General features: G+C 37.7%; 4 protein-coding genes and 2 pseudogenes across 7 annotated transcripts in view; 3 read left to right on the forward strand and 3 right to left on the reverse strand.

Annotated features, from left to right (window-relative positions):
- The window catches only part of LOC137746620 (DNA polymerase alpha catalytic subunit), a 9,665-nt gene extending 9,651 nt beyond the window's left edge, over positions 1–14 (reverse strand). Inside the window, exon 1 of the mRNA XM_068486627.2 lies at positions 1–14. This exon is cut by the window's left edge and continues 1,209 nt beyond it. The gene's annotated coding sequence lies outside the window, so the exon portion shown is untranslated.
- Positions 15–14,854: 14,840 nt separating this feature from the next.
- Positions 14,855–19,614, forward strand: LOC137746618 (putative serine/threonine-protein kinase At1g01540). Of its 2 annotated transcripts, XR_015956414.1 has the most exons (8): positions 14,980–15,740; positions 16,077–16,181; positions 16,319–16,441; positions 16,549–16,719; positions 16,812–16,941; positions 17,039–17,248; positions 17,443–17,679; positions 18,656–19,614. XR_015956414.1 is itself a non-coding variant. In XM_068486625.2 (7 exons), the coding sequence occupies exons 1-7, from the start codon at positions 15,118–15,120 to the stop codon at positions 17,599–17,601; spliced, it is 1,521 nt and encodes a 506-aa protein (XP_068342726.2). In that variant the 5' UTR covers positions 14,855–15,117; the 3' UTR covers positions 17,602–17,894. The 2 variants fall into 2 exon arrangements, 1 of the variants encoding a protein (XP_068342726.2); XM_068486625.2 differs by lacking the exon at positions 18,656–19,614 and having other exon boundaries at positions 14,855–15,740; positions 17,443–17,894.
- Positions 19,615–37,742: 18,128 nt separating this feature from the next.
- Positions 37,743–42,249, reverse strand: LOC137747425 (PI-PLC X domain-containing protein At5g67130). Of its 2 annotated transcripts, none has more exons than XM_068487529.2 (9): positions 41,998–42,249; positions 41,789–41,890; positions 41,546–41,668; positions 41,299–41,436; positions 39,553–39,651; positions 38,839–39,142; positions 38,450–38,673; positions 38,112–38,198; positions 37,743–38,019 (listed from the first exon to the last, which is right to left on the reverse strand). In XM_068487529.2, the coding sequence occupies exons 2-9, from the start codon at positions 41,867–41,869 to the stop codon at positions 37,831–37,833; spliced, it is 1,245 nt and encodes a 414-aa protein (XP_068343630.2). In that variant the 5' UTR covers positions 41,870–41,890; positions 41,998–42,249; the 3' UTR covers positions 37,743–37,830. The 2 variants fall into 2 exon arrangements, with proteins under 2 accessions (XP_068343630.2, XP_068343631.2); XM_068487530.2 differs by having other exon boundaries at positions 41,978–42,114.
- A 10,433-nt stretch (positions 42,250–52,682) lies between these two features.
- Positions 52,683–54,201, forward strand: LOC137747848 (subtilisin-like protease SBT1.9 pseudogene; annotated as a pseudogene).
- Positions 54,202–55,297: 1,096 nt separating this feature from the next.
- LOC137746543 (uncharacterized) lies at positions 55,298–57,161 on the forward strand. Its single transcript, XM_068486561.2, has 3 exons — positions 55,298–56,054; positions 56,438–56,623; positions 56,699–57,161. Exons 1-3 carry the CDS (start codon positions 55,572–55,574, stop codon positions 56,981–56,983), a joined length of 954 nt encoding a protein of 317 aa, XP_068342662.2. The 5' UTR covers positions 55,298–55,571; the 3' UTR covers positions 56,984–57,161.
- Positions 57,162–60,703: 3,542 nt separating this feature from the next.
- LOC137747426 (mitogen-activated protein kinase kinase kinase 20 pseudogene) lies at positions 60,704–62,105 on the reverse strand (annotated as a pseudogene). The gene has a single exon (XR_015956422.1). The product of XR_015956422.1 is annotated as a mitogen-activated protein kinase kinase kinase 20 pseudogene (transcript).
- Between the last annotated feature and the right edge of the window lie 9,984 nt (positions 62,106–72,089).

Here is a 72,089-nt window from a genome sequence, read left to right on the forward strand (position 1 = left end):
GTGGTTTTGGCGGGAAGGGGTCTTTTATTCGGAGGGAAATGGCGGGATCGTATTTGGATGTTTTTCTTTTCTTTTTCTTTTTGACTCCCTTGCTACGTGGCGCTAGTTTAGCATCTACCAATCGAGATACTGTTTAAGGACCGAGTATTCGAGTGGAAATCTAAATGCCATAATATAAAAAAAAAAAAACTAATGAAAAAAGTTTGAAAATCTTAAGTTTTAACAGTAATGATAAAATAAATGGTAAAATAAATAGTATCAGAAATGATTTTTTAGTGTAAAAAAAAAAACAGTACCGTAAGTTTTTCGTTAAAGTTTCTTAATATAAATATAAAATGATATATTTTTCATTTTCTTTCGCTTATTTTACGAATTTAAGTCTAAATGAGATAGTTTTGGTCTAATCAAACCAAAATTGAACTAAACTAGTTATTTTGTTCGTTTCAACTTTTGGTTTTGTAAACCGCACAAAATCGAAATAGAAAGGTAAAATGGAAATAACAAATAAACAAACTTTTTGCACTTCACATTGCGAGTGTGTAAAATAGTGGTATTTGAGCCAATAACTTCGAATTTATTTGCTCTCACATTGCTGTTGATGAATTTAAATTTGGAAAGTGATTTTCACACCTTTTTAGTTTTTTACACACCCTTTTTTATATATGGTTATTGAATTAAATAAATCAAACAAAATCAATGGCTAAGATTATATAGATGTATGTAATAAGCTAAAAAGAATATGTGAAAATCACTCACGTAACTTGTCTACCATCGGCAACATCATTGAAGACTAAGTTCTGGCTTCCTACGATCACTTAAGGAGTTTTGTACCCATATACGTCACCAAGCCAATACCGTGGCCCATGCATGGCTCGTTACAATTTGAACATCAGAGATCAATGTGGGGCTGGACTACCCTCCGTCCTTTATCACTGACCTCCTTGTTGTCACCGACCTCCTTGTTGAGGACCTGATGTAACTTGTTGTATGTTTTAAATAGTGTTTTGAACAAGAGTATGATTTCTGTACATAATAGAGATAGCATGTGTTTAGGATTAGGAATGGTAATGAAAACTTTTTGTGAGAGAAGATGTGTTACTTAATCCAAAAGTCTTAAACAACTTTTTATCATTTTGGGTAATACTTGAAACGGATATCTTAGCCTTGAAACAATTTTTTGTAGGATTTGGCACTCACTCGTACTTGTTATTACTGGGTCTTTTTCAGCCCACAAAATGGTGCGCGCGGGGAAAGAAGTTCTGAAAGTCTAATTGAAGTCAAAACTCAGAGAAGATTGAGAAGCCCAAGGCCCAATGGAGTTAAAGGAAGACTTATTCGAGTACTAAAGTCGTCCGCTTGCCACCTAAGTCTGATTAAGGCTACATAAATTACTTTCCAACCACTAGATGCACGTGGAGAAACTGACAATTTTATGACACAAGGTTTGAAGAGCAAGCCTACTCAGACACTGACCAGGCCACGTGTCATCCAACAATAAAATACAAGAGCTTAGGATAGGACATAAAGGTAGTCGGGTTGCTGCTTAGAGTGACAAGGTTAGTTAATCAAGGCCAAGAAGGTCACTCAGCACATATATCTCTAAAAGAGCGCGCAATCCCGACTGAGTAAACGTCACTTCACTGCCGAATGTCAAACTAATGGTTAAAAAGTTATAAGCACATTGGTTGAGAGGGGTGGCGCATTAAATGCTAGAAAAGTGAGATTAGGTTTGCCTAAGGCTTATGGTTTCATTGAGGACTTATATAAAGGGGTGGGAAACTCTTGGAAAGAGGTCGATGACTGAAGTGAGAGAGAATTTTAGTCTTAGCCAAGTGCTATAGTGGATGTAGCCCATTTTTGAGAGGTGAATCACATAAATTTGGAGTCTATTTCATTCTAATTTTTATACCAAGCCCACCAATGACTAGTTATTTTAAAGGAATACTAATGAAAATGGTTTGAAAACTTTGAGTTTTAACGATATTGACAAAATAAAGGGTAACGTGAATAGTACTATGTTTGATTTTTTTAGTGTAAAAATGTGGTTTTTCATTAAAGTAAACAGTACCACAGGCTTTTCGTTAAAACTCTCTTATTTTAATTTGTTAACATACAAGTTTTGAGCATTGACAGTACTATTAATGTCAGCGCTTAAGAACATGAATATTTATTAATATTTTCGAAAATAAGAATGATATGGAACAATGCGAGAATAGTTTGTCAGAAGAATTGAAAGTTTTAAACTCGTAATCTCAAACTATGGATTAAGTAACTAACTTGAGAAGAAAGCATCTCAGAAAAGCTCTATGTTAAAGCTGCTAATTGATTTAATTAGTTAAATTAAATGTAATGAAAAAATTTCTTAGCATAGTAATTTTTAGGGACTATAATGAAGGAATTCTTAATGTGGTATGTTCCAAAAAATTAGAATAAAATAAGGAAAACCAATGTAAAAAGTTTGAAAACTTTGAGTTTTAACTATAAGGACAAAATAAAGGGTAAAGTAAATAGAATCAGGATTGACTTTTTAGTGTAAAAATGTGGTTTTTCGTTAAAATGAACAGTACCAGGAGCTTTTAGTTAAGGTTTCCAATAAAATATTGGGGCAGTCTGGAGTAGAGTGGATTCCAATACGTAAATAGGTGATCACTCATACGATGCATCATAGTTGTTGAAACATAAAATCATCCCACTATAAACAAATCTAGTAGTTTTATCAATTTAAGTTAATAAAGTAAAAGTTGACCCATGCCGATATTAAAGAAAAATCCTACCACAAATTTAGATATTTTAGATATATCTTTAGGAGAAATATTATATTCAGAGTTGTGCTATCTATACACGTATTTTTACATCTCACACACTCTCAATTTTTCGCCGTCAACTCGAATAATAGATCAATGAACAAAAATTACTAGAGATGTGTAGGGGGTAAAATAAAATGTGTGAATAACACTACTGTATATTTTGTTTATAGTCATGTTATCTTCTAAATTGACAGTTTGCATGTATATATATGAAATGAAGGTCGTCGGTAGCTTTTAAAACTAAAATTATGAAATCAATGGATTAGTTGTATAAAGGGAAAGACTTGAATATTATATGACACCGAAATTGTCCCTGCACCAAAAAACGATGGAACGTAGGAAGATGCCATATATAGATTACGTACGTATTAAGTGTTTTCCAATGTAAGCTGCTGAAAAAAAAAACAAAACAAGAAATAGGTTCGTCACGAATCATTGCCTAATACACAATCAAGTGAGAAACCAAGGAAACGAAAAGAAATAGTGAGTGTATGATCCGGGTGGTTAGAGTTTTTTTTAATTTAAGTTACTGCATGTCGAGTATAAACACTACCTCATTTTTCTTTTTAGTGTAAATTAGTGAAAAATATTGCGTTTTAAAAGAAACAAAAAGAAGAAAAAAATCGCTTAAATTCAACTCTATAGTGGGTGGATGGTATAGAGTTATCAATATGCTAAAATGATGAAAAATTAAAATTTTTGATTGCCAAATTAATGGGACACCCCCTCTAGACCAATCTTATTACTCTTGTAAACAGTGGCGAATTTAGGATTTGAATTTTGGAGGTTCTAATGTTAAATGTCTAAGTTTTTTAGATATAAATATGGCACTAAGTGCGAAAACAAATTTAAGTTTGTATATAGAGGTATTTCATCGAAAACTTGGTGGGCTTGTTGTCATCACGAACCATGTTGTGCATGACACACCCCGTCCCGAAGGAGGGCATGCTGGCCGTCACGTGAGAGTGACGTAACCATTTGCACAGTTCGGAAGCTTTAAAATATACAACTTCTAAAATACAACACCCGAAGATGAGTCCTTATTTGGTCCATTCTGTCAGAACACCGTTGAATTTCCTCGTAGTCACCACACCTTTGCAATTCTTGAATCTGGAGGGGCGCAAAACAAAGTTGAGTGGGTCAGCAAAACGTACGCATTCAAAACCTTCTTTTCTCTTTGAATATACTAACCCCTCGCCGTAAAACAAATATAGTTTCCCAGAAAATAAACATATATACGTATGTATAGGTATGTCAATCATGCTCCACATATGCCATTTATGCTCACAATATGCCATTCATGCTTGAGAATATGTCACAACAGAATCTCATAATCAAATATAAATGCTCAAGCGTAATTCACATCAATCACATATAAACTGGCAGCCGGGAGTCACCTAACGTGACATGTACCGCTGCATATAGAGCTCCACGCTCAACTCAATCACTGAATCTGCACACGAGTCGGAACCACCTAACGTGGTCTGCACGACAAGCTGGGTGTAATATATATGTATGCTCTAGTGCTACGATCACGTGAAGCTGGCGATAAATCGCGGGTCACCTACAAGTCGGAACCACCTAATGTGATCTCTACGACAGGCTTGCACCTAACTTGGATCCAAGACGAGCATGCGGTGCTGGTGAACATACACGTGAAGGCTGTGCCCTGGCCCTGGACGGGAGCACTAACACCGGGGGTGCAGATTATGAGCTCTCTAAGCATCTCAAACTACTATTGCATAATAAACAGGAATGCATAACAACGTGAACACCGCTTACCTGGCACTTACCTGTGCGCCCACAGCACCAAATACACATATATAAATGTATGCCACTACTAATGCATGTGATGATAGTATTTCAATCGTAGCTTACCTGGGCCTCCTCAGCACCATGCAACAGTATGCATAATTATGGTAATGCACATATTAAAATATGATGCATATATGACAGGATAATTAATTCGTATTTCTTTTAAAATACGTTTTCTGGGAAATACGTCAAGCATACGTATATATATATATACTGAAAAATAACTGCCCACTCACTGATCACATCGACGTCTCATAGGTCCCTGAACCTCTCCTAGCTTGGTTACATTCTTCCTCTGTATAATTTTCACCTATACAAAAAGTAACCAAATTGACGTTATTTAACGCACATACACCAAACATTCGTCCATAACTTTCTCATACGTTGCTCAATTTGGGTGTATGAATATACCACGGTGATCTACACGACGTCACGAACGCGTGACAATTTTCAGAACTCAATTTGGAGCTCTCACGCGCCCCCACGCGCCCTGTTCACGCGCTGCCCACGCGCGCATCTTCTTCCTCGCGTCGCCGGACTGGTTTCGCCGGAAATAGTGTTTTGCCGGAATTTCTGGGTAAATTTCAAACTGTCATAACTTCTTCATTTCTTAACCATTTTCGACGTACTATATATCAAAATGAAGGTATTGACGAGACGAACACATCCATACCTGCCTTGACCCCTAACTCGCCGTGGTTTCGCCGGAAAATGCCCCGAAAGCTCCGGCCAAACTTTGAACTTGTCATTCTCCTTGTTCTTTCGTCCATTTTTCATGTAATCTATACCAAAATGAAGCCCTAATCATAATCTACCACGTTGGACTAGTTTTAGGGCCTAAAAACAACGGAATCAAACTTTTCCAAAAATCACGAAAATTCGGCCGGACTTACAGTTCGTGATCCCGACGTCCAAATCCTTCAAACGAAGCACTCCGAGCTTCCTTAGGACCTCACCAAGCTTCCTACAAGCTTCAAAATCCCAAAAAACATCAATCTTTACGTGTGCATGAACAGTGCACACGCACAGTGAAATTGAAATACATGTTTTCCGAAGTGAAACTCACCTGAAATTACTACCATCGTGTTCGTGTGGTCCTCAGGAGTACGATGGTGGTCTTAGATCCTGCGTTGGTATAGTTTTAGGGTGGTTTTGTGGGTGGTCCGTGTGAGTTCGAAGGAGAGAGAGAGCTTACAGAGAGAATGAGAGATTTGTGAGGGAGGAGAGAGAGAGACAAGATGCAGAAATGGGGGAGAGATTTGAGGGAGGTGGGATCCTACCCAATCCCCAAATCATCAAGTTACAACATATTTTACGCCCCTTAGTCCCGTTTAAGGGCATTTTCATAACTTCACGTCCTCGGAATTAAAATTCTGGGACGGGTTGTGACAACCTTCCCTCCTTATAGAATTTCGTCCCCGAAATTCCAACAACCAACTTAATCATCAATACTCAAACAATAGCTTCGGATAAATCTCTCTCATCCGATTCTCCTTCTCCCACGTAATTTCTTCCACTGAATGCTTTCTTCACAAATTCTTTACCAATTACACTGTCTTAATTCTCAATACATTCTTTTTCCAATCCAAAGTCGTCCTTGGTTCCTCAACCAGTCTAATCCGGATTAATTCTCAATAGTTGCACCGGAACTCCATGTGACGAATCTGCCACCTAGTGACAACACATCGAAATATAATACATTAAGCACCTTAGCCAATTCTGAAGACATCACCACTTGTATGCAACTTCATCGATTCCTTTAGTGTTCAAAAACGGTCTGATGTGTTTAAGACTTATTTTGTCTCCTTTCCAAACCTCACTATTTCTTTTCGTGATGAAATTTCTAAAAATGTTGAATCATGAAACACATCATGCTCTTACAAACTCTGGAAGTAATTCAAGCAACTTCACTTACTCTTCGATGATCACATAAAGTCCGATGTACTTAGGACTTAATTTGCTTTCCTTTCCCAGCCGAATCATACTTTTCTAAAGTGAAAACTTCAAAATTATAAGATCATCTACGTTAAACACTCGATTAGTGACATGTTCAACTATTAATCTCTTTTGCCATTCCTGGCTACTCTCAGGTTAAACTTAATCACCTGAATACTTTGAGAAGACTCATCCATAGTTTCAGGGCCTACCAAAACTCTTTCGTGATCGAATCTTCTCTATCCAGAAGCATTTCTTCCACAAATCAGCCAAAAATCGACACATTTCATGGTCCTTATGGCGTTACTTTGGAAACTGTGCAACCAACATACTTAAGAAACTCAGCAATTCCGTAACCCAAATCTCTTCTCCATAAAACATATAAGTATTGTTGCACTGTGGTTGTTACTCAACACTGGAGTAAATGTACTAACTTGGTACATTGATCAACTATCACTTCAAGTTCAATCATAACCATCCTATTCTCGAACTCAGCAATCTTTCTTTTTCCCTTCTTTCTTTGCCTTGGTTAATTCTTAATCCTCTTCGTTAACCATTTGAGTCTTGAGTACGACCTTACTAAAAAGACTTAACTTGAAAATTAGCAATTACAACTTCTTCTCAAACTTTCATTCTCAACTTTACTTCAGTTAATTTCCAATCCACAAGAAGACAATCTTGGCAAGCGTGCCAGACATCAACTCTTACCACCGTCTTTTCACCAAGTGCATCAGCTAGAACAATTTTACGATCACCCTGGTCGTACAATCATGTTCATTAAACAATTCAATCCACCTTCGCTGCCTTATATCAAAATCCTTCCAAGTAATGGATATTGGAGACTTTTTGGATTCGTAAAAATCTTGCATTCTTACCAAATATAATGTCTTCATATCTTCACAGCAAGAATGGTAATCATGACTTCCAAATCACCAGTAGGGTAATTCATTTCATGAGGTTCCTTTCGTCGTGAAACGTATGTAATCACCCTAACATTTGCATCAACATGCATCCCATACCATTCAAGAAACATCACTAAAATTTATGATTACCACTATTCTCTAGGAATACTAAATTACGTGCATGAGTGAGGAAATGCTTCAGTTGTTGAATCCTTTGCTCATAATTTCCTTCCCACTCATACATAACCTCTTTTCTCAACAATCTTGCCAATGACAAAGCAATGACTGAAAAATCTTTCACGAACCGTCCATGATAGCTTGTTAAGCTAGGATAACTTCGAATCCCAATCACGATTCGTGGTTGTTCTAAATTCTCAATTTCTGCTACCTTTTATGAATTCACTTGAATACCTGAAGCAGATATAATATATCTCAAAAATGCTACTTGATTCATCCAACATTGGCATTTGCTAAACTTAGCATACAATCGACATTCCCTCGATCTTTGCAATACCAATTTAAGATGTTTAGCATACTTTGCTCTAGTCTTATCAATCTTTTCAATACCAACAACAACAAATCGGTGTAGATATCATTGGAATACTTCATTCATCAAATTCATAAAGTAGTAGATGCATTCGTCACTCCGAATGGCATCACCAAACTTGAAATGACCTTAACGAGTCCTGGAAGTTATCATAAGGGCATCCTCACCGATAATCTTCAGCTAATAATATCCAAACCTCAAGTCCATCTTAGAAAATATACAACCACCTAGAAGCTGATCAAACAACCATCAATGTGAGGTTACGAATAACGGTTTTCAATTGTTACTCGATTCAACTGCTTATAATCAAAACACAGCCTTAACGTCCATTTTCTTTCTCACCAATAAACTGGGGTTCCCCCAACGTAATGTACTAGGTTGAATAAAAACCTTTATCAACCAATTTCCAATTCTCTTAGTTCAAAAGGCAACATTCTATAATATATGGTTTGTACCTGGAGACAAATCCATAGTGAACTCTACATCTTTAACTGGTAGCCATCCAGGTAAATTCTCAGGGAAAACGTCAGGTAAATGTTTGACTACTCCCACTTCTTCCACGCTACTAGAAGTGACATCTTTTAGCACCACATAAGATAAGTATCCTTGGCAGCCTTTTGATAATAATCTCTTTGCTCTCACAGCATAAATAACGGCCTGCCTCACTCCACTTTGCATACTTACAAAAGTAATCTCTAGTCATCCAGACCGATGGAAAATAACATATAATCCATTCAACATTCGGCTATAAACATAGCTCATACTTTTTCATTCTAATCAACTCAGCCCTCGGCTGCATATATAGCTCATAATCAACTCATCATATCATGTATATAACATAATATGCTCTAGAATAACATTGAAATCTACAATCTAATGGAACAAAAGTAGCTAGCAACAATACATACTCTACTAATACTGAGCACTCTGAATAAGTACGATACTAACATAGGATAACCTATCGGTTTACTTGCTTAACGAATCCACGAATAAGTTATTAATATTACGGTCTGCAGCCCGCAATACTGATAATTCATCGTTGTCTCGATAAGTAAGCAACAACTCTCGAGGGTGTAATATTACTATTTTGCCACTCATTGGGAAATACATACACACGTCTCAACTGCGTTTAAATACTACTTTCAAGGCAATAACATTAATAACGTAAAATTTCTACATTATTAACAAATAGACTCTAGCTAAGTCATTAAGAATAATTATCGTACCCCTAATCAAATCCAAATAATTCCGAGTATCTTGCAGTGATGTGTGGTTAACACATCCCTGGGCTTGTTGTTGTCTCCCACAACCTCTATTAGTGTAAATACTTCGCTCGTGTACACCACGGCCTAACTGACCATAATTAATAGATCCAGGAACTTGCTGGATCGGCGCCAGTTATGGCAAAGAAAACTGCTAGGGCTTCTGTTGGTTTTGGACAAAATTTGCAGTTCTATGTCCCATCTATCCACTTGTAAAACGTCCACTGCTTTCTCGCCTACATTCTCAAAGGTGTCCATTATTGTACCTACAGCCCAAGGGTACATTTCTTTTACCAAAATCACCTTGTCTCTGAGATCTGGGATTACCAATACATCTATCACTTCGCTTCTGGTCAATGGCATTAAAACCTTTGCCAAAAGAACTAGAATTAGCTTCACTTCTTTTGAAGTTCCGAATCTCTCTATATTCTTGATATGACGAATCATTAACTTTATCGTCCTCTTTTGATTCCCATTCTTTTATCATTCTTCTTTACTCTCGCTGAACATGTTCTCAGAGTCCTCAAGGCTCAACAACATCTTGTATACTCCTGATAAGGATTACAATGGATAGTGGTCACCCAAAATACCATTGCCTTATGCCACCCAGCCTAAAACAATATAACACTTCAATCAAAATAGCGGCAATATTCGAATGGGACAAGGCAAGTCTGAGAACTTTTTATAATACTCATTGATCGTCAGCTTTCCTTGTCTCACATTTGCAAACTCTTGCTTTCTACCATCATAAGATGCCAAAGGAAATAATTCTTTTCTTTAAACAAGTCCTTAAACAATTCTCAATCGGCTGTTTCCTTCGGTGACAACGAATTATACTCCTGTTTCCACCAGGATACAAGTTCATAACTCAAACCAGGTAGTCGTCTCAACCCTTCTGTCAAAAGGAAGATTCCTTTGACTTGCATAATCTAAAACATCTTTTCCAATTGGTTAATCCATCACTTTGCTCCCTCAGGTTCATCATTTCATAAGGTGATTCAAATTCAACTCATAACCCATCTTAAAATGTCCCTTTTTAAATAATATACTGAATCACCAAAATAATAGTTTCCCCTAACAGCTAAATCAGGGAGACTAAATTCCTCTAACTACGTGGTTTGCTACGAGGCGGTGTAGTTCTGACAGAATTCACTAGAACTTCTCAAGATGTCCAAGATTGAAACTTAGGCTCTGATACCAACTTGACACACCCCGTCCCGAAGGAGGGCATGCTGGCCGTCACGTGAGAGTGACGTAACCATTTGCACAGTTCGGAAGCTTTAAAATATACAACTTCTAAAATACAACACCCGAAGATGAGTCCTTATTTGGTCCATTCTGTCAGAACACCGTTGAATTTCCTCGTAGTCACCACACCTTTGCAATTCTTGAATCTGGAGGGGCGCAAAACAAAGTTGAGTGGGTCAGCAAAACGTACGCATTCAAAACCTTCTTTTCTCTTTGAATATACTAACCCCTCGCCGTAAAACAAATATAGTTTCCCAGAAAATAAACATATATACGTATGTATAGGTATGTCAATCATGCTCCACATATGCCATTTATGCTCACAATATGCCATTCATGCTTGAGAATATGTCACAACAGAATCTCATAATCAAATATAAATGCTCAAGCGTAATTCACATCAATCACATATAAACTGGCAGCCGGGAGTCACCTAACGTGACATGTACCGCTGCATATAGAGCTCCACGCTCAACTCAATCACTGAATCTGCACACGAGTCGGAACCACCTAACGTGGTCTGCACGACAAGCTGGGTGTAATATATATGTATGCTCTAGTGCTACGATCACGTGAAGCTGGCGATAAATCGCGGGTCACCTACAAGTCGGAACCACCTAATGTGATCTCTACGACAGGCTTGCACCTAACTTGGATCCAAGACGAGCATGCGGTGCTGGTGAACATACACGTGAAGGCTGTGCCCTGGCCCTGGACGGGAGCACTAACACCGGGGGTGCAGATTATGAGCTCTCTAAGCATCTCAAACTACTATTGCATAATAAACAGGAATGCATAACAACGTGAACACCGCTTACCTGGCACTTACCTGTGCGCCCACAGCACCAAATACACATATATAAATGTATGCCACTACTAATGCATGTGATGATAGTATTTCAATCGTAGCTTACCTGGGCCTCCTCAGCACCATGCAACAGTATGCATAATTATGGTAATGCACATATTAAAATATGATGCATATATGACAGGATAATTAATTCGTATTTCTTTTAAAATACGTTTTCTGGGAAATACGTCAAGCATACGTATATATATATATACTGAAAAATAACTGCCCACTCACTGATCACATCGACGTCTCATAGGTCCCTGAACCTCTCCTAGCTTGGTTACATTCTTCCTCTGTATAATTTTCACCTATACAAAAAGTAACCAAATTGACGTTATTTAACGCACATACACCAAACATTCGTCCATAACTTTCTCATACGTTGCTCAATTTGGGTGTATGAATATACCACGGTGATCTACACGACGTCACGAACGCGTGACAATTTTCAGAACTCAATTTGGAGCTCTCACGCGCCCCCACGCGCCCTGTTCACGCGCTGCCCACGCGCGCATCTTCTTCCTCGCGTCGCCGGACTGGTTTCGCCGGAAATAGTGTTTTGCCGGAATTTCTGGGTAAATTTCAAACTGTCATAACTTCTTCATTTCTTAACCATTTTCGACGTACTATATATCAAAATGAAGGTATTGACGAGACGAACACATCCATACCTGCCTTGACCCCTAACTCGCCGTGGTTTCGCCGGAAAATGCCCCGAAAGCTCCGGCCAAACTTTGAACTTGTCATTCTCCTTGTTCTTTCGTCCATTTTTCATGTAATCTATACCAAAATGAAGCCCTAATCATAATCTACCACGTTGGACTAGTTTTAGGGCCTAAAAACAACGGAATCAAACTTTTCCAAAAATCACGAAAATTCGGCCGGACTTACAGTTCGTGATCCCGACGTCCAAATCCTTCAAACGAAGCACTCCGAGCTTCCTTAGGACCTCACCAAGCTTCCTACAAGCTTCAAAATCCCAAAAAACATCAATCTTTACGTGTGCATGAACAGTGCACACGCACAGTGAAATTGAAATACATGTTTTCCGAAGTGAAACTCACCTGAAATTACTACCATCGTGTTCGTGTGGTCCTCAGGAGTACGATGGTGGTCTTAGATCCTGCGTTGGTATAGTTTTAGGGTGGTTTTGTGGGTGGTCCGTGTGAGTTCGAAGGAGAGAGAGAGCTTACAGAGAGAATGAGAGATTTGTGAGGGAGGAGAGAGAGAGACAAGATGCAGAAATGGGGGAGAGATTTGAGGGAGGTGGGATCCTACCCAATCCCCAAATCATCAAGTTACAACATATTTTACGCCCCTTAGTCCCGTTTAAGGGCATTTTCATAACTTCACGTCCTCGGAATTAAAATTCTGGGACGGGTTGTGACAGTGCACATGTCAACATATTTTTCACTTTTGCGGAAGCAATCTAATGAGTGCTATCGAAATCATTTATCGAGTGTTGTCGACACAACCTGCTGAGTGCTTTCGAGATATGTTTGATAGACATTACATCAAATGTTTAATGGGCAGAAAAGGAACTTGCACCATATTTTCGAAAGATCCCCGAAGAATCTTTGCATGCTTGTTTCCTGACCTCGGATGGTCCTTGAATCACCTTGATCCCAATATGCATCTGCACTTGCTTGTAAACCCATCATTTTTTTTTTTTTAATCAGTTAATTCAACACTTGAATTGAATGTTGTAGAATTATACAACAACCAGTACTTCCTAAAATTTCTCCTATTGAGCAAGATATGACGCCAACTCACTTGATACTTTATCAAAGGAGAATTCATTTTCTACATTAGGAAAGTGCTTCATTATATATCTTTCATACAAAGGAAAGCTACCAACTAATTATCAACACTTATTATGAGACTTATAGTGAATAGTAGATTATATATCTTTAAACTTACAAGTCTTGTAATAGTCGAGTGTTTATCTTCAAACCAACAAAACTTCGATCCATGGTCGTTTATAGGCTCAACATGGTTCACCATAACCATTACCGATAGTGTTCTAATTTAACCACCTATAATTATGTGTTATGTTTTATCATAAAATGTCTCGGTAATATTAAGAATGCAAATTCTCATGTATTAATTATATATTACCTTGTCATATGAACAATGTAAGATTTTATTCGCCAACAGTTCTCTCCTTTCTCTGACAAAAAAATATATCAATGTTTGTATATATTTTTCCTGACAATGCACAAACCCCATTTACCAATTGTTTACATAACCCTTTGATAGTTGGAAGTGCGAAACTTTGAACCTCTTCAAATATCGGAAATATCACGAGACCAAGAATCAAGAGATTCATAATTTAAGGTGTTTAAGAGTATCCGCACATGTACTTAAGATCTAATATAGTCTTTTCTCAATGTCACTTGTATATAAAAATAAGGGTAAAATGCGGTTTAACCCCTTGAACTATTACCCTAATTGAATATGATCCTCTGAACTATTTATTTTTGGTAAATTAACCCCCTGAACTATTTAAAATCAGTCAATTAACCCCTTACCGTTAGATTCCGTTCATCATTCCATCAAATTCAAGGGTAAATTAGTCATTTCATCATCAATTCTTACTTGTTAATGATAACAAACAATAAAATTATGACATATGGACACAAGATAATGTATAAAACATATAGCATAATAAGAAAATGTAAAAAAATCGAACGTTTACATAACAGACCATTTTCCATTGTCGTTACTCATTATTTTGTGTCCATATGTCATAATTTTATTGGCGGTTATGGTTGATAAGAAGAATTAATGACGGAAAGACTAATTTGCCCTTCAATTTAACGAAATAGTGGATGGAATCTACTGACAACGGGTTAATTGGCTAATTTCAAACAGTTCAAAGGGCTAATTTATCATAAAAATAGTTTTGGGAATCAATTTTACTCAGGTAATAGTTCAAGAAGTCAAATAACAATTTACCCTAAAAATAAATTAATAAAATATATAATGAAAAGGTTGACAACTAGCTAACTTAGAGCATTAGCTAACATATATGGCACGTTTATGTTATTTTAAAAGTTTGTCACTCTACTTGATCACAAGTAGGCTAACCCTAATATCTTTGAAAATAGCATGTAAGTTTCTTTTAGAAACTGTTTTAATAAAAAGCAGAGTTGAGCTATTAAAATATTTTTAATTCATGTAATAAGTTCATTAATTTTAAACAATAATATTATTTATCATTTTTGTATACTGCTTTTGATACTTCCAATACTTTTAAAAATAAAGTTTATCAAACGCTCAACTGTTTTATTTTGTAGCTAATCATTTTTAAAGTACAGCAGAATCAAATCCCAAACTGACCCTAAGTGACAAAATTAGATTTTTAACTAAAGAAAGAATGTTTAGAACAAACGACCGATTTCCTTTACTTTATATTACATCACAACACTATTAAGCAAATCCTCTTATTCTCCTTAAATTGGTGCTTAAGCAATGAATTCCATGGGTGAAGTTACTATTTTTGCACATTGAATGCATTTGAGGAAGCTCTCCAACGAACTACCAAATCCAACCGCGCGCGTAGTTACCTTTTCACTCGAAAGCAGCAGCAGCAATTCCACTCTCACTCTCTACTTGCAGACAGACACGCACATCTTTTTCCGATTCCAAATAGTCCCATCACGCCAGCTGCCATAACTATTCCTCCTCCCTCTCCTCTCACAGCTTCTTCACACAAGCACTTATGAAAAAAGCACCAGAATTCTAAATGTCGGATGTAACACAAGAGCCCATGAGCGAGCAGCTTTCCGAGCAGACCTTAATCTTCGGCCTCCGTCTCTGGATTGTCGTCGGAGTCTGCGTCGGCGCCGCCTTCGTGCTCCTCCTCGTCCTCATTTCTCTCTGGTTCGCCGCCAAGCGATCCAAGAACAAAACTTTAGCAAAACCCACAACACCAATCGTCTTCAAAGAGATCCAGGAGATCCGGGTCGACCATGGCCGGACCCAAACCCAAGCTTACTCGTACCCGGAGCCCGACCCAGTTCCCAGAATCGAAAGGCAACACTTGCTGAAGCCGACGGAGGAAGAGGGCCCAATTGGGTACCAGAAAGTGCACATTGAGATTGGGAAGGACCACCGGATTACTTACCCAATTCGGTCCTCTTCTTCGCATGGAAGCGGGGAGGCGCGTGCGGTTGAGCAGGCGGGTATGGTGGGACCCGAAGTTTCTCACTTGGGGTGGGGGCATTGGTACACTCTGAGAGAGCTCGAGGTTGCGACCAATGGGTTTGTGGATGACAACGTTATTGGGGAAGGAGGGTATGGGATTGTTTACCATGGTGTTTTGGAGGATAAAACTCAGGTTGCTGTCAAGAACTTGCTGAACAACAGGTGCTTTCTTTGAATTCAATTTAAATGCGTCTTCAGGATGCACTTCACTTTAAGCACTTCCAAATTTTTTTCCGGGTAGCACTTGGATTGTGAATAAAAATTTGATTGTGTTCGTAATAAAAGAACTTCCAGCATAAATGCTTACGAGAAAAAGTGTTTTCCAGAGAAGCAATTTCAAACCCGCCCTAAGTTCTTTTATAATGAGGTTTATTTTGTTTTTGGTTTATTTGACTTTGTTAGAATTTGTGTTGTACTAATTGAGTAATTGATTGATGACTGTGATAAAGTGAGCTTTTGTAATTAAATTAATGGATTAGAAGTTGGGTTATTTTAAAGGGGGCAAGCTGAGAGGGAGTTCAAGGTTGAAGTGGAGGCAATCGGACGAGTTCGGCATAAGAATTTAGTGAGATTGCTTGGCTTCTGTGCTGAAGGAGCTCATAGGTACTCTGTTTTTTTGCCTAATTACACTCTATCTTCATTGTCTCAAGTGTAGCTTTTGATCTCGTAATTATAGTTTATTAAGTCTACAGCAATCAGAATATCGACTCAAAATCTTTTAACCGCGTTTATGTTGATAGGATGCTTGTGTACGAGTATGTCAACAATGGGAACCTAGAACAGTGGCTTCATGGGGATGTAGGGCCTTGCAGTCCGCTTACTTGGGAGATCCGAATGAATATCATACTGGGAACCGCGAAAGGGTAACAATGCAGATCAATTTAGAATTCACATGCTTTTGTTCCTTGATTTTTTTCTTCTTTCCCCGCCTTCATCGGTGGCATTCATCATAACTGATTTCATTTTGTAGGTTAACATACCTTCATGAAGGACTGGAACCCAAGGTTATTCACCGTGATATAAAATCGAGCAACATTTTACTTGACAAGCATTGGAATGCCAAGGTGTCAGATTTTGGCCTTGCTAAGCTCATTGGTTCTGAGACGAGCTACATCACGACGCGTGTCATGGGAACATTTGGGTATGGTGGACCCTCCATGTGCATATATGTATGTTTGTGCGCTTACATTTTCTTGTGTTGATGCGATAATAATCTGTTTCTGCCTGTTGAAGCTATGTTGCTCCCGAGTATGCGAGTACGGGCATGTTGAATGAGAGAAGTGATGTGTATAGTTTTGGGATTCTTCTCATGGAGATACTATCGGGAAGGAATCCAGTTGATTATAGCCGGCCTCCAGAAGAGGTCTGAATCCTTAAGATAACCTCTCTAATGGTTTCTGGTTTTCTTTCTTTCCTGAGTTTCCTTTGATGTTACTTTTAATTAAATGCGAGATTTTCAGGTGAACTTAGTGGATTGGCTTAAGAAAATGGTTGCTGACAGAAATGCAGAAGCAGTATTGGATCCCAAGTTACCTGAGAAGCCTTCTTCCAGGGCATTGAAGCGGGTTCTTCTTGTAGCTTTACGTTGTGTGGATCCAAATTCACAGAAGCGGCCAAAATTGGGACATATTGTACATATGCTAGAAGCTGAAGAGTCCCCATTCAAAGATGTATGCATTTCTGATTGAAAATCAATTTATGTTCTCTCTGTCTCTCTCTCATTTGATTTCATTTGGCACTGGTTATACTTTTATGTTGGATGCAGTAAAGTGACTAATCATATCTATCCCCTCTGATGCTATTATTTCTCTCATCTAGATTTCAGTTTCGTTATTGATCAAGTTTCGTGAAACACTTATTTTAGGATCGTAGATCCAAAAGGGACGCAGGGCACTTGGATGGTGACAATGTGAAAAATGGGCTGAAAGAGAAGCAGGTAACTGAACCAGGTGATAGCAGTGGGTACGAAAGAGGCATTGCAGGGTTTGGGAATAAAAACAGTGCCAATTTCACCAAAGTTTGACGCGGGTGACGGTTCTTGCAGTCATTCAGTAGCCGGCCATTGCAAACGGTGACAAAGTTATCCAATTAAATACACAGGGTATTACTCTACATTGTTTTCTGATTCTATAGCTTGTGTTTTGCTCCATATAGTTTCACAAGAAGAGCTGATTCAAAGTGTTTAGGCAAATGCCATTTTTCAGAAAAGCTTTTTGAGCAATGAGTGTATAATGTAATTTATTAGTTACACCATTGCTCACTTTTTGAGCAATGAGTATATATTATATAGGGTACATCTCAGTTTACTACTGTCAAGTTTCGTAGTTTTCAACATTTAGTACATCAAGTTTTTTTCATCCCAGAGTCATACATAAAATGTTAATTTTGGGACAGTCTTATACATCCGTTAGTCAAACTGTTAAGTCTGCCATTAACCGATGATGTGGCGCCTATGTGGATAATGACTGGGTGCCATGTGTCATCCATGTGGAAATTAAAAATAAATTATTTATAAAATAAAATAATTTAATTAATTTAAATAATTTAAAAAAAAAAACCCTTCTTCCCCAAATCCCACCCGTGCCCACCCTCCCACCTTCCCATCACCCACCCCTTTGTCTTCCCTAAATCCCACCCGTGCCCACCCTCCGACCCTCCCATCACCCACCCTTTCTCCCACCCCCCAACACTTTTTCTCTCGCACCATTCCTACCTCAACCCTCGATCCCCACCCTCCATTTCTCTTTTCTGCACACCCACATTCAATTCCCTCTCCCTGAACATTCCACCAATCACGTCCAGCCTATGATGCTTCACACACAAGTACAACCCACCCTCACCTCCCTGAGTCAAAATCCGAGTCGCCACTGGTTTGACTCGGCCACAACCACAGCTCGTTCCTTGATCACACCCAGATGCAGGGGAGTGAACCCATCGCGATCCAACTCCAAACCCAGATCTGGGTTGACCCGCACCATATTTTTCACCATCGGTTTTCAATTTTTGAATTTGATGATGTTGAATTCCGTGGGTTTCTAATTTTTGATGGTTTGGGATGTGGTTTTTTGTTTTTATAGTTTTGTGATGGTGAGAAAAAAGTGGAAGTGCAGGAGTTGAAGAGGGAGAGGAAGCACTGGGTGTAGAGGAGGGAGGAGGAAGATGGTGGATGTGCAGAGTCGAAGAGGGAGGGGGAGCACTGGGTGCGGAGGAAGAGAGACGATGCGTAGGCTCTCTTCCTAACTGATCCATAAGCACAACAGGGCGGCGCCGCAGAGTCAGTGTTGTGGCGGATAAATTGGATCTGAAAAAGATGATTGAGGAGCTGGAGTCCATTGAGATTCCATCAGTGTTCATCTGCTCGATTTCGTTGGAGCCAATGCAGAATCCCTCGACGCCGTCGTATTGCTCGGTGCTGTGGGACGAGTAGGCCTACCACGTCGTGACGGCCTCCTCATTCGACCCTGTAATTGCCATCCACGACTCTGAGAGAGAGAGAGAGAGAGAGAGAGAGAGAGAGAGAGAGAGAAACTTATGAGATAGAAAGACAAGAAAGGAAAGAGGAAAGAGGAGAGGAGAGAGGAGAAAATGGAGCGAGCGGTGGAGATGGAAGCTGGCGTGGGCGAGGGAGGCAAGGGCCTTACTATCGCACCAATCGAGGGCGAGGAATCTGGCCCCTTTTCCAGTGAGGAACATGAAGGGGGAAGGAAAAAAGGGGTTCTGGTTTTTTTTATGTTTTTTTTTCAATACTTCTATTTAATTAATTTTTTTTAATGACACGTGGCGCCCAGTCATTGTCCGCATGGTCGCCACATCATCAGTTAACGATAGACTTAATAGTTTGACTAACGAATGTATGAAACTGTCCCAAAATTAAAACTTTAGATATGACTCTAGGACAAAAAAAACTTGATGTACTAAATGTTGAAAACTATGAAACTTGAGGGTAGCAAACTGATATTTACCTTATTATATATATCTATAGATAATATGTATGTATTTATATATCAAATTCAAATCCAAATGATAGTTTCCTGAATCATCTGGTGGCATTTAGTTTACATCTATGAAGAGGCAAACATTTTTATTTCTTAACATGTTTTTGTGAAAGATTATAGAATTATTATACTAAATTTGTCTAAACTATGAACAGGTGAGTTTCAAAACTAAATGCAGAGAATAAAATATACTGATTTAATCTACTTGACTAAATAATTTTGCATGCAAATGTGATTTATTTTCAATCATTGTTATTTGATTTTATTCAAATTGAAAGTGAGTTGGTAAAGCAAAATTCCCCCAAAGGTGCATGATTGAATAACATGATTGAATGGTCTTTTACCGATGAAAATCATGGTAAAAATAGTTTGGAGGCTGTGGCCCCGCCAGTAACATGGTTTTTGTTATGAGTGGGGATCCTGTAGTTGTAAACCGAGACAGCTTGACAGCCTGCAAGTAAATGGCTCCGCACCTCGTGAGAGTTTAGATGACAAATTTTTCAGTTTCACAGTTTCACTATCTAGTGGTATTATTACTTCACGTAACATTAATAGTATTTAGAAACCAAGTATTACTGATAATTCACGAGCTACTCAACTGGTAACATCATGAAACGGTGTAATATGTAGGTTTTAGAAAACTTCATTGTACATTATTTGAGTAGATAATATATTGACTACATATCCCCAGTAGTATATAGATAACGCATCGTCATTATATTATCATTAGCCTCCATACACGCTTGTGAATTCATGAGCTACACAACTAGTAACATCTTGAAGCGGTGTAATATGTAGGTTTTAGAAAACTTCATTGTACATTATTTGAGTAGATTATATATTGACTACATATCCCTAGTAGTATATAGATAACGCATCGTCATTATATTATCACTAGCCTCCATGCACGCGCTTAAGCGCGTGCAAAAGACATTTTTTGAATCACAACGTACTATGCGTGACTTACATGTTTTAAATGTATATATATATGTGTAAATGAATGATCTTAGATCATGCTAGAAGAAACCCCTCATAAACCAATTAAAGTAGCTGAATTCACATAATAAAATCGTCTCTATAGAATTTACATTAAGAATAGAGAAAATAATATTTAATAAACAATTGATTGAATCACATTATTGTTAGCCCATTGTAAGGCTAAGCCCACCCCTCCACCTTAGTGTAGATTGTCACATCCCAGCCCTAGACGGATCACTTCTCGGGCCCACTCCACCACCGTAACACGATATTGTCCGCTTTGGGCCCCGACCATGCCCTCACGGTTTTGTTTTTGGGAACTCACGAGCAACTTCCCAGTGGGTCACCCATCCTGGGAGTGCTCTAGCCCCCTTCTCGCTTAACTTCGGAGTTCCTACGGAACCCGAAGCCAGTGAGCTCCCAAAAGGCCTCGTGCTAGGTAGGGATGAGAATATACATATAAGGATCACACCCCTAGGCGATGTGGGATGTCACAATCCACCCCCCTTAGGGGCCCGACGTCCTCGTCGGCACACACCGACCAGGGTTAGGCTCTGATACCAAATTGTCACATCCCGGCCCGAGACGGATCACTTCCCGGGCCCACTCCACCACCGTAGCACGATATTGTCCGCTTTGGGCCCCGACCATGCCCTCACGGTTTTGTTTTTGGGAACTCACGAGCAACTTCCCAGTGGGTCACCCATCCTGTGAGTGCTCTAGCCCCCTTCTCGCTTAACTTCGGAGTTCCTACGGAACCCGAAGCCAGTGAGCTCCCAAAAGGCCTCGTGCTAGGTAGGGATGAGAATATACATATAAGGATCACACCCCTAGGCGATGTGGGAAAGATTAACTGCGTGCGAAAGATACATAATTAACTGCGTGCGAAAGATTTTTTTTATAACCGGCATTACACTTCTCTTAAGATGTTTTGAACGTGTTTAAAATAGAGAAAATAATATTTAATAAACAACTGATTGAATCACATTATTGCTAGCCCATTGTGAGGCTAAACCCACATCCTTCCCCCTTAGTATAGATAATATCGTTTGTTACAAAAAAAAAAAAAAAATCATTTGACAACTAATTTAATCATATTATTATCCGCGTGTGAATGATTTTTTTTTTAATTACCAACATTACACGTCTCTTAAGATGTTTTGAACATGTTTAGAAATAGATAAATTGAATCAAATTATTGTTAACTTATTGTGAGGTACTAATTTAAAAAAAAAAACACAAAATAATTTAATTATTAAAAAAATACTATTAAAATGATGAAAATGCTCTTACCTTATTTGATGCATTATTTTGGAATGCCTTTGAAGTTTTTTGTTTTGCGGGCATTTTTGTCCAATTATTTTCATTGAAGCTTGATGACACCAAAACACTATTCACCTTTTCTTCTCTCTTTATATATAATAGATAAATATAGTGGGTATATATTGGTGTGATATTGAGAGACTATCAAGGGTCTTTTTTTCTTTTTTTTAATTTTGTTATTATTAAGGGGAACTGAGAGGATTCAAATAATACAATAATGATAAATTTTATTTGAACCCATGTAACTTCTCTCTACTCCCAACTTAAACTGTAAACGTAAAATTACTTTATTACTTTATTGCATAATTACTATAAAGTACAAAATGAAACTAATAATACAAATAAGATTATAAGCACACACCCAATAACAGACCTAACCATCACCATCACATATCATTCTTTTACGTTCTATTATGACAAAAATCATAAGACACTCTCATAGTGAAAAACAAGCCCTTTTGTATGGATGGATAGTAATTTTGAACTATCGACAATCTATACTAAGTCGCTGAAATGGAAACCCATGGAGTGGACGGGAAAAGGAAGGAGTTTTCTCTTCCTTTTCTATACAGAGGAAGAGTGGAGGGGGTGTGGCGTACATGCAAACCCATCATATTCAACCCCTTAAAAGGTGGACATATTTGAGGGAAGAAACAAATAAAAATCTTAATAAAGTTTAATGCAAGCTCAAATTGTAAATATGGGTGTGACATCCCACATTACTCAGGGGAGTGATCCTTATATGTATATTCCCATCCCTACCTAGCACGAGGCCTTTTGGGAGCTCACTGGCTTCGGGTTCCATCGGAACTCCGAAGTTAAGCGAGAAGGGGGCTAGAGCAATCTTATGATGGGTGACCCATTGGGAAGTTGCTCGTGAGTTCCCAAAAATAAAACCGTCAGGGAATGGTAAGCCCAAAGCGGACAATATCGTGCTACGGTGGTGGAGCGGGCCCGGGAAGTAATCCACCCCAGGTCGGGATGTGACAATGGGAACATAAGCTTGTATGCAACACATATGATGCACGTGAGCCTAATTTCAAAAACATCTTGAACAACTTAAGTCTTTAAATTCTACCCAGGATATGTCAAATAAGAACATGCATTGTGCTGCAATTATATTAGAAACTGGCTCTTGCAGTGAAACGAATGATTAAGCAGCAATTCAAGGACTCCCTTCAACAAATCTAATGAGAAAATTGACCAACACTATCAAGTCTTGACAAATACAAACAAGTTGAGAGAGCAACGCTGTAAAGGATGATGGAGACTCCATCAAAAGCAATTGTTGGAAGAAGAGAACGTTAGAGAAGAGATTGCTTTGATTTTTTGGTTTTTTTATTTTTCATATGGGTGTAAAAGATAAATTGACATATTGAATTGAGTTTGTGAGGGTAATTTAGATAATAAATTTAGGTTTAAAGAGATATTGATAGTTTAATTAAAAATATGGTTTTTATCACAAGTAGTTCCTGAAATTGACCCATACCATCAAGATGGTTCCTGAAAATGAAAATCAATCAATGTAGTGCCTGAATATGGGTGTCATGAATTAATGTAGTTTTTCCGTTAGAATATCGTTAAAATTTATGTTAGTATGCTTATGTGGCACGTATGTGAACCCACATAAATAAATCAGTAAAACCTATACAATAAAACTAAAAGTTGTTCAAAAAAAAGAAGACACCTTCTCGGCTTCTTCTTCTTCTTCGAACCAAGCCGCCAAACAACAATTCTCATCTTCTTCTTCAAACACCACGACTACCCTTCTCCGCTTGCACCACCATCCAGAGCAACTCTGTTGCCGACCGCATATGATATGCGACACCAACAACCAAAACTTCACTTGCTCATTAGCCAATAAAAGCATCGAAGCCATAATAAGAAGAAGCAAAATTAGGGGCTCCGCGGCTTGAGAAGCAGGAGCTGGATGATAGTTGTAGCAACGGATACATCCGGTGCGTGTGAAATGTGTATTACGACAATGATAATAATCAGAACCTAGGCTTCTTAATTTGCCAACTCCCCTGCCATCTTTCCCACCACAGCCACCATCTTCCCACCTGCACCCCACCCCTGACATCATTGTTCTCAGGACCTGGGCTTCTTATTTTGTTGAACAACTTTTGATTTTTCTATTTAATCATTTTGAATCTAGTTTTAAATGTTTTTAGATTAGACTTTTATCAAGTTTTCAATAATTTATCCATGTGGCTATATTTAATAGGCTTGTGGGTCCACCTATGTGCCACATAAACATATTAACATAAATTTTAACGGAATTCTAATGGAAGGACTATATTGATTTGCAACACTCATATTCAGGAACTACATTGATTGATTTTCATTTTCAAGGACCATCTTGATGGTATGGGTCAATTTCAAGGACTACTTGTGATAAAAACTCTTAAAAATAATATGGGTGTAAAGAGTAAATTTGATGTAAAGAGAGGTAAATGGATTTAAATAAAATTTCCCTACAATAATTTAAGGAGGAAGAGTTTCGAACCCTGCGGGGGTAGAGCGACAGAAGTTTTGAGGATTCAAGAGAAGGTCACGGCGAGACGAGCCGTTTATCATTACGATAGGTGTCAAGTGGAAGTGCAGTGATGTATGCAGCTGAGGCATCCTAACAGACCGGTAGACTTGAACCTTGTTCCTACATGACCCGATCAATTCGATCAGGCACTCGCTATCTATTTTCATTGTTCAACTTTTTGACAACATGAAAAACCATTGTTCAACTCTTTGACAACATGACAAACCAAAAGCTCTGCCCTCCCCTCTATCTATCCAAGGGATGGAAGGGCAGAGGCCTTTGGTGTCTAAGAATTTATTCGAGGGGGAAATGAGAGATATTTTGTTCCACCACAAAGAATTTTTTTATTTTTGCATTTAAAAGAATTTACATGATACATCAGAACAATCATTTTTAGGATTCCTAAGAGTTAATTTATCCTTTATGGGATTTAATGATTCGAAAGAGAGAATTCATCCTTTTACGGTCATTTGATTTGGTAATAGTAATAAAGATGCTAATGCATGAAGAAAAACCCAACATCCTATCCACTTGGATATTGGACCACATCCCACTATCGGGGGTCTTCACTTGAAGGTGAATTTTTTCACTCATCTCGTACAACTCTTGAGGAGGTGGAGGTGGAAGCTGTCTTGGTGAAAGTTAAGTTGGGAAAAAGACTCAGCCTCCTTGATGTTGTGATCGAGAGTGATTGTAAGAAAGTGGTTTGTCCTTAATTTTGAAAAGAAAATGTGTGCGTAGTAGCTTAACTATATGCGTGCCACACTTCTAGGCAACTGGAATTTAATTTTAAGAGTAAATTACATAAAATTACCTCAACTATGAGTTGCACTACAATTTCATACCCCATCTTTTAAACATTGCAATGTCATACATCAATTTGCCAATTCATTGCAATGTCAATCATTCGTTAATTTTCCTATAAATACTGACGTGGTAAACATGGGACCTACTTCTCTGCCAACTCAATTGAAACATTAATTAAATATTATAGTATTAAGAAATATTCATATTTAAAAATGTCAAAAATTAGAAAATTCAATTAAAAATGCAGTTGGTGCAGATTCATTGTTTCTTTCTTCTTTAGCATCTTCATCTCTTCGTCTGGTACATGAAATATTAAAAGGATTGGCTTATGGCTCAAAATCAACAGAGAAAATCGTCACTTTCTTCCCATCCACCATCATCCTCCGAGCAAACAGTTGTGGGTCATCATTGTGGATGCAAATTTCTGCCTCCTTCTTATTGGACCAAAATTGCACCTACAAAACAATTAACACCTTAGGGTTAAGGCCAAGAGCCTCACGCACCCATAATGAATGGGGGGCTTTGGCCGAAGAACCTCCAATGCCAAAGTTAGAATTTAGAGAGAAGTGTTTGGAGAGTTTTTGGGAGTTTTGTAAGAGTGTGGAACCGGCTTTTTAGAGAAAATAGGGTCATATATATAGGAAATGGAGGTGGCCGGCCCTTAAAGGTTTTTTGTGTGAAAATGGGTGATTTAATTGGTGATTAATTGATTAATTAGGAATTAATCTCCATTTATATGGAATAATTTATAGGTTATGAAGTAATTACCTAAGATGAGGATGGATGAGATGATTTGGAATTTGTTACCTATTTTGGACACTCTTGGCTAATTGTCCACTGCTCGCGCCTAGGACAACCAGTGTGTCTCAGGGGTGACTTTGTCATTTTTACCAAAAATCCACGTGTCGCCTTGTGATTATTTTTGGCTCCATAAATGCCCCCACACCTGCTGGGCAGTTCGTAAGAAAGGGCAACAAGTGTAGAGATCTTTTTGCTCTAGGAAACTTAGGATTGCTTCTTGCTTTGATGTAGATTCACTCTTTAATATGAAATTAGATCCTTCTAGGAAAGGGAAATAAATTTCTCTCAAAGCCTATTTAAGTCCACCATAAATGGGTTATTAAATTAACTTTGGAGAGTGATTTATTCTACCTTACAAGAGAGAGAGTTTAGAGGATATTTGTTCCCCCTCCTCTAGCAATCTTCTACATCTTGCCCGTACAAAGGATTGTCTTTCGTTGCTTTCTTCGTCTTCTCTGTGCCGCACCAATGTAAAAAAAAAACTTAATTTCTTCTTGTCTTCTTCTTGGATAGCGCTGTCGTGGGGTAACCGTCGGGTGGTGCGACACGTCGGCTGGTAAGGGCCAGGAGTCGGCTCAGCATGGGCCGAGGAAATGTTGTGGCAGGGACCACTGCTTTAGGCTGCTCGGCTTGGCTGGAGCAAAGGGCAGCTTGTGCGGCTGTGGTCGCGAATTGTGGCGCTGGGGCGCAGTGCTAGGTGAGTCGCATGGCTCATGTCCTTTAGGCTCTTGGACCTGACACGGGCCAGACCGGTGATTGAGAGAGATGAGGAGGTCGAGGGCCTCATGGGGTGCTGAAATGTTGGGCATGCAGTCTCCTGCCTACTGGTCTGAGAAAAAAAATGAGGAAAAAGCCAGTATAGGTTGAGTTCCCCTGCTGAGTACCGTGAATATCGTTAGCTGCTTAGTTCTCTTCATCGGGAGAAATGTGGGTTGCTCTCTCAAGAGAAAGTAAAGAGGATCAAGGTAGATACTTTGGCTCGTCTGATTGTTATCGTGGAGCCTACTGTGAATGAAGGTGGAAAGAAGAGATCTTCTCCGTCTACTTAAAATCGAAGACTTCTTCCTCTGCTCGTGAGGGTCCACCTGCTGTCGAGATGCCTATGATTGACATGACTTCTTCCAATGGGAAGAAAAATGAGGCTGCTAGATCTGAGCCTGTGGCGCCTGCTATGTCGAGAATGGCTAATTCCATTGTTGATAGTATTGCTCAGTGTAAAGGTCTTGTCATGCCCCTAGTGCCTAGGTCTATGCCAAGACGTCCGTTGGGAGTTAAGTTTGGTTCTCATTTGGAAAGACTTGCTATTATGGAGAACGATAAGGTGGACTCTGCTGCTAAAGTGGCGCTAAGGCCCACTCCCTTTGCTGCTGAGACTGATTCGCCTGTTGGGAAGGAAGAGACTGCTTGCGTGGGCAGCTGTGAGAAATCCACTAAGCTTGTTTCTAGGGAGGCTGCTGAGATATGTGTGCTCTTGAAACTAGATCTGCTTGAAGACATGGACACTTGTGCCAATTTGTTTATGGCGTTATAAAGGTTTGTTTGCCCAAGTTCATTTGTGAAACATACGACCCAATATAGAAGGACTGCTTTGCTTGCTATGATGCATATATAGCAAGGTTGCCAAGAAGGTGATGGAGACTTTGGCAGCTGAAGCTTATTCCTTGTCCGAAGAGATCAAGAGGTTGGACTTTGAGCTTGTTGCTTTGCTTTGAAGGGGTCTAATATTTCTGCCCCCACTTCTATGCAGCTTAAGATCGCTCGCCAAGAGATCGTTGTCTTGAAGACTAGGCTTGACGCGATCCAAGTTAAGTATGAAAGTGCAGAGAAGGAGATTGGATGTTGCATACCTCAGATTCAAATCTTGAGTTTGCAGTTTCTGAGCTTCATTTCGCTGCTTATGCAAATGATGAAGAGTTGATTGCTACTTATAATCAAGTGATCCACTTCAAGAGAATCGTTAATAAGTTTGAACCCCAAGTGTTGGAACTTCAATGTGTACTGAAGATCAATGAAAGTTTGAAGAAGGAAGTGGATGAGTTGCAGCATGTCCGTGTTGGTCTGCTCGAGGAGAATGAGCAGCTGAAGGGTGAAAAGGATGGGCTCGAGGTTTCAAGACCTTATCTATTTCTTCGGAAGACTTGCTTGCTTTTACTTTTAAGGCTTCCATTGGTGAAGTAGTTGAATAAGTTGGTGCCTAGGCTAGGGCATCCAAGGGTGAAGCGCTAGATGATGTCGCTGTTAAGAGCGTCGCTGCTGCTGAAGGTGTGGTGACCGAGTAGTCGTGGGATATCCAAGCTGCTAGAATGTAGTCTTTTAGGTAGCCTTTAGGATTTTCTTTGTTTTTCCTTGTAGCTTTTGTTTTTCTTGAACTCCTTTGGCCTTTTTAAGTTGTTTATAAACATCCTTCCTTCGCTTTCTTCATCTTCGCTTCTTTTGTTCATACCCTAACCTTTAGACTTTATAGACTAGTGGTAGGTGTGCTACTTTTCTATAAGCATACAGGCCCACGTAGTCTATGCAGCCGTAGATTTTGGTATAGAACTTTGCAAAGTTGTTAGCCATAAGGTTGCCAGCCGGATGCCTTACTTACAGAAGCAGACAAATCTAAGTAATCACTAGGCTGTTAACCTTGGCTATCTCCAATTCCATAGGTTGCATAGCAAGTATCACAACACTTTAGGACTTGGTGTAAATTGTTCCGCGCTTGGCAGAGGTAAAGCTTATCGACTACGTAGCATGTCGGAAATGGATAGAGCTTCGTATATGCATGTTAGCTTGTTTAACCTTTCACAAGAATGTGCAGTTGTATAAGTCTAGCATGGCTTTATCGCTCAAGGGCAAGCCGTAGGCAGTTATCTGGAAACCGTAGGTTACCTTAGTGCACATGGTAGCAGTTTTAGGGTTTCATGGCAACCGTCTATCGGATGTACTGCGTAATGTGCCCCCTCCGTCTCTAGGGCCCGGTTCCCCACGAATTAGCCTAGGAGACCCAAAATCCTTCAGTTAACTAAGCCTTGAAAAAGACCATTGTGGCTACTTCTAGGAATTCCAGCGCAAGCCATCGTACATCTAGTTATACTAGGGCAGCTAGGCTCATCCACGTCTGGATATTCGGAGTGTAGAGTTTATCCTTCTATATTGAAGAGTTGACCCATGTGGGTGTGGGGGAATTGGTTTACCTTATCGCACTGGAGAGCATGGTTGGTCCCTCGAGGGGCACAATTCTTGAGACGAGTCTCTAAGAAGGGTGCGGTCTTCTTTTGAAGTGCATGAGTGACCAGTTGTTGTAAGCATGCAGCTGAGCCAAGTTGTGATTACTTCTAAATTCCTCATTGAAAAATGAGTAAAACGAATAAGAACTTAGCTGTAAGGTAGAAATTGCATAACAACTGGATAGTCTTTGGCTTGTGAGGTGGTCCCCATCGAGCTGCTTGAGTTTTCGGGCTTTGATTTAGTAGGAGGTCACATATGGTACTTCTTCAAATTGTAGGCGCTCCACTACTTTTTGATCTTTTTGTCGTTTCATGGTGGCGAGGGTGTAATTACTCTTGCCGCCTGCTCTGCTGATCTTGTATGGACCTTCCTAGATGGGATCCATCTTTTTTGAGCCTTTTCTATGGGCAATGATGAAGGCTTTTCTCAGGACTAGATCTTCGAGCTGGAACTACCGGATCTTGGCCCTTTTGTTGTAGCTGGGGATGAATTGCTGCTGGTAGGCTACGATGCGGGTGATGGTCTGCTCGCGCTTCTTCTTTGCCAGATCTAAGCTTGTGGGCATCTCCTTATTGTTCTACTCAATGCGGTTGCTCATCTTTTGGTGGTGCATTATACCCATAGACATCCAGGGAGTTCGTCTGGCCATTTTCCTTTCTTTTTGGCCAGGGATTTCTTGAGGAAGTCGAGGATCATCTTGTTGGATGCTTCGGCCCGCCTATTGCCTTGAAGATATCTCGACGTGGACATGTGCTGCTTGATGCCATACTTTTGGAAGAACTTCGTCATACCTTTGCCCACGAATTACGGGCTGTTGTCAGTGACGATGGACTGTGGGATGCCAAATCAACAAATGATGTTCCTTCATATGAAGTGCTTTATGTCTGTTTAAGTCGTGGTTATCTTGGGCTCTGCTTCTACCATTTGGTAAAGTAGTCAGTTGCCACGATCATCATGCATCTGCCCCCAGTAGCAGGCGGCATAAGTCCCACTAGGTTGATTACCCACTACATGAACGGCCAATGACTCGTATGCGGGTGTATCTCACTGGCAGACAGTTCTGGTATCGGCTTGTAGCTCTGGCAGCGGTCGCACTTTTGTACTAACTTCTTAGCATCTTGGTGCATGGTAGGGAGTCGTGGAGCTGAGACCATGTTACACATAGCAGGAGATGCTCAACTGTCGGTATTGGACCATTCTAGAGTTAAATTATGAAGTAAGGGTCGACTAGGGCTGTGTGACGTGCAGCAGGAGCTAGTGCTCAACTGCCGGTACATGTTACTTCTATGTAGAATCTTTTGGGGCGACGAGGACAAAACTTGCTTCCGAGTGTGTCCTTCCAGTGTTCGTCTGCCCTTGGCATGTTTTTTGGGCTTAGTTGTTGCGTTTGTCAGACAACTTTGCATCCGCCAGGGTCTATGCCTTTTATCATCACGCGTTTGGATTGGGCGGAATAATGTGTCATGAGGATGACTACGTGCGTTTGAAGGTAAAACTTAAGCTTTCGAGTTGCAACAGCTATCGCCAAAGTTAGCTTTTGAATTTCTGATAGCATCGAGAAAGAGCTTTTGAACTGTGGAATACAGGTAGTCGGGCCCCCAACTCTTCTCGTATGATGGTAGAGCTTATTACTGCTTCAGATACCGTCAAACATGTGAATCAGTTCTCTTCTGCTTCCGGTTTGGATAGTAGGGAGGTGATGTCAAGTACTTCTTCAAGTCCTTGAATGTGCATTGGCGTGCCTCGTCCTAAAGTGCATGTTTCTCTACCAGAGCAAAAGAATCTGCTAGAGTTAGATATTTTTTCATGATCAATTTTTCGAATAGCGGGTGGTCTGCTGGAAGTCCTTTTTGGAAGGCTGTTCTAGCTATCGAGTCGTTGCATCCGACTATCCTTGCCTTCTCTACTTTGAACCTTTTCACATAGTGACGAAACGACTCTTTTGGGTTCTTCTTGATGTTGAACAAATGGTCGAACTTCTTTTTGATCGAGCGATATGATGAATATTTTTTGGTAAAAACCAAAGAAAGTTTGTCGACACTTTGGATAGATTGTGGCTGCAGGGTGTAGAACTAATCTTGCGCTTCGGTAGTGCTTTAAGTGTCTCTCCAGGTCTTCATCCCCTTTGAAAGATTTGAAATATGGCATGCTGAACTCGTGTGGAGGCTCTGCTTGCTCGATCTCGTCTGTGAAGGGTGACCTGATTATGTTGGTCATGTCTCGTCGTAGAGCCTCGTCGGCCATTTCGTTGCATTGGAAATCACGCGATAGCTTATTTAGGAGCCTCTCTACTTCTTCCTGAATTTGCCTTTGTTGGTGTAACGGAGCTCTCGGCTGCCCCCAGTTTTGACATGTTGGTCTAGGCTACTCTTCTAAGTGCGCGGCTCGTCTATGCCGCGGCAGCAGTGCATGTGGTGGATTCCTAATAGGCGAGGGATTTCGCAGGCTGCTGGTTGAACTTGAGCAGGATTGAGTGACTGTTTCTCTCCGTCTGTCGTGCTGTCTACTTTGATGTGATGTGGAAGATGCTCCTTGCAGGCCTAGCCGGGAATGAACACTTCGCTTGGAAGACTGCTCATGTTGATTATCGGAGTGTGGTCCCAATCGTGAATGCATGCTCGTTTGTGGGCCTAGTTGAGAGCGCACGCTCCTTCACGCGCTAAGACGGGAGTATACGCTATCTCGGAGACCCAATCGGGAATGTACTCTGCCCAAAAGCTCGGTTTGTGGCTGGTCGAATGGCTGTTTGTCGAGACGCTGCTGGAGAGGTTCTTCGTCTGCCTTTGTCCTTCTTTGGGACGCCTTATTTGGAACACGTTGCACCTTGGTGCGCTGCAAGAGCTGGTTCACCAAGGTCGTATGTTGTGCTAGGGCGCTCGTCAACTCTATAACTTGTCAAGACAAATGTTGTTTGCCATTTGGATTGGAAAAGCTTGGAAGAAATGTTTCTCCTTGAGCAGTGGAAGTGTGGTAGACTCCGGGTGTGAGATTTGAGCTGGGAAATGTCAAATATGCAGAAAAATATGGTGAAAATGTTCCCGGTTTGATCATCGGTATGAAAATTTGGAGTCGGGACGGCTGAACTAGTCTTGGACCGATTTTGGCTGCTTAGAAGGCCACGGGAGCAGACTGATCGGTGAGAGCAGGCTAGACCATGGGAGCAGGCTGGGCCACGAAAGCAGATTACTAAGCGGGAATAGTTTGGGCCACGGGAGTGGGCTACTTGGCGTGTAGCACATGTGGGTGCGAGGCTAGGGTTCAGCTTGGCAACGCGTTGGACTTGCGTTGGGCTTAGAGTGACATGGCTTAGGTCATGGCCTTGGTGCCATAAGCCTTGGATGGCACGGCTCGGGCCGTGGTAGTGGTGCCATGGACCTCGCCGCAGATGGCCACCGCAGTGGTTCCCATGGTAGAACCTTGTGGTGGTAGTGCTGCTCCCCCTAGGATCACATTTAGTCTCATGAATCGTCGTGGTCCTATTTCTTAAATATTAGAATTTTCACTCATGGAGTTTTCTAAATTTCTAGCCATTGTATTTCTCTTTTTCGTTTTATCAAAGAATCTTTGCAAATAAAAATTATAATAATAAGAACATACAAAAAATACAAGTGGACTAGAAAATAGAGAAAAAACCTTTTTATGCGAGAGTCTTCTACGAGTGTGAATTTCAACTCTCCATGAAAGCACCAATTTATGGATGCAAATTTCCGCCTCCTTCTTCTTAGACAAAATTGCACCTACAAAACAATTAACACCTTAGGGTCAAGGCCAAGAGCCTTACGCGCCCACGATGAATGGGGGGGCTTTGGCCGAAGAATCTCCAATGCCAAAGTTAGAATTTAGAGAGAAAAGTGTTTGGAGAGTTTTTGGGAGTTTTGCAAGAGTTTGGAACCAGCTTTTTAGAGAAAATAGGATCATATATATAGGAAATGGAGGTGGCCGGCCCTTAAAGGCTTTTTGTGTGAAAATGGGTGAATTAATCCATTAATTAGCCAATTAATCTCCATTTATATGGAATAATTTGTAGGTTATGAAGTAATTACCTAAGATGAGGATGGATGTGATGATTTGGAATTTGTTACCTATTTTGGACACTCTTGGCTGATTGTCCATTGCTCCCGCATAAGACAACCGGTGTGTCTCAGCGGTGACTTTGTCTTTTTTACTAAAAATCCACGTGTCGCCTTGTGATTATTTTTAGCTCCACAATCGTTGCTCAAGCCGTCGTGGATTAACGAAGGATCTCGGGTCTAAACATGGTTTAAACTGGCCTAGTCGCCATCGATGCTCAACTGGATGCTTTATATGAGAAATTGGTGATATTAAGAGAAAAAAAAAATGGAGTGTAAGTATCATCTTCTTGGCCACTGCATTTTTATATTGGAATTTAACCTTGAAATAATGTCAAACTAGATCTTCTCCACTCTAACCACCGCCCACCGCCATCGCCCCCCTTCTACTAGAAGATCTCCATTTTCTTTCTTCCTTTACTAAAAACATTTAGGAATTTGAGATTGGCCACCCAAAACCACAAAGTAGCAACCATGGTAGTGTTCAACAAAGAAGCAACCATGACGTTGGTCTGGATCTAGAGATTGACGATGATTAAATATCATGACACACCCCGACCCGGAATGTCCATTAGGACTCTGAATCGAGCTGTGCTACCGACACCTGGAAGGTGACGAAGTCATAAAGTGTAGTGATGTGGAAAATGTGAATAAATTTAAACCTAAAAGTGCCTAAATATAAGAGTGCGCCGTGAGCAGGAATGAACCCATTTCACACGTGATGTCAGAGCATAAGTACACTACAGTAAGATATGGTGAGAATGATACCATCGAAGGTAATCGTCTACACCAAGATTTGTCAAGAATCCTCGTTGATAAGAAAGCTCAGCTACTAAAACTAGAGGGGTGAAAAAACAAGGGTGAGTGGGCCTGAAAATAAAGTTTTAATAAAAACCTTTCAAAACGTTAGAACCCCTCGCCGTAAAACATGTATAGTTTCCAGAAAATCATACTACATATAGGTATGAAATCAAATGCAAATCCACAATAATTCTAGAAATATGCCAATCACAATATCTTAACAGTAGCATAATAAAATCAGATGCTCATTGATCTATGCTAGCACACAATTAGAGTCGCCTAATGCAACTTGTACAACTGAATTGATGCTCATCAATCTATGCTAGCACACAAGTCGGAGTTACCTAATGCAACATATACGACATGACTGTGTGTAATCATAATATACGCTTTAATGCTACAATCACATGAAGACTGGTGCTATTCGTGGTCACATATGAGTTGGAGTTGCTTATTGCAACTTGTACGACAAGATGTCGGAGTTGCCTATTGCAACCTGTACGACATGACTTGCACCTACTTGGATCCAAGGCGAGCGTGCAGTGTGGATGTGAACATACACGTGAAAGACTGGCCCTAGCCCTGGCCCTGGGAGAGCACTAACACCGGGGTGTAGCAATGATGAGCAGACTACATAGATACAATTATGCCATAACGATTCAATAATTCTAATCAACATACTAACATTCATAACCGTAGATATAATTATGGAATCAAATATTATAAGCATACCTGTGCATCCCGTAGGATGTAGCATATTCCATAATTTCTAGTCAATATAGCATTCATCAAAGCCGTTACTTGGATTAAGGCATCTTGCAGGATCTGGAATAATTTCATAAATTCCGTCATTTTGCTAATGCTTGTAAATTTTAGTCTAATCCAAGCGTACGAAAGAAATTCTTTTTCAAATGCATAAATGGAAACTCTCAATCATATATATATATATGCATATATAAACTATAAAAAAGAAAAGACCTACTCACCTGAAGTCCACACTACAACTCTCTAGCACGAATATCGAGGCATCACGAACTATCGTCGCCTAGAAAAAATACCAAATCACGTCTCAGAATTCTTATCGACGAGGATTCTTGGCAAATCTTGGTGTAGACGATTACCTTTGATGGTATAATTCTCACCCTATCTTACTGTATTGTACTTATGCTCTGACATCACGTGTGAAATGGGTTCATTTCCGCTTACAGCGCACTCTTATATGTAGGCACTTTTAGGTTTAAATTTATTCACATTATCACTACACTTTATGGCTTCGTTACCTTCCAGGTGTCGGCTAGCACAGCTCGATTCGGAGTCCTAGTGAACATTCTGGGTCGGGGTGTGTCATGTCAGGTACGTGTTGTTTGCGTGAATGCTGCCACCACGGCGGGGATAAAAAATTGGTGTTTCTCGGCAACGAAGAATGACTCGACGTCGGCTTGGCGAGTGAGGTCGAGCTCGACATGGTTGTAGAGGAGCCCAGGTGTAGCTTTGTGGACAATGGTGGAGAAGAGGTGTCGAAGGAGGTGCTGCGCTGTGTTTCAGTGATGAAGGAAGGAAAGGGGGCGGGAAGAAGGGTTAGGATGGATGGTTTGGTTAGGATGGGCCCCACTCCTCTTTATTTAATTTTTCTTGGCATAAAAAATAATAAAAATTTTAAAAATTGATTATTTTATAATTTTATTTTTTATCTACCTGTTCTGCCCCTTCAGAAAAATATGGCCTCCACACTTATCACATCAGGATTTAATAGAAAAATTAACAGAAAAGTTAACAGAGGGTTGACGTTGCAACAAATTCGTTAGTTAAGGTATGACATTACAATGTTTAAAAGATGAGGTATGAGATTGTAATGCGATCCATAGTTAAGGTAATTTTATGTAATCTACCCTATTTTTAATAAACTACTTGACCTTGCAGAGGTCCCTGTCTCCGCTGCACATGGAAATTGGTATTTGTTTGTTTCTTTTATGTTGCCCAGTACATTGAAGACAAGTCACCAATTGTTCATGTGAACAAGTTACAGTGCTCTAGTTTATGATATGCTCCGAAAGAATGAAGAATGAAGGATCGAATGTGCGGTAAAAAATCTGACAACCAAGGACCTTGATATATAGGTACACTAGTGCATATTGAAAAATCCCTACAATTGTGTGGCTGTCCGAAGAACTAGAGATTTCTCAGTGTCATTGGTTGTACATGCGTAGCTGTATATAATTGGTGATAATGTAGATTCTCTCATTGAGAGCAACAATATACCCTATCATTGTGTGTAAATTCTATTTTGTCTACAAGTTACAATATTGATGACACGACTCAATGTACATATTCTTATCTGTACAACACTTATCATATGACACAAGGAGGTATATCTTCAATTATAGGAAATATTCTCTACTTGAGAACAAATTGATACACAATATAATTTATTTTTTAAGCAATGCTAGTAACCTTCTCATTTTACATTCTTAATTCTCTCTCATCTTACAATGTTGAACCATAATAAGATTTGTTTTAGGTCATCCTTTAAAAGTAAACTTCGCCAAATCCATAATCATTTAGTCACTTAACGATTGTCCAACATATATATATATATATATATATATATATATATTATACACACACACACACACACACACACCATGTTCTTCAATTACACGTTGAGACTTGACAAAGTTAATCAAACATAAGTTTTTATTGGGTTGATTTTTTTTGCAAAATTGATCTTTATAGGATGAATTAAAAAGTAGATAATTTTAATTATTGTGAAACATTGTATATGAGGAGGAGATTCGATGTGGTCTGACTGAGAATAGTGGTAGTATATCCCCTAGACTATGTGCAACCCATGATTTAAAGCTTAAAGCCACCCAAGCCTTTTGCAACAAATGGGTCAAATTAACTCATGGGTAAGAGGGGTCATATTCCACCTAAGTGATAAGCCAGGCCTATCTCTCTCGGGCCCATGGTGCATGTGGACGTGCCACAAAGTTATTTCCAATTGAAAGGGTTAAATATAACCTTATTTGGGTTATAGTTCTTAAAAAAAAATATATTTTTAAATGAATAATATCAGGCCATATTCATATATCATCTACAACCGAAAGAGCTAAATATAGCATTCAATAATTTTTTAGTTTTAAGTTTATACTTTAAATTTATTAGTTAATTTAATTAAACTATTGTTGATTGTTTTCAAATTTAGCTATTGAATATGAACCAATCATTGCAAAAAATGCTAAGAGGGGGCTACATTTGGCCAACTTGGTGCTCTTTGGTAAATAATGGCTTGATAGGTTCCATAGAATTATAGCTAGTTGGAGATGAGTATTTAAACAAATCAGGCAATTTTTTAGCTTTTGAACCTTTACCCTCTCCATTGTACAACTATGATCGAATATGAGCATATCTAACGGTAAAAATTTGTGACCCAAATTAGTCTCGTAGTTTACATGACATGTCTTGGGTTCGATTCTCGACGTTGATAAATCACACAGTAGTGGCCAGGAGGAGGCTAAAATACCTTTGTGAGTCTTTCCAACTCTTGAAATGATGGACTGCCGTGGTGAAGTAGTTGGTCCCTTAAAAAAAAAAAAAAAAAAAAAAAAACCAAGAAAGAGGGTTGCACGTGGTCTCATAATAGAGGAATCAAATTTTTCTCCAAAAAAATGTCTCGTGTGGTTTAAAAATTACAAGAGAGGTAGCAAGCAAAAGTAGAGAACAAATTATATCTGAATTGAGAGAGTTGTAGCCAAAATTGTTCCACACAACCACAACAACCGGACTGATTTGCCCCGAGAAGCAAAGTTACCGGAACCTGGTTGAGAGGATGTGGTGGTGGTGGCGGCAGCAGGTGGCGGCGGAGCAAGTTTTGGGACGTCGCATGAACCAAATGTAACGTTACCACCATTTACCTGCTCATACAAGATAGATTGGAAAACTTAGGATGAATTTCATATTGCCCTTGTTTGACAAGTTATAAAGTCTAATTGTAAATTTTGCAAACCTTGCAGTAAGTGATTCTGTCACAGCCACATGTCAGATGGCCACTGGCTTCATCCACTGCTTCTGGAGCACCACCACCATCACTTTTCTGCAGCAAAGAAACCAGAATTGGTTAGGCAAATGCATGCAAATATGTCTTTTTTTTGGATAGTAATTTTCGCACTCTTATTTTCTCTCCGCACTCCTCCATTTTTCTAGTCTTTTGATTGAATAAATCACGGGAGAACTGAGGGACAAAGAGGAGTGCATAAGGAGAAAACGGGAGTGTGTCACTACCCGTCCTTTTATCTACTTGACACTGTTTCCAAGAGTTTCCTGTGGAAATGTCTCAATTAATACCTCATAATAATCAACAGCAATGAAGTTTGGCCACCGTTTCCCGGCTGCTTCATAGCAAGTTTTCGACTCACTCAGTAAGGGAGCTGAATTGTCCATGCAAGATGCTGATGCATTTGGAGGATCGCGAAAATAGTTCACAAGAACTAGTGATTTAGACGTTGTGTCCATTGGAGATGATTCAGCACGACTCGGACATGAACCAGGTACCATCCCTCCATTTCCATCTGAGAATATAGTACACGAAACAAAATTGAGGAAAATCTTCAGCCAGGAATTAATCTTTACACGCGCATTAAAACAAAGTTGAGGAAAATTTTAGGAACAAATATTGAACAAACAATCCGGTGAAGTGCTTGACATCTTGAAAAGTAATAAAATATAGGACTTACATTGATTTTCGACAACATAGTTCCACTCATAAGCAATTCCCTCTGAAGCCTCCTTAGCTTTCTTCGAGGTGAAGACCACCAACCGCTGATTATTCTGGACCATATCATCAACAGTTGGCCAATCGCTTCCGTTCTTTGGCATCTGAGCAACTGGGAACCAAAATTTTTTGAGGTCAGCTGCCTCAAAGACCTTTGTCAGGCCCATTGGAGATTCCACATAATCTTCGATAAAAATGGTGACAATCTCTGAGGGGTTGGATTCCAAAAAGGTTTTAATATCTCTCAGCACGTTAATAGCAGGTTGCTGCAGAGAAAATTGGTGCACACGAGCAAAATCAACAGCAGCATTTCAGTTTTGAACCTTTAAAACTTTAAATAACAGTAAAGCGAGTAAAAGCTCATTTGGGATTGTTTCTGCAGGAAACTTCAGCTCATAGGTGCTTATGCTAAAAGTGCTTTCATTAGAAACATCTAAATTTTTTATTTAAAATCTTTCTGATTAAGCATCTGACAGTTGCTCCTCTAGAAGCTCTTCTAAGACCCAGAAGCACTTCTATCTGTTTCTATATAACGCAGTAAGAAGTGCTTTGGGTTGTTAGAAAACCTTATAGCCTTTCCACAAGCAAAATCCCAAACGGACTCTAAATATTTAAGCACGATGTTTTTCTTGTAATACCAATTCAATTTGGCAAAAGCATAATTTGAAGCACTTACAAATGCAGTGAAGTTGTAACATTTGCCACCATACGAGTGACATAACCAGACGTCGTTGTTGAAGTCATACATATCCAGCATCAACCCTCGGACACCATTCTAGCAATCGACAAAATAAAACATAGGAAATATCGGTCTTTAGCATAGCAGTTGAAACAAGTTTAAATCGACCAAATTATAATTTTTAACACAAAATGGTAAAAGTAACTGAAAAACAAATTCCAATATAAATAATTCATTTTTATTAGCATAATTCAGGTGCACCAAAGAAAAGCAAGAGTTATAAGGTGAAACGGCCATATCAGCCTAAACGTGTGCAACTAATCTAAGCATTTCTCGGAGAGTAAAAAGGGTATGAATCAGCCTACACGCGTATGCAACTTATATTAGCATTTCGTAAACTAGCAAAATATGTGGTAGGTAGTAGTCTCTCATGACAACACATGGAAAGTGAAGTGTTTCAGGTGGATTAGGTGGATGCTTCTCTTTTAATCAACATAAATACCCAAATGATTCCATTTCTTAATTTTTAAAAGGAACAGGTAATTTAGCAAAATGAGAAAAAAATGACAGCTACGCATGTGCTTCAATAATCACTCAGACATCCACATGCTTAACCTGATATCTTTTTCTTTTTTTTTTAAACATTTTTATTTATGCCCTGAATTAAATTTTTAACGACTTGGCTACTGTATATGTATTTACTTAATACATTTGTCATATATGCAAAATTACAAAATATAGGTGGGATTCTCTTAGTTTAAAATACTTTCCTGTAAAGTCTGCATGCAAAACAACACAACACACACCACCAAGGGTTCAACATGAGCTAGCTTGACCTAGAGGTGTCAGACGGGCGAGCCGGCACGATCACGGCACGGGCACGACCCACTTATATAAGGCATGTCACGGTCTAAGCCCATTTAAATAAAACACAACACGACACGATTCGTAAAAAGTAGTCGGACTGGGCCTAAGATTTTGTCCAATGAGCCGACTGGCCCTTGACCCGTTGGGCCCATCATGGGCCAAGCACGGCCGCAGCTCATTAAAGAAAATCTTATTTATTCATTATTTTCCAATTAAAACATATATTTCTTTTCTTTTTTTTTATTTTTGTCAAAAATTAAAACATACATTTTAATGTTAGTAAAACTTAATATTAGCTGCATTTAGCTTAATAACATGTTCAAATAAGTTTTTGTAAAATTTTAAAATAACTAAAGTTTATTTTGCCTAAGTCGGCCCGTTTAGTGACCCTACGCAGCATGACCTAGGTCTTAATCGACTAGGTATGCGGGCCGAACTGAGCTTAGTGTTTTATTAAGCGGGTCGGCCCAAGCGCGATTCATTTGACACATCTAGCTTGACGTCATCAATGGAGTGACAAACTGCCACGTCATAAAAAATATATTGATTTTGTCAAAACCATGAAATAAGAGAATATAAAAAGGATAAACCTGAAAAATCAAACATTTGTCTGGTCAACATTTCCATCATTTGACTACCGTTTGATTACACACCAGCCATCTTTGCAGTTTGTCATCCAAGAACACAATTTCTCGGGGTTTGTCAAATTAGCTAGAGCATCGTGACTTTTTTAATTTTTTTATACGTAATTCAGACAAATATAGTGTGACAATAAAATTGCATTCTCTAAAAAGAAAAAGAAAAAGTCCAAAAATAAACAGAAAAAGGGTAAAAAAAAAAAAATGCAGGGTAGAGATTATTTGAAGAGAAACTTACTTTGAGTTGGTTGGCAACGGTGTCGTTCTGGTTCATGGGAGCAACAATTAAGGAACCGGTGGCGGACCTAACTCCAGCTTGAGCGTATGAGTTGTGGGTGGTTAGCCATGAATACCGATTGAATGGCAGACCTTTCACCTATAATTAATCACCATTTGCAAATTAATTGGCAATATTAAAACCAAACCCATCTGCGCCAACCAAACCAATATTAAATTACGTAATTAATTAAGGAAAAAATGATTACCTTTGATGTGGGACTGGTGGGTTGAATCCGGGTGCATCTGGGTCGGGTGTTGCCATTTGCAGCGCAGGTTTGGCAGCTCAGACCGGCGTCGCAGTCCCTGTCTTTCGAGCACGTCTCTCCGATCTGTTTGGCATTTGGGAAAAACCCAGAAAAGGTAAGAAAAAGTGATTCCCAGAAAATTAATTACATTGAGAATTTGAGATAACACGAGCTAATTAGATGTGGTCTATAAATAAATAAAACCTGGAGACAGAAGGAGGAAGACAATAGGAAAATTGCAATGAAGAGAGCTTGAAGCTGGAGATCAGTTAATAAAGTTGCCATCTTTTGATATTCTTTGAGACCCTGCAATTGTGAGGTAACAAAAGAAGAAATGGGTAAAAGGGGTTTATGGGTTTGCAAGAAAGGAAAGAGAGATTTTAAGAATGTTACCAAAAGAGGGAAGCTTTTACCTCAAATCCCCAGGTTCCTCTCTGTTTTTTGAGACAATTTCAGGGTATTTGTTTATCTTGAGAGAGATGGAGATGAGAGAGAGAGAGGAGGAGGAGGAGGAGGAGATATAGAGAGGGTGGGAGAGTGAGATGAGATTTAAAAAAAAAAAAAAAAAAAAAAAGAAAAAATATAAGAGGAAAGAAGTGATTGAAAGAGAGAGAGTGGGAGTTGGGTTTGGGTTTAGTCTCAGTTTCCTGAGGAAGGTGCGGGGTTGGGATGCTGGAACGTGGGAATGTTTTATTTTGGACAGACTTCTCCTGAGGCAGTAATATTACCGTTTTTATCCATATATTTTATTTTACTTCTCGCATACTTTTTGATAATTTTTGTTTGTTGATCTTCTTCGATTCATTTGATCCGAAGGTCAAAAATTAAAAAAATATATAAAAAGTAAAATAGAATATATGGATATCATACATTTTTTTTAAATTTTTACAACAGGGATTTATGGGAAAGGGAACGGAAAGGGAACGAGGAGAATCGGAATGGGAATTGGGGATGTGAGAGAGAGAGAGAGAAACAGCATGGAAGGTGGCAATTGGTGATTGGTTGTTTTGGGGTACAGGTCAGGAGGAAGGAAATGCGTCGGCATCCGTTTGGGTGCGGTGTTCTTTGTCTCTTTGGCATCTGCCATTTCTTTGCTTTTCTTTATCTTTGCAGAAAAAAAAAAAAAAAAAAAAAAAATCTAGTGGCTCATTCTTTAGATCATCTCAAATGACAACTCTTGGGTTAAAATTTAAAATTTTTTAATTTGAAAAATTTAGATTTTGTTGTAGAAGTATTTTTTCTGGGACAATCGTTCGAGTTAAATTTTTAGCCTCAGATCATTAAAAAAGGAATTTAAAGAAAATAATTTCTTAAAGTAACTTAAAAAAAAGTATATACACTATCCTAATTTAATTTTATAAACATTTTAATATAAAAATATTTAAATAAATATTGAAAAATCACTAAATTGACACCATGAAACTCGTGGAACATTATAAAAGAATATGAAACACATGGAAGAATTTAAAAAAAAAAAATTATTTTAGCTATTTGATTTAAATTTGGACCGTTAAATCTTTTTTTTATTTTTGCATTTGATCATAATAAATCTTAGCAGTTAGATTAAATGAATATATAAATATAAAATTAAAAAAATACAGATATATGGTTGGTCAGCCCACTAACTTAGGAAAAATTATTGCCCCAAAAAGAGTTTTTGATCAAAACTCATATTTGGCCTAAAGGTTGGGGCAAGTTAGAGTATATTTAAAACCTAAAATTTGAGTTTTACTCCAACGGTTGGAGTAGGTTTAAATATTAAGTTTAAAGAATTCTGTTATTTTTGCAATATTTTTATATAATTTTCTTTTAATTCAAAATGCTATCATTTTACAATTTTATCTCTATTAATTTCAGTATCTTTTTTATATATAAGTAATATGGTTTTGTTCAAAAATTTAGAAAAGTGCATTTTTAGTATATTGAAAACTACACTATTAAATGCTGGCTTTATATAAAAAGATTATTAGTATTTTTTTAATTTGCTAGACAACTCAAACCCCCTACACCTGAAACTCGTGGAATGAAACAAAAGAAGAATATTTACTCGAAAAAGAGAGTATAGAAAGTTGAAAAAACCCTAAATCAAAAGTATGGCAACAAAGAATTGGCATCTGAATCAATATTATTCAATTCCACGGCTTCCACACGCATTAAGAATGAGTAATAAAGCATTATTATTGATTAGTTTTATTTAGACTTTTTCTTTTAGCTCGCATTTTCAACAAAAGAAGAGCATAATAATCTCCAAACAAAAGCAATAATTTAATTGATAAAACGATCAACAATCTAAAATTAAGATGACGATCATCGGGCGCCAGTTACTGGTACAAAATAATTTCAACAACAACAAAAAGGAAAAAAAAAAAAAAAATTCCTTACCGTTGAATTACATATCTCAAAAAATAATTTGATCTCAAGATATACGCCTTGTTTTACTCGAGCCAACTTGTAGTTTTACTTTTCTTTGGTTTTGTAAAACACCAAACAAAAGAATAAATACTCTCTATTACTAATTGTTTGTGCAAAATGACAAATATTTATTTGATAAAATACAAGTTTTATGAATGCTAATATGGCATACTTAGTTGCTGGGTTTGCTCAGTTGGTAAGGTCCCTATCTTATGTGTCGTTTTACTAAGGTTCGAGTTTCGCTGCCAGCAGTTTTTGTTAGTGTGCAATACGTAAATTTCTATGTAAGTCCATACATGTGGCAGCTGGCAGTTTGGATGTCACATGTAAGTCCTTTCGACTTGAGATTGTGAGTATGCCCTGTTGCTAGTGGAGAGAGTAACCAATCTCCCTCTAAGTTTTTTTTTTTAACCAGAAAAAAAAAAAAAAAAAAAACAAAATACGGCATCCTTAGTTACATTGCACCGGATGAGAAATAAAGCTTGATAGTCGTCTTTAACTTTTATTTACTTACTTTTAAATGGAAAACTTGGTACAATGGAAAGTGCAAAGAGGAGGAAGAAAGCAACACGTTTTGAGTTCTAGAAACATAAAATTTTCAGCCCTCCCATGTCGAGGTAACGGGTCCATATTAATTAATTAGCAAATCCTTAAACAAATCAACATGTAAATCAATGCTTTGTATTTGCCGATCCTTGTACGACTGAATTTGTCCAAGTATATATGAACTATGAAGCATTGCCGACCTCGTTCATCTATCGTTGGTTTCAATTTCTTTAATTATATTCCAATATATTGCATTCTAGAACTCTTGACTTTTAAAAGCAATATATATATATATATATATATATATATATATATATATATAACACCGAGCCCTTGTTCAAATGAATCATCATTTTTGTTTTAAAATAGGGACTACTTGTGAGACTTATTATACATCAAACTTCAAGGATCCTGTTTGTGCAAAAGGTTAGCTCGATTTAAGCCAAAATGGATGTAAAGAGAGTCCAACGTTTGAGAAGCACAACATCTAAGGTTTAAATATAAGTGTTCCACTTTTAATTGCCTCGATGTCTTTTAAGATAAAACCTTAGACCTGAGGTCTATTGGGCTTGATACCACCTAACGGATTAGGCTTAAATGGTTAAGTAGAGACAATATCAGTGGATGACAACCTTAGCAGTAGACATTTGAGAGCCCATGACACAATAGATTCAAACCGTTTATTTTTTAAGTCTTTATTTATAGATCATCCTTACAAAAAGTCAATTCAATCTAAAACCATTTACTCCATTTGATTGTCATGGTGAAATTTTGATGTTTCATAAAATATAGTGTTACGTCAATTTCTTTAAACTCGATTAGATTCCTTAAACATTTCCGATTTGGCTAATATTTTGCAGGAATGATTTATAAAATGCAATATAAAAAAATGAATGATTTAGTTCGTTGAAATCTAATGTGAAGTAGAACCCAAATACCACACCCTTATTTTTACCTCAAATAAGATTCCTTTGGATAAAGCGCGTGTACATACATATATGACTATTACCGTCCAGGTGGTTTCAAAGTGACGCGATCTTTTACCAAATCATTCATGCATGGACAATATCTACAATTAAAGGGGGCAGATGGACCTGTTCCATTTTAGACCCAAATTATAAAAAAAAAACTACAAGCATTTCGGATTGTGAAAGAATTGAGCAAACATATAGCATCATCCTATCATGTACATACATGTCAAAAACGTAGAGGGTTTTGGCTATATTTGCATGACTGTTGTTAAAGGTGGCATTGTTGGTCTCAAAATGGGTCCCGACCGGAAGCCGATGATTTTTTAGGATTTTTTTTGTGCTAACTCGCGGTCTAAGGCTAATCGAGTAAGAGAAGTTGGTGATTTTGGTTGCACTTGGTTTGACTTTTTTTTAATGGGATTGAGGACAAAGGAAGAAATGTGTCTCGGTCAAGGTGTCTCTATGCCTTGGTGCAAGGACTTTAGAATGGGCGTTGTTCGTAAAAGTGGAGTGGAATTAATTTAGTGGTTGATGTGATGTATGGGAAGGTGAATTGCATCAACTCAAACAAACTGGTTGGATAAATTGAATTGATAAATAACTATGTTTCAAATACTCCTATTACAAGAAAGTAAAATTTCAGGGTTTTGACCTCGAACAGGAAGTGCGCTAAGGGTGTTCGACTTCGAACAGGCCGATTTGAAAGTGCACCCCTTCGACTAGAATGAGGGATGACAAATCTAGGTCCAAACATTCCCAGCTATTCTCATGAGCCTTGAAGCCAAATGGTTATGAGACTAAAAATGCATTTGTCTGGATGTTGTATTCAACAACGCCCCGCCAAAGGGTGAGTTCATCTAGATGAGTCCAAGTCCAAACAGACATAACTCAGTTTGGTTCGGTTTAGATTCTATCAAGTATATCAAATGTAACTAAAAATTTCTCGTATTGTAGATTGATCAATACCAAGAAAATTTATTACTAAGAGAGTGTAGATGTCGAAGTCAAATAGTTTAGGGTTTTTTTTTTTTTTTTTTTTAAATTTTTTTTAATTTTTTGATGATTTCATTCAGTTTGGGTAATTTTCAAAATAGGTCAAAATTGAACTTAACGTCGCTTTAGTTTGGCCAAAGATTGTAATTTTTAATCGTAAAAAGGTACTATCACTTAGTATGATCTAGTGATATTCATTTTCACTTGTAGGCGAGATGTTTTATATTCGATTTTCGTCCAAGGAGAATTTGAACCACATTATTGCTAGCTCATTGTAAGACTTAGCCCAAACCGCCACTTTCTTAGTATACATAATATCGTTTATTCAAAAAACCAAAAAAAAGTACTAGACCTCTTCGACTAGCAAATTTTAGGTTAACTATCACGTCTCATCGATGATATTTTAACTAATTAGAATGATATTTAAAATGATTCTAATTCCTAATTTTATGTTATGCTAGCCCATATGCATTAAAAGAAACGATTGATGACTTCTTCGGTGTTTGTTAACAAATATATGGGATCAAAATATGTGGCTCTCACAATAGAATCTTTTATGCAATAGTTGATTGCCCAACAATTAGATTGATTAGGTGGTAGTTGACATGTCCTCATTCCTTTTTTTTTTTTTTTTTCCTATTTTGACTCGTTCAATTCTTTACTTTTCTTGGTGGTTCTCGAGTTGTTAGAATAAATATCAATTCCATTCCTCTCACCCATTTCCAATTAGTAAACACATCAGAGAGTTGTTTTGAAGAACACCATCATGTACTATGCTCGGATAATTTTTTGTTATTTACAAGTGTGGAGCAATTATTCTTTATATGATAATGTGACATCATTTTATTCTACGAACGTAATAATCAAAATTGTTAATTATTTTTACCATCATCTTCAAACATTCAATTTGGTTGATATTTTATAACAAAGTTTCTGTTAAGACCTAGCTACGTCTTCGAGTAATTGCACAAAGAGAGAGAATACAGAATACCAATTATTATTTCATTGACTGAGTATCTTCCCTTACAAGCTACTATATGTAGTAAGTTTCTAACTAACAATCTAACTGACTAACCAACTAACTCCCATACAACAATTACCAACAGATTGCTTCCATCTGTCATAGCATCCTAACAATACCTCCCCTTTAAAACTGAACTTACAAATCACAAGATCAACATTTGAGAAAGAAAAACAATACAAGTAATATGCTAGTACAAGAACACTGCAAAAAAAAAAAAAAAAAACAATATACTCAAAGATGAACAACTTTTGGAAATTTCGACTTCAACTCATGGTAAACTTCCCAAGTAGCATCCTCTTTAGAATGATTCTGCTACTGGACCAGCACTTCAGTTACTGCAAAATTGCAGTTGGAACATCCTGTAATATACCAGCATCTGTCAAAATTGGCAAAGGAACTGTAGTTTGGACATTATCCCCTAAATGTTTCTTCAAGCAAGACACATGGAACACATGATGTAGTTTGGAGTGATTTGGAAGTTGAATTTTATAAGCAACATTTTCTACTTTAGCTAACACCAGAAATGGGCTATAAAATCTAGGCTGAAGTTTGTGGAAAGGATGCACTGCCAATGACTTATGTTGGTAAGGAACCAACCTTAGATAAACCCATTCTCCCACTGCCAAAACCCTTTCTGTCATCTTCTTATCATCTTGGACTTTTATATGACATTGAGCAGCTTCCAAATTACACTTCAGTAATGACAAAATTCTAGTTCTTTCCTTCAAACACTCCTCCACTGAATCCACTTTAGTTATACCATTTTCATAAGTAGGCAAACGAGGAGGAGAATAACCATACACTGCTTGGAACGAAGTCATTTTAATAGCAGAATGAAAGCTAGTATTATAGCTCCATTTTGCCCAAGACAACCACAAAAACCATTTCTTCGGTTGTAAACTACAAAAGCATCTTAAATAGGTTTCCAAACACCTATTGAGAACTTCAGTTTGCCCATCTGTTTGAGGATGATAACCAGAGCTAAAACAAAGTGCAGAACCTTGTAATTGGAAGAACTTTTTCCAAAATTTGCTCATGAATATTAGATCTCTGTCACTTACTATGGATTGTGGCATACCATGCAATTTGAATATGTTGTCAACAAAAAGTTGAGCAACTATAGAAGCTGTATAAGGATGACTTAATGCAATGAAGTGTGCTTTTTAGATAAATGGTCCACTACAACCCAAATCACAGTTTGCCTCCGCAAGGTGGAAGGCTAGTTATGAAATCCATTGAAATTTCAGACTATACCTTAACTGGAATTGGTAATGGCTGCAAGAGTCCAGGTGGTAACAAGGTCTCATATTTATTTTGCTGACATATAACACAAGTTGCTACTCTATTTTTGATGTCTTTCTTCATACCCTCCCAGTAAACTAACCTGGAAATCCTCTTGTAAGATTTTAGGAAGCCTTAATGACCAACTGCAGGGCTTGAGTGAAATTCAGCAAAAACCTTATCTCTCAAAGAACTCAATCGACTTAATACAATCCTGTTTTCGTACTTTAAGAATCCATTATCAACACTGAATCTTAAAGTGCTAATAGGAACATCATCAAACTTAGATTGTACCAGTTGTTGAGACTTGGCAATAATCCAAGTGTCTTTTTCAACATGTCTTCGCAAGTCATCTAACCAAGAGGAGTAAGTGGAGGAAATGGCATTGAGTTCACTTGATTTATTAGAATTATCAATATCAGTAAGTACTCTAGACAATGCATCCGCATCTTGGTTATCACACCCTCTTTTGTATTGGATTTCATAGTCGAAACCAAGTAACTTAGTGACCCACTTTTGCTGAAAAGGTGTATGAGCTTTACCCTCTAAGAAATACTTCAAGCTTTGGTGATTTGTTTGAATGATAAAATGATTACCTACCAAATAAGATTGCCATTTTTGGACAGCATGAATGATGTTTAACATCTCATTCTCATAAGCTGATAATACTTGATTCCTTGGACAAAGTGCCTTGCTAGTAAATGTTATTGGTCTTCCCCTTTGTTGTAACACTGCCACAATACCATATCCTGATGCATCACTTTCGATCACAAATGGTTGACTAAAATGTGGAAAATCTAGTACTTGTGGTGAAAGCATTACCTTCTTAAGAGTGTTAAAGGCTGCAGTGGCCTCATCATTCCACTTAAAATTATTTTTTTTATTTTTTTAATTTTTTTTAATTTTTTGTGAAAGTAGTGAGAGGACTAATGATCTTCCCAAACTGAGGTATAAACTTCCTGTAGTAACCTGTCAACCCCAGGAACCCTTTTAATGTCTTCACTGAAGTAGGTATAGGCCACTTAGCTATTGCATCTAGTTTTGTAGGATCTGCTAAAACTCCAGATTTGGATATTATGTGACCAAGAAATTCAACTTGATCTTTACCAAATGCACACTTAGACATTTTGACAAATAAAATATGTTTTGTCAAGGTCTCAAATACTACTCTCAGATGTTGCAAATGTAGACTCCAAGAAGCACTATAGACTAATAAGTCATCAAAGAATATTGATATGAATTTCCTCAAATAAGGTTGAAAGATATCATTCACGAGACACTGAAATGTTGCCAGTGCATTTGTTTATCCAAAGGGCATAACCAAAAATGTAGTAACCATCATGTGTCCTAAAGGCTGTTTTCTCAACATCCTCAGGGTGCATTCTTATTTAATGGTATTCCGCCCTTAAATCTAGTTTAGAGAAGAACTGTACACCATATAACTTATCGAGTAATTCATTAACAAGGGGTATAGGGAACTTATCTTTAATTTTGATTCCATTAAGGCCCCTGTAATTCTTGCACATCGTCCATGTTCCCTCCTTCTTCCTCACTAAAATAACTGGAGAAGAATAGGGACTGTTGCTCATTCTTATAAACCCAGCTTCCAAAAGATCCTGAACACATTTCTCAATTTTTGTTTTTTGGACTGGCCCATACATGTAAGGCCTACTATCGGGTGGTGTGCTATCCTCAATCAAAGTAATTCTATCATCTTAAACTAAGTGAGGGGGAAGTGAACTTGGAGTAAGAAAATATTACTTCAAACTCTGTCAACAATACACTCAACTCTAGTTGTTGCTGATCTGTGAGATTCAAGGAATGAGGAATTGTGGTTTGTGACTCCAAATGATTCAGGGACATTGATTCACATTCCAAATGATATAGTACTACACCCAATGTGGTTTCTTGTTGCAACAATTTTTGCATTTGCAACGCTGAGATATCCTCAAAGTTGTTACCAACAGTTTACAAGGCTTGTAATGCAATATGTCTTAGAATCTTTATAAAACTGCATATACTTGTCAAAATCTCATAAGATAGGACCACAAGTTCTCAACCATTGAATTCCTAAAACAATGTCACATATTCCCAAAGGAATAACATATAAATCTATAATGAAGTGGAAATCTTGAATTTTCACAAAAGCTTGAGCTAGAGTACCTTTTTGTAGCTACTTTACCCCCATCAACAATCTTGACATTAGACGGATGCTTAGTATCCAAATGTGTTCGTAATCTTTTTACCAATCCCAAATCCACAAAGTTGTGGGAGCTGCCTAAATCAATTAGTATAGTGATAGGACAATTCTTGATTAACTTAGAAACCTTCATAGTGTTGATGGAAGGAGGAGCAAGGGTACCAAATAGTGCACATGCAATTACTTCAGGTTCCTCATTTTCCAATTCTTCAATACTATCAAACACAAGATCTTGCACATAAATTAACAACTGTTTCTTCTCACAAACATGACCTCTAACAAATTTGTCCTTGCAATGAAAACATAAACCATTCTTTCTACAATGATCTACTTCCTCAGGTGTTAATCTCCTAACATTGTTGTTTTTAACACGATTTTCAGGCAATATGGTAGTAGTAATATTCTGTGATGCTGGAGAATGAAAATTTGGTTAAATGGTAGAAGGTTTGTATAAAGATTTCACCTTGAGTTTTGTGATCTTAGCATCCACTTGTTGAGCATAAGCAACAACTTTGAGTACATCCTTTGGTTTAAGGAGTTTAACATCATGCCTTAATTCAGGCTTCAGGCCACCAATAAAGCAAGGACGAAGAAGTCCCGGGCTAATATCCCTTGTTCAATTTGTGAGCTTGTGAAATTCAAGAACATAATCTCTAAGTGTGCCAATTTGCCTTAATTTGACTAAGCTCTCAGCAGAATCCTATATTTCAGAAGGACCAAATTCTTGATGTGAATTCTTCCCAAGAAGGATAGGTGGTGAGGCATCATGCCCATTGGAAGTGTTTCCCCTTCCATGTGGAAAGATGCAAGCCTGACTTTCTTCGCATCATTGATGTTGAAGAAATCAAAATAATGCTTTGCCTTGTAGATCCAACCCAACGGATCATCCCCTTCGTTAAATCTTGGAAAATCCATCTTCAAGAAGGGAGCTCGTGGTTGGTGATTGAAATTTTGCCCAATTTCTTGGCGAACAACATTAGGGTTCATCAGATTCTGGAATTAAGGATCGCCAAGAGTAGGCTCTAAAGATTCCCCAAAAGAACCCCTATTGCAGCGTGCCATGATAGACTACAAATTAGACGAGAATCAGATCTTGTGTAAATTTGAATTCGTCTTGTGAATTCTTTAATTCGTCGAATTTGGACTCCAAATTAGAAACGCCAGCTTCCATGGTTTTGCACGAGGTCTGGCGCGTTATGCAACATTGAAGGATTGGTAGGATCGAAAAACTGGTTGATACCAATGTTAAGACCTAGCTACGTCTTTGAGTAATTGCACAGAGAGAGAATACATAATACCAATTGCTATTTCATTGACTGAGTATCTTCCCTTACAAACTATTATATGTAGTAAGTTTCTAACTAACAATCTAACTGACTAATGAACTAACTCCCATACAACAATTACCAACAGATTGATGCCATCTGTCATAGCATCCTAACAGTTTCATGTCATCCGGGTTCTCTAAGAAGAAAAAAACACTAGGGTTTATGAGAAAGTTTTCAATTATATAGACCTTTTCACCATAGAAACCTTCCACAAGTTCATTAGCCCATTGGATAACAAAACAAAGAAACGAAAAAAGTTCTTCGGCCAATTTCCTTGCACATTTGTATCTACAATCACTCACCTCAACTCAGTTTCTGCATAATCCCATGGACTCATCTGGCCATGCCGAAAGCCCTTTTCGGCCACGAAAGGTGGTATTTGGGTACACTTTCATCCATATCAGATAGTATTAAATCTTTTACTAGTACCACAAAGCTTATCCATACTTATTCCATCCAAGTCTTTAGTGTAGTTCTCACATTGTACGAGCTTGAAGCCCTTAAAGAGTATCATGGCTTTGTTTCTTTTGCGCCCGTTGTCCCCCTCAAACTCCACATTACCCACACTTCCCAGTTTCTTGGCCTCACTTCTTTTTCCGGTGCCTGACATGCTTTAAATTATGGCGAATGAGTCATAATTGGTTTACTTAACACTGGAGTTTGGCCTGACAGTGAGAGCTTCAAGGATGAAAGAATGACTGAATCCATTTTAAATGGAAAGGCAAGTGTGTGTCCAGCACCCAATTCAATTCTTCCTCATGAAACAAGAAACTCATTGGAGCTAGGTTTTTTCAAAAGGCTACATTGCCAACAATTCGAGGAGACCATCACGATGAACTCAACCCATGATACAGATGGACATGGAACTCACTCTGCCTTCACTGCAGTCGGTCATGATGTAAAAGGTGCATCCTATTTTGGCTACGGTATTGGCACAGCTAGAGGCGCGACGTTAGGGCTTGAATATATGGGGTGTATATATTGTCAATCTCCTTAGGTCATACTTTAGATGACCCTTTTTTGGATGATGACACAATGTCAATCTCATCTGTTGCAGCTTCAGCAGGAAATGATGGCCCTGCCTATGAGACATTACTCAATGGAGCACCGTGGGCAGCGATAGTAAGCGTAGGCATGACAGACTGCGAATTTTGGGGAATTTTAACCTTTTAGGAAATGGTGTTGAAATCACCTTCACTACCTTGTATGCACGTAACTCCTCTAGAAGCAAATTGCCGATTGTTTTTGCGCACAGATGTCAAAGCATGAAGGAACTGAAGAAACTCGTGAACAAGATTGTTGTGTGCAAAGACAATTTGAGCATAAGTGATGATGTTGAAAATGCAACTCTGCAAAAGTCTCTGGAGCTGTCTTTGTTACAAATTCACCTTGTCAGATTACTACACTTAAAGCTCGTTTCCAGCAACATTTATACGTGCAAAAAGTAGACGATTATTGCTCTAAAGGGCCATTTCCGAGCTACCCGAGTGTGTTAAAGCCAGACATTCTAGCCCCTAGTTCATTAGTCCTAGTGGCATGGACCTCAAATAATTCAGTGGCACAAGTTCAGTCAGGCTCTTTGTTCAGCAAATTTAATGTTGTATCAAGCACTTTTAACGGCTGCGCCTCAAGTGGCAGGTGTTGTTGCTCTCATCAAACAAGGACAGCCTAATTGGAGCCCTTCCGCGATTCAACCAGCCCTCATGACCACAGTCAATTTGTTAGACAATGCACAAAATCCCATCATACATGCTATCACTAACCTCCCGGCAAGCCCCCTAGATGTTGGACCTAATAGTATGATTAAAATAAAAGAAATAAATTTTGCCTTGCTGTTTTATCTTTCTACACTCCAATTTTGATTTTGTCAATTGATTTCTTCGATCCAATAGCTCGAACTTTTTTTGAAAATAAAAAAAGGAAAAGAAAATGCACGGTAAAAAAGAGTGCGTTAATCGGTTTCTCAATATTAAACGTCTATAATTCCAACTCTTTTCAGCTCGTTTTTCACTTTATTCTTCTCTTTGATCTCAGATACCCTAACTGAAACCACATGTTTGTGACTTTTTTCCTAGACTTTGGGCCTATATTTGGGAAGTAGATGATGCGTCTTTTGACTATAGTCGTGAAGCCTACAAGAACTCACCATAAAATGGGTGTCTTGATGCACTGCTGTATCGGATTTTCAGCCCAAGGCATTAAACTTAGGCAACGCATAGATTGCTTAAACAAATGGCCTCCACCGACGCTCCTAATTTCCTAGCCACTTCCTAAACACTTCAATTACTCCATTCCTACAAGATCTGATAGAACTTCTTTGAATAGCATTAACAAAGCTCAGTTAAACCTTTTTGGATTTGGATTTGGATTTGGGTGAAATGTTTTTTTGTCAGACTATCTAGTAACTTAGCACAAACTCAGATACAAATATTGAGGTGCGTGGAGCCTCCTCGGTGCTAGGGTTAGTGATAAAATTAGGCTAGGTAGGTTTAAGCTACTAATGGAAAATGTTTTCTACTCCAAAGTGATACTTGATTTCGTTCATTGATTGAAAGAGAATATATACAAATAAGAGGATAGTGTGCATACAAAGGTCTCGATAAAATCTGTCGGAGATTTAAACCCAACCAAAGAGAAAAATAGCGTACTGCACTATATCACTCGCTTTGATTAAGATAATTAAAAATCATAACTTCGCAATATAAGTATTGGTCTAACAACATAAATAAATATTGCATGATCTAGAATCGTAATTATATATTTATGTTGTTAGACAAACATAAATATTGCATGACCTGGAAACACGTTTAAATCAATTCTCTCCAACGCAAGAAGTAGGTGAAGGACCATAAAATACCCCATACAAAATTCATACTTTAATACTAGAAATTAGCAAAATGGCAGTGCACACTGTCAAGTCCACTCCCCTATTAATTACCTTCATCTAAACACGATACAGAAAACAGTAAACAAAACAAAACACAACGTGCAGCACCTTACAACGTACGTTCCAGAGATTCTAATACCACATTCATGAAAGGACTTACATAAAATGTGAGCAGTACATTGTATTATTAAACTGAAACGATATAATAAACCTGTTTCATGCAGAGTACTCCCTCCCCAAACTACTTCAGTCTTCCACTTCACTTTCCTTCTCTCCATAAACAACAAAATCAAAAAGCTTGAGCAGTCTTCATCCGTGAGAAAATAATCTATCAAAATTACAACAATGTCAGTGTTGGCCAAGACTGACTCCGAGGTGAGCAGCCTCAGCCAGTCCTCTCCGGCGCGCTCACCGCGCCGCGCAGTCTACTACGTCCAGAGTCCATCGCGCGATTCGCATGATGGCGAAAAGACCACCAACTCCTTCAACTCCAGCCCCGTCCTCAGCCCTATGGGCTCACCCCCTCACTCCCACTCCAACTCTTCTCTTGGTCCTCACTCTCGGGAGTCTGCCTCCACTCGTTTCTCCGGCTCCCGCAGCAAGAGCAGCCGCAGTAGCGGCTCCCGCCGCAAGGGTTGGAGGCCATGGAAGGATCAGTTTGGTTCCATTGAAGAAGAAGGGCTTCTCGATGAGGATGGAAACCCTCATGGTCTCACTCGTAGGTGTTACTTCCTTGCTTTTATTGGGGGATTCCTTGTACTTTTCTCTCTCTTTTCTTTGATCCTGTGGGGTGCAAGTCGATCCCAGAAGCCCATCATCACTATGAAGGTATAGATCGTCCTTTCGAGTATCAATCTACTCTATCTGATCATAATATCATTAGTCAATATTTTGTGTACATTTCATCAATAACCACTTCATGAACTGTACATTGGCGCTCGATATCAGTCAATTACACTCTATTTCTTCTTTTGGGGGAAAGGGATTAAGATTGAAATTTGTTAATCGGGTTTTTGTCCACAATTTCGGTCGGCTTTTTAGTCATTATTTGGTCAATAATTTGCCACGGTTCAATAACAAAAATTGGTGTCCGGTATCACTCTCTATATATTTTCATTTTTTTTTAGTGAGAAAAATTATTAACATGGGGGTCTTTTTTAAATTTGTTTTATCTTTTTCATAAATTTGGTTTGAAAATGTGTTACATGCAGAGCATTCTATTTGATCAATTTGTGGTACAAGCTGGTGAGGATTTCTCAGGAGTGGCCACCAGCATGGTGTCCATGAATTCCACAGTGAAGCTCAACTTTCGTAACTCTGCTACATTTTTCGGTGTCCATGTGAAATCAACACCTCTGGATCTCTCCTACTCTCAACTCACTGTAGCCACTGGAACTGTAAGAAACCCTAACCATTTTTAATATATAATTCACATTTTTTTCCTTGATGAATTTGTTTATTGGGTTTTGCAGATAAATAACTTTTACCAGGCGAGAAAGAGTCAGAGAACCATTACAATAACATTAGTAGGAAATAGAATTCCACTGTACGGTGGGGGAGCAAACTTGGGCAGCTTAAATGGTGCACCCACTCAGCCAGTGCCGTTCGCCCTCAGGTTCACGGTGAGGTCGAGAGCTTATGTTCTGGGAAAATTGGTGAAGCCCAAGTTCTACAAGAAGGTCGAGTGCTCGGTGGTTATGGATTCTAAGAAGATGAATGTGCCCATTGCTTTGAAGAACGCATGTAGCTACCAGTGAATGGACATTCTAAGGTGCGGACTCAAAAAGTGTGTATTAGGAGCGACTGTGATCTACCAGTTGACCTGTCACCCCTGATGCACATCAATATTGTTCGCATAAGAGAGTACTCTATTAGTGAATTGATTGATTGTCTCCTCTTTGTCATTAAGTGATAAAACGACTGTTACTTGTATAATCTCTCTCTCTCTCTCTCTCTCTCTCCAAGTTTCAAGAATTTTTTTATTTGATTATTAGGGATTCTATAATTATAGAAAATTAATGTACATGGAGTCAGAAAAATACTAAATGACAAATGCAGATCTTTAGGACTTGGAAACAAGCAGGGCTCAGGACTTTTTTTTTTTCTTTTTCCCGAACAGGGCTCAGGATTTGGCTGCGACGATGCGGATCCTGTTGGCTGACTCAGCTATAAGAATTGAGAGCTGGAATATTTTAGTACCCACAGATACCCGTAGTGTTTTTTTTTTCTTCGTCATGCATTAACTAACTACAATCTCATACTAAAATGTCGAAAAATTACTTGAACGTTTATAGATTTGGGAAACTATTTACTAGCTACCGTGGAAAGACTAGGTCTCTCAAGGAGTGAAAATTATACTCTGTTTCGGTGTATGGCAGTACATCGAATGATGTACAATAAAGGATCCAACAATCAAGGATCTAATGGCATTGAATGACGGTGTATTTCAAGAATTCTCCTATGAAGATATAGGGTTGAACAACTCATACTTTGAAAGGCTAGCTACCAATTTAATTCTCAATACTTCTTAATATATACCAAGCAGAAGTATGCATTGTAGCATATAGTATTAATTTGTTTATAGCATTGGGTTTTAGAATGCTACTGATTATGTGGGAAATGAAGGTTTAAGTTTTGTATTTGGTTAATTATTTTTGAACTATATACACTCCTTTTGTGGGGATGTTTAGTTCATCAGGATTTTTAAAGGGTTTTTTATTTTTTTTTCTTTTCTTTTCTTTTTCCTTCTCCCAAAGGCTTGTTTGTTTAGTAAATTAACTACATCAAAATCAGGTTTGCAATATCTATTGTAAATAGATGTTTCGTTTACCTTTTAAAGGGTGTCAAATTGCAACAAACTTTTATTTATATATTCATAAAAATGGCAATGTTAGGGAGACCAAAATTTTAAACTAAATTTTGAAAACCAAATGATATGGTTGTTGATGATTGAATTGTTACTTAAGTGTTGATTAATGTGTTTATTTCCTATCGGTGACACATAATTTGGTTTGCAAATTTTAGTTTAAAATTTTGGTTTTCCTAATATTACCCATTTGTAAATGAATAACGTTTTTGTTATGTGTTTTCTCACCGTCTCCAAACACGATGTAAATAATTGTTTTCAACGTCACTATTGCAAAGAGCCTTTATGTGTTTTGACCTATGCGCACGTAAAGAAAGTTGTGGTTATGAAAAGTAGTCAAATTACTTATAAGTACATGTAAGATTCCTCATTTTCTTAATGTGGAATGCACTATCAACACGCTCATTCAGGTGTGGAGAATTTTGAAACCTTACACATATCGAGTGACATAGAGCACGTGTGATTGTTGTGCTTCACACATGGAACAACTTGCTATTTCATATCATAAAAAAAGCCGGTTCAACCGTAAACTCGGCTTGGCTGATCACAATCGTCAGATCTTCTTCCCCACGGATCATCCGCAATTCTCTTCTATATTGGGTTGAAGGGGTTTTTTTTTTTTGTTTGGGTCAAATATATTGGGTTCAAGGTTGGGTAACGAGCAACAATGAAAGAGCGGCATCTGAATTTGCATCTCTTTTATGATGTGCTCAAAATCATAGGGCCTTAACCATGCTTAAAGCCCAATTTAATCCCCCAACAACAAAATTATGTTCCAGTGTCAGTATTTAGCATCGACAAACAAGCAACCTTATTTGCCAAAAAAATTGAAGAAAGGAACCAGACAACGATGAAAAACTAATTAACAATTAGTCTTTGATAATTATTTTGTTTTAATTTTTACCTTTTTATTAAAATAAAGGGGAAATATGAGAGGATAGGGATGAGGGGCGGTGAAAATAGACTGGAAGATGCATCCATGGAAGAATACATAAAATAAAAATAAAAAACTAAAATTTGTTGAAGGCCTATTTTACTAAGGGAAAAGATAGAGAGAGGGTCGGCGGCAAACAGAAAAAAAAAAAAAAGAGTTTGAGAGTTCTATCGTGTGATTTTTGGCTCTTATATTTTTATTTACACTAATAAGAAAGAAAAAATACAAGTAAAACTAGAAAACTAGGAAACTATCTACACATAATCTATTAAGATTCATACGGTTGTATTCCTAAAGAATTTAAGACTGCAACAAAAACAATACTAATAGGTGATCTTTTTTCTTTTCTAAGTTTCGGTTTCGTACATTTTCTTTCTTTTTTGTCTGCACCCTTCATAGTGATTTTTCAAAGTCAAAGTAGTTAAGTGTCAAAAAGGTTGACAAATCTACAACTTGAGTTTATCCTAACAATGTATTGGAAAAATATACTGACTCAAGCATGACCCCTTCTTCCTCCAACAACTTTTATTTCCCCTTTATTCACACTAGGGAGTATTATAATTTAAATAATCGGCATATGTTTTTTGAGTAGCCACCTTTGGTGATCATTTGCAAGTCAATAACCACTTGGTATATTCAATTTGGAAGAGGATCTTCTCTAGATCTACTTTATGGGCATTCTAGGGATCTTTACATCCTAACTGTTTATCATACATCGCGCGGTCAGTTTTCGTCAGGTATTATTTGTGTTTAATTTTAAATAAAAAAAAATCAAATGATTTCTGACTACATGATGCACGATGAATGATTAAGATGTGAGAATCCCTAAGATTTCCACAATTTGAATCCGGATGGAATCCAAATCCATTCAATTTGACCACCACAACTCTAAACAAAAAAAAAAACAAAAAAACGAAAAAAGAACTTTACGGACACTAACATATAGCACATAAGAATAGCATGTAAAGCATTTTTCTAAGAAAAGTCGTGTTTTGTGTACATTGCTTGTGGTCTTAAAAGCATTGTTTAATATGCCTCTAAAACGAATTATCCAAATTTGAAACTTCTACATGCAAAGAATCAATTTGGCCGCATATGCTTCAAACAATTCGCACAACTAAAATACATGTAAGAGTATGGATAGCATGACTTTCAAGTCTTACCAATTACTACAGTGAAATCTTATGTTCGTAAGTCTTAATTTTTACTGCTTAAATCTACTCTAATCCTTGGGTTAGAGGTCCTAAAGTTTAAGTTAAAATGATATCTAAGTATAACCAATTATTATAATTGAAATTAGCACGTTCTATTATAAATCTTCATTCGAATGACATAAATAAAACGAGGTGAATTGGAGCCAAAAACAAAAATCAACGTGGGAAATATTGAAATAAAACACATACCATGTGAACTTGAGATGAAAGATCAATCTAGTCAATAAAAACACATTTTAAAACCAAATTGCCAAGATGAAAGATGTGTTTTCCTCCAAGTTGCCTATTGACCCAATGGGTCAATTCAACATGTTAGTTAACAGAATTGGAATTAGCACACGATGTGAATGCGTTTACAAAATTGAGTTACTCGTTCTTGAATTTTCTAAGTCAAGAAGAACAAGTCCCTCACCAATCACCGATTCACCATATCCAAACACGAATTTTCGTGGAAAATCTGCAATTTTCTAGGAAAATATAGTCTCAACTATAATGTATTTCATGTCAATAAAAAAATTTCTGTACACTTTTAGCCACCCACTGGTGGCGCCAATCAGGACCAGACTGTTAAAATCATCTGTCTCTGTCCTAGTCTAAATTTACAGCCGGTAAAATGAATCAACGAATAGTCGGTATCTCAGAATCTTTAACTCCTCCTCCTCTGTGTTTTTACCTCCGTCGCCTACTCTGTCGCAGAAAATTTACTCAAGTCTTGAATTACATAGTTGTCACCCAATCTACAGAGAACGACCAATTCGGTGTCTCCTCCGCCGCCAGCTGCCGCAACCGATCCGCCGCCGGGACGAAACTCTTTCTCGACGACCAATCGAACTCGGAATCCAAATTCTTTCCGGAGAAATCCCCAAATTGTGGAGAAATTTCTGAACTCGCAATCGAAACCCAATCCGGAAAATCGAATGGCCCTCTTGGAGAGCCTGCGAGCTCCGCCTTCTCCTCCAATAGAACAGTGTGATCGTCGCCGGAAACAAATGGGTGCTTTAGAAGCATCTCAGCCGTCCATCTCTGTCTGGGGTCCCTTACGAAACACTTGGAAACAAAATCTTTACCTTCTTCACTCAATTCGTCCGGAATTTGCGGCAACTCGTCGCCGCCAATCCTCATCAGAATCTTGAACATGTTCACGGCGGGGTTGTTATCCCACACCGGTTTCCCGCTCGTCATCTCGGCCACCAAACACCCGAAAGCCCAGACGTCGGAGCAGGACTCGTATTCGTTGTCGTTAACGGATTCCGGCGCCATGTACAGCGGTGTTCCCCTGACTTCGACTTTGTTTTCCGATTCCCCTGCTTTCTTCGCCAGCCCGAAGTCGGCGATTTTCGCCGCACCGTTGCCGAAAACCAGGACGTTCTGAAGCTTCAAGTCACAGTGGACGAACCCTTTTGCGTGGATGAATTCAAGTCCTCTGAGCACCGACTTTGCGTGGCGTCGAACATCAAATTCCGGCAAGCGTCCGCCGTTTCTTTTTAGCTCGTCCGCCAGAGTCCCGCCTCTGGCGTACTCCAGAACCAAGTTGAAGAACTTCTCGCCGTTCTCGACTGTGTGGTCGTCGCCGAAGCATCGGATGATTTGTGGGCAGGAGCCGATTTGGTCGAGGACTTTCTTCTCGTTCTTGAGCGAATCAGAGTATCCGGATACAGACGACTTGACGGCCACCAGCGGCGGAAGGTGAGAAGATGGGCTGGTGGGTTTTGCTGCGTAGATGGTTGCGAAACTTCCACGGCCGATTTCTTTACCGCGAATCCACTCCATGGGTGAAAATCTAGGGTTTAATCAGAGAAGGATTGCTTGTCAAAAGAAGAATGAAGAGAGTGAACCGAACAAGAACAACTATGAATTAAGCAGCAGCTGCCTCTGGTATTTATAGGGGCCCTTCTATTTCCATAATTTCCGAAGGAATTAGGAATCTTCTTAAGTTATTTATTTATTTTTGGTAAAATATTTAGGGTCGTGATTTGATATCTTTAAAGCACGTGATAGGCAAGGATATTTTTGGCCCAACGACTGCTTTCCTATTTCCAATCGTATTCAAACGTGGTTTTTTTCCACACTCAACACACGCGACCTGGACGCCTAAATTGTCACGGGACAACGATTTTTACAACTCCCGTTTTCTTCTTTTCTACTATTTATGTTTTGTTTTTTTTATATCCTTGGATTGTTTCTTGATTTACTCGATCTAAATGAGATTGTGAAAGTCATTACCCTACTATTACTTGCCGAAGTCATTACCCTTCTAAAACTTGGGGAAAGTAACTTACAGCCCAATACAATTGCTAGGGCACAGAGATTTGTAAAGACCAAATCTTCTGCATCCAACGTAAGTGTAGTCTTTCTGTATGTCAAATACTTATTGAAACTGTAGAGAGGTCACACCTATTTTTGGTGCAGAAGATTTGATCTCTGATTTGTTACTTGGGCAGGTTGATTGCTCATCAGATCGGGGTGACACGGACCATTTTCCAAGAAGTTGGGGGTAATTTTTCTAGTGTTGTTATCTTTTAATTGTATGCATTAAAAGCTATCTTCTTTAAAGAAAGGGATGCTAATAAATTCTATTGTGATTTGTATAAAATTGGAAAGTAATGGCCAGATAGGGGACAGATGAAGTAAATGATAGAGAACAAAAAGATTGCTATATCTTAATTAAGATTAATTAGTGTTAAAACTCGATCATGCATCCGCAAAAATTATTACCAAATCTCAAACTATTACATGCACAAGCTTTAAAAACTTGGTTACCCTAATTAAGATCAAATTAAAATAATTTATTGGTGTTAAACATCCATCATCCACAACATCTATTAATAAAATCACTATAGATAATACACATGGATAATCCTGTTTTAATATGGATTTGTTTTGTTAAACAATCGGTGATCATGAGATTTTTGTTTTTTGTTAGACCGGCATAATTCACTAATTAAGAAATAGATTGCTTTCCCATCTCTCTCCCTCTCCCTCTCCCACTCGCTGTTGGAGAAGGTACGGATCCTTGTTGTTACTTGAAGAATAAGAAACACATTTAACTAATCCTACTCCTATTTGGCGTGGAATTGCAATGTAGCTTTCAATCCCTCTTCTGAGAACAACAATTTAAATGAAACGAATTTACTGTCACGTGATGTCTCAGTCCAATAATAAAATATCACATGAAAAGAAACTTAAGTTTAATAATGTATTATTGAATCAAAACGGCACGATAACGATAAATCTGTTTCAAATAAGTTATTTACCTTCCCTTGATAACCAAGAGATAAAAGGTCAAAAATAAAAAAAAATCTAGATGAAGGCGTGTCTCATGTGCACCTAGCAATGACCCGCAAATTGGAAAGCCATTTCTTATTTATTTATTTATTTTCACTAGAATATAAGCAAGGAACACACATTGCATAAAATAATAATTAACAAGCAAAATATGTGTGAACAGATCACGGAATATGGGCCAACATTATTATTCCAAAATTCGAAATCTCATTGCTCTGTGTTGGATGTGAAGGATTAAGGACCGACGCAATTCGTTGGCATCTATTTTTCACACCAGTCATCGCTGGTCGATCGACCCTTCTCCACACACTTTGGTTCAAAGGAAGAATATCATATAAAGTAGGTAGATTAGTTACAAAAGCATGGTTCAAATGTGCTTTAATTTGGGAGAACATTAAACAAATTAGAGGGGTATTGAAAAGACTAATCATAAAGCACCAAAAACATTGCGTAAATTAAATACTAAATTCTCTATGTTGCACAGGGAAAGAAGAAAAGGGTACATCCTTAATTATATCTCTGAAGAAGACGAGATTATGTATGTGACATTTATTTTTGATGTTGTCTACCAAATTAACTTAAATTAGAACACGCACTATTGTTAACATTTAAGCCTTAAAACCCTAGATGATGATATCATATGCTAAATCACTTCTAACACTGTATTAGTATCTCATGTGATATATTGGAAAACCCAATGCACTCGAAAACTTTTTATTATAATCAGAGTTTGAACTTAAACCGTCATGTAAATACTTAACACATTTCCACAACTATAGTAAATGATCACTTGCTGACAGTTTAACCTTTTAAATATATAAAAATAGCCATTCCCAAACTTCCAAGTCCATAAAAAAGTTAAAAAATAGTAAAAATTTAAGAAGATATTGTTTCCCTGAAACAAGGAACAAAAATGGACGGCTACAAATGGCAAGTTGCAACTCTTTAATAAAATGGATAAAGCCATAGCGCTGAATCCTTCCCAATTTGCCAAAAGGCAAAGCCGCAGCCAAAATCCAGCGGGCAGCCAAAACCAACAGCAGTAATGCTTGCATGGATCTTTGATCACAACACAGAGAGAGAGAGAGAGAGAGAGAGAGAGAGAGAGAGTGCATGCAATGTAAGATGCAACTGCAAGCTCGCGTTTTCAAGTTTGCAGACTTTAGCAAGTGGGCACGTTTCTCGCATAAACAATGTTATCAGTATCCTTCTGTTGGGCATCGCACTTTTAGCATTGGAAGTTTGGAACCAACCGTATAAAATATCATCATTTTACTTCAGGGTTTTTCTTTTTCCTTTCTTAATTTGATTGGAGAAATTAGAATGCCCCATTTTTTTTTAACATTTTTCTGGTTAAATTTTTGTGTCTTTTAAAGATTTGTTCAAAACGCTTGGACTCATCGTCACTTAAGTATTTTTTAAATTTTTATGTACATATCATTAGTTTATTTCTTTTAAATGAACGATATTATATGTTGATTTCTCACTTTATCTTTTTAGTCGATGGAGGTTTTTTTACGTGCCAGAATTTATGCCCCTTTTAAGGGATATATTAACTATTAAATGGATATTAACTATTCATGGTTCAACAAGTATACCTAATAATTGGTTATGCTGCTTTAAGGAATGGTGTAACCATAAAAATATTGGTTCAATTAGAGCATTAAGGATTTTCTGATGGAGAAGAATTCATCATTGTTTCATTTTAGTGATGAAAGAAGAACTCTTGCTTTGTATGTTGTGATCTTTACGATTACTATACCATTTGAACACTACAAACATCTTGATTCTTTGGAAAGAAAAAAAAATATCTTGATTTCTTTCCCAAATAAGGAGTCTCTTAAAACGGATTCATGAAGAACAAAGAGGAGGTTCCATTAAAGAAGAGGATTGCATATATGGTTAATGTGTGTTTCTCCGTCTATCCATATGTCTAATTTGAATTGTACTCATGTCATGTTGAAACGTACAAATATTGGCTTGAGACATACCAATGCCAAATTGAAACGTACCGATACTGATAGAAATGTACATGTGCCAATTTGAAACGTACCAATATTGGCTTAAAACAAACCAATGCCAAATTGAAATGTACCGCTACTGATAAAAATGTACCCATGCCAAATTGACATGTACCAACATATCGGCTAGAAATGTACCAATGCTAAATTAAAACGTACCTTTTAACACCTACCACTAGACTCTATTTTCCAAATGTACCATGGTAAGGATCCTCAAACGTATAATGCTAAATTGAAACGCACCTAATACCATCTACCACTAGAATCTATTTTCCAAATGTACCATGGTATGGATACTCAAATCAAAAGGTGCATAAAATGAAAATACAAAGGAAATAAATATAAATGACAAGGGAGAACGGAATAGTGTACATTGATCTAAGCAAAGAAATGGCACGAAAAAATTGTTGAATGGTCGTGGAAGAAATGACAAAAGTATATATCACGTTAGCAGTAGAAATAGATCAAATTTGAATAATTCTTAGATTTTTAAAACATACGTCTACTAGATTCTAGGAGATTTGAAATATTAATATAATAATTATTAATTAATTGGTACATTATATATAATGGAAAATTGTGTACTTTTGAATTAATAAAATGCTACTTATAATACATGTGGCACCTAAAATGTAGGAAAATGTTTAATAAAAAAATCTAAAAGCTATAGATGTTTAATCTAACAAATAGCACAATGAGGCATCTAATTCTAAATGCCCCTTTTGGATTTTGGTGGTGAAACTTGTGAGTTACAAAAAGTTAATACATGATACTGAAGTACGGTTACATGATATTAGTTAACAACTCTCAAATTATAATATAAGTAGGGACGAGTTTATAATTTATTTAGAGTAACATTTTAATATATATAGTATGATAAGATGACACATATTTTTTAACACACTTTCTTAGAAAAATTTCATAATATATTTCAACGATCCAACTGTCTATCTTTTAGTTTTCTCTTAGAGCAGTTCCACCTCTAACATAAATGCGCCAGCACCCGGCGCATTTATCCAGTCAGTGAACAGTGATAGACCCCAATGAACAGTAATAGACCAAATGCATCTCCACCCCTAAAATTAAATAGCCTAGTCAATTTTATTAAAATATTATTAATTTGTATTATAAAATAATAATTTAATTTTTAATTCTTCTTCCCACTTTTCTCAAAATAGTCTCTCTCGACTCCTTTTTCTTCCCTAATATACACATGTTTATATGTCAATTGGGTTTCAAATTTCAAATTCCATCCACTTTGTTTCTCTACAGAAACATCAACTTCCATTGACAAAGGCCATTGAATCTTTGATGGGACATCATCACTGTTGTAGAAGAGAAGCCCCATCCTCGTACCCAGTTCTGGTTTTCTTGGTGGTGGTCGCGGTGCTTCTTCTTCTGTCGTCTTTAATCTCATTCGATGTTGAAACCCGAAATTTGAGATCAATTGGGGGCTCATAGCCATGTCATTGTTGTTGCTAGCGGTTGTGCATTGGTTGTCGTTGGAAACTCCTAAGGCGCCATGTTTTGTGCCTCCACCGTGTTGCAAGTGTAGGCTCAGAATCAACCTTAGCCCTGAGGAGCTCTGCACCAAGAACCTAGAATCAACCTCCCCATTCGGATTTGGAGGAGCTCTGCACCAAGAACCCGGAATCAACCTCAGCCTTGAGGAGCTCTGCACCAAGATCTCTTTGCAACGCGTTGATCATGCGGGAGGTTGATGGCCCGGCTGATGTCAGATGGCCCAGCATGTGGGTCTGTCGATATTAGGCCTGTCTTTTGCCTGGCTTGGGCTGGGTGTCGGTCAAAATGTTGGGCTGGAGTGGATAGCCTGGGTGCTGGCCTATCAGTTCCCCAGTGGAACTGTTCTCAACGATCATCTCTACAAAACATCACTCAAATTCAAAACCATATGACCGTTGAATTAAATATTAATCATTTTAGTGTTTCTTTATGGAACCGTATTTGTTTATTTTCTTCTTTGTTGCTTTTAGAGTTGTCTAAATTTTTACAAAAATGATCTATAAAGGATGAATTAAATATAAACGATTCGAATCCTTGAAAAAATTATGGAATAAAAATCACAGAATTGGAGGACACACATTGTTACGCTTCAGACTGATTCAATAACCATTTTGCATGTGCATAATGATAAGAGAGAGAGAGGAGTCGAATTTCTATTTTATTCTTTTGAACGGTCTGTTAAAATGTAACAAGTGAATCAGTTATACCACATGACGATGATATCATAATATTTCACTGTACAACAAGCGACGTTGATTGTTCCGAATACCAAAAGCCAACTCTCGTTCTCCAAACGATATAGTTGGAAGCGTTGAATATTGAAGGGTAGGCCAAGTTGGAGTCTGCAACCTTAACGAGCATATGCAGCAGCATCACTTGCACTTCGATTCACTTCATCTGAACACACAATGTCTCTGTGTGGGGGCCACAGTCCATAAAGCAGAATGTGTAACTCTCAAGTCAAGCAAAATAGATAATATATTTTTTTTCATAAATAAACAAGTAACTAAAAGGCATATACGTGAAAGATGCTGCCTGAATCTTGATGCGGTGTGATTTCGTCCCACTTCCCACCAATCACTTGCGTTCCTTGTATTCTATACTTTCTACTTGCACTGCAAGTCTGCAACAGCTCTTTCCACTTTAAGAGGTCGTCGCTGAAAACGACATCCCATGATATGATCTCCAAAGATTTTTTTTATGAATTTTCTTACCACTCATAATTTATGTTAATTTACATATTAACATTATAAAAAGGTAATATTAGGAAGATTAAATTTGTAGATAAAATATGCAAATGAAATAATATGTCACCAATAGAAATGAGTACGTTTATCAACGTTTACGTCATAATCCAATCATCAAATTCTATGTCATTTAATTTACAAAATTTTATTTACAAATTTAGTTTCCTTAGCATTACCTTATAAAATATTGTGTGAAAAACATAGTAAAAAAAGAGTCCATAAAAAATTCTACTTTTGAAAGAGTCCCCTTAACATTTCTCTATTAACGATATGCATATTTAAGTTCAGTTCGATTAATTAGAAAAATGATCTTCATCTTCGTCATTCAAGTTTAAATTATTCCCTCAACAAATAATCATAAATAATGTGCCAAAATCATGAAGTGGAAAATAATCCACAAAGAGTCCCATTTTTGAGAGAGTTCCGTTAACATTTCTCTATTAAGATTTGGGAATAGCTTTTAAAATGGGCTATAGTGTTTCAATTTTATCAATTTACACTATCATGTTTTAACATTGGATCAATTTAAACCTTCTGTCTGATTCCATAATGTCTGCTGTTAATTTGTTAATATGGCAATTACGGGACCTTGTTTTTGTGTTGGTAGGAAGAAAAGAAGTTCATCCCCAACTCTTCGCTCATTCTCATGTGCCGATTATTAAAGATTTCTACCATGCAACCAGTTGTATATCTCTTCCTTACTCCACGAGTAAGCATAAATAATATGACCTCCTACTTGTCATCACCGATTTAACTGTAGACTTAACTATTTTTGGACAAAAGGTTTAAGTTGACGCACTCTTGACACTCTAGGTTATAATTAACCAACATTACCAAAAGTAAATGGTATAGTACAATTGTGTTTAAGAATAGCCATGAAGTTGAACCTTTTCATCTTCCCCTTAAAAAATGTCAATATTTGAACTCTTATCGCAACATAGACAAGCAATTGATATAAGTTTCAAAACACTAGCTAGTTGCAATTTTACAACATATTCATGTGAATTTTATTACCAATTTTAAATCATGATCCTCCTACCCCATCATTCCACATTGTCAACTTTCTAATCTATCAAGCATGTGTTCACATGAAGATATGCATGTGAAATGTGATTATTCTGGGTTTATCAGACTACTAGACTAGACCCCGGGAATTTACCCAACATATTAGCTTATTGTTACATTACATATAAATGTACCATTGATTGGTGCAAGTAGGACCAAATGACCAACCATAACACATGCAACCAAATTGGACTGGAATCGCAGAGAGATTTCCAGGGCATCGAGAACACGGCTAATATACAAAGTGAAATAATACAATTAGTTAAAAAATTAATAAAAAAAAATCAACCAATTGTATTATGGGTTGGTTTAGGATTGTGGTGCTTTAAAAAAAAAAAAAAAACAGCTTATTAAAAAATCTGGAATATTAAATGTGTTTGGTAAAATAAGAAAAAAAATGTTTTTTTAAAAAAAAATTGCTGTCAATAGAAGTAGAAAAGCATAGAAAAACAGAAGAAGAGTCTATCATGCTTCTTAAAAAAGTATTTTTTTTTTCAAAACATAATAATCAATACTCATTTAATGAACTTTTCAAATGGTAGGAATACCCCCACATGTTTAATAAAATTACAATTTTTGACAGTACATTGTTGTCTTTGACAATTATTATATTACATTAAATGCTATATCTTTTTTAGTCATTCAACATATTCAAAGTAATTTATATAAAAATTTATCAAACACTCAGATATAAAAGTTTACCAAACACTCAGACACTTTTTTGTTTTATTTTATTAAAAACACTTTTGCAAAAAAAAGTTTATCAAACACTTAACAACTTTATTTTATAGATGTTTATTTTCACAGCACATAAAAATTAGTTTTTTTAAATGACACTTCAATACTAAACTAGCCCTATGATACTTGATATACTGAGCCATGTTTTTCAGAATCCCTGTCGAAAAATAATAAAATTTTGCCCCAAGTATTTTGCTTGGGAAATTGACATATTTGTAGAAATTGGGGGATTTGTCGGTTCATGATCATATAGTAGTGGCCGACGCAAGATTTAGATACTCAGAACAAAGTTGGTTGATACTTGAAGCCGACGACTGTGCGGCCCCTGTCCCTCCAACTAGTCAATTCACGTGAACTTGAGCCGACGGTTCATAATTTATAATTTATTTATTTTGTTTCATTGTGTATTGGGATTATGGGACAGAAGTTCGGCCCAAAAGAAGCAGGAAAGATTTAGAATGATTTGGAAAGAGATTTAAAAAAAAAAAAAAAAAATTTAAGAAAAAGTTTTCGGTATTGTTTATTTTAACGAAAAATAATATTTTTAAATTAAAAAATCAATTTTGATACTATTCATTTTACTCTTTATTTTATCCTTATTGTTAAAATTCAAAATTTTCAAACCTTTTTCATTAGCTTTCCTTTTAAAAAAAGATATAAAATACTTGAAAAATGTTATAAGTGTTTCGCTTAAAAAAAATTCATACAACCGATACCACTTAATTTACAGTAATATTAGCCAATCCCAAAACGGCACAAGCATTATGGACCGTGCACCAAGTGTGGTCAAGGATCGAGTGAGTCCATGTCCGTGTAAAGCCAAGTGGGTCTCACTAGGGTTCATTATTTGAGTTTCTCTGTCTATTAGTGATTTTGTATTTTCGTTTTCCTCTTCTCCACTTCTAATTTGATTTAAAAGTTTGAAAATTAATTACTTCCCTTTTTTATATGGCATTGCTAACAAATAAAAGCGTTTATCAGTAATAGCATTACATACTAATTCACGTGTTATAATAACTAAATACCAATGGATTCATAATACACTGCATATATTACCTGAGCACGTGCTCACACCATTTTTTTCAATATAAAAATTGATGGTAGAGATTGAGCTTGACTGTTTTTCTATAACATAAATGATTTTTAATCTTATCGTACCCAAAATCAATATAGGTTCCACTTTTTTTCCTTGAATTTTAGTTAGCACATGATATGCTATGAAAGAGAATGATACATATCATTTACTACTTTGTTTTTATAGTCAGTGATAAAGATAGAAATTTATCGTTATGAGATCATGAAAATGGAGAAATTCAATATTGATTGGATGTTAAGACTAAAGTAGCATTTTTGGGGTCATTTTACCAAGATCATGTAGTCAAATCGGCAGTTTAATGGAAGAAAGAAACAAAATGTTGGGGTCAAGTGATTTCATTGCCTTTACTTTGGCGCCGCCACTGCTTATAACATATCCCATTGTGATTTCTGTCACGTGCAATTACTAATCAATCTACTATAATATGCATGAACCGACGTCATGTGATAATTTTTTATGACACTATAAAGAAGTCGTGATCATACCCAAAAATTTCCGGTTCACAAGAGTTTGAAGACTAATCAAAGTGGTGGCCGGTAGTAAGTAGCCAGCCGTATTTGATTTGACCCTCCGCCGAAGTTTGGCACTTTCTGGCTTCTCGTTACAACTGGGGGCAGATTGGAATTATATATTATGGGGCCGAATAGGAAAAGAAAAGTTAGGCTCACACTTGGCTACTAGATTTTTTATTTTTTTGGAATTCTATCAACAAACGATGGCTATGAACTTTCCCTTTAGAGATCTTTTGCATTAAACTAATCGTTATCTTAAATGTCCTACCATTGAAAATGAAATTCACGATAACAATTTGAATAACTAGTGCTCAAGCCTCTCCAGTGGCAGGAGAATGACTTATATCGTACATGCATACTA

The sequence above is a fragment of the Pyrus communis genome, chromosome 2 (genome assembly GCF_041283825.1).
Source record: "Pyrus communis isolate YQ-2024b chromosome 2, ASM4128382v1, whole genome shotgun sequence".
Lineage (NCBI taxonomy): Eukaryota > Viridiplantae > Streptophyta > Magnoliopsida > Rosales > Rosaceae > Pyrus > Pyrus communis.

Coding starts and splice junctions, on each gene's coding strand:
- LOC137746618 (XM_068486625.2), top strand. CDS start 15,118: ATGTCGGATGTAACACAAGAGCCCATGAGCGAGCAGCTTTCCGAGCAG. Junction 16,942..17,038: donor ATAGCCGGCCTCCAGAAGAG/GTCTGAATCCTT, acceptor CGAGATTTTCAG/GTGAACTTAGTGGATTGGCT. Junction 17,249..17,442: donor AAGAGTCCCCATTCAAAGAT/GTATGCATTTCT, acceptor CACTTATTTTAG/GATCGTAGATCCAAAAGGGA.
- LOC137747425 (XM_068487529.2), bottom strand. CDS start 41,869: ATGGCAACTTTATTAACTGATCTCCAGCTTCAAGCTCTCTTCATTGCA. Junction 41,669..41,788: donor CTTCCTCCTTCTGTCTCCAG/GTTTTATTTATT, acceptor AATGCCAAACAG/ATCGGAGAGACGTGCTCGAA. Junction 41,437..41,545: donor CCACCAGTCCCACATCAAAG/GTAATCATTTTT, acceptor GATTAATTATAG/GTGAAAGGTCTGCCATTCAA.
- LOC137746543 (XM_068486561.2), top strand. CDS start 55,572: ATGTCAGTGTTGGCCAAGACTGACTCCGAGGTGAGCAGCCTCAGCCAG. Junction 56,055..56,437: donor AGCCCATCATCACTATGAAG/GTATAGATCGTC, acceptor TGTTACATGCAG/AGCATTCTATTTGATCAATT. Junction 56,624..56,698: donor TCACTGTAGCCACTGGAACT/GTAAGAAACCCT, acceptor TGGGTTTTGCAG/ATAAATAACTTTTACCAGGC.